This window comes from Crinia signifera, chromosome 6 (genome assembly GCF_055691185.1).
Source record: "Crinia signifera chromosome 6, ASM5569118v1, whole genome shotgun sequence".
Classification (NCBI taxonomy): domain Eukaryota; kingdom Metazoa; phylum Chordata; class Amphibia; order Anura; family Myobatrachidae; genus Crinia; species Crinia signifera.
The window spans coordinates 120,875,419-120,947,507 of NC_139222.1; the positions used below are offsets into that span (position 1 = coordinate 120,875,419).

Sequence of the window (72,089 nt, forward strand, 5' to 3'; positions counted from 1 at the left end):
TGCTGGGCAAGCCCCAGGGTATGCAGGCATTCTCCTGCCTGCTTAAGGTAGGGCAGCTGAAGTCACATGACATCAGCGCCCACCCCCAATTCGTGTCACAACGTGCAGGGGGAAAGTAGCTCCTAGTCTGGTGAGCAACCATTGAATTATTTTCCCTCTGTGTGGGGGCATGCGAATGGATATGTAAGTGTACACCTCCGCTCGTGGTGTAGCAAGGGGATTCGGGTGGCGGGGGCCTAAGGTCGGCGGCGCGGTGTTAACCTGCTCTCAAGGCTGCGAATATACGCAGCCTAACAAGCAGGTCTGAATCAGGCCCTTAGTGTACAGATATAAGCCAGCAATCAACAATTAGGAGCTAATTGTCTGGTACATTCTCTCTCTCCATTTTATCACTCTCCAAGGTTAGTACATCTCCCCATTAATGTGTATACATGTTTTCAGTATGAAAGCTAAGATATCTGGCCACTGTAATAAAGCGTATATTTTTTCCAAACGAGCAGACCCCTCCTCTGGGTAAGGGTATTAATCTGGAAGTTGTGCTGTTATCAGACATGTCTAGTGGGACGGTACAGACACAAAGCCTTCTTTGGCATGAAATGTTTTCCTTATCTAAACGAGAGGGGGATCCCTTCCAAAGTTCTCCAACTTGAGCAGCTATTTTTACAGATGGGGGCACGGGAATGTGATGTTGCACTCAGCACAACAGAGGGTGCAGCCCCGGTTTTATTTACAAGTGCTGATGATCTTTTCTATAAAAGTCAGCAATAGAGTGCATAAATATAGTAGCTACATTATTTTACAAGCAAATCATCATTTAGGGGGTGATTTTAGTTGAATGCTTTGTATTCCTGATATAGGTGGTAAATCAGGATGAGGCTGTCAGCGGCAATGTAAAGATAGCAGCAGGTATCAAGAGATACCTGCCTTGAACCCCTTCTTCTTACCTTCAGGGAATTTATTTATTAACAGTTTCTTATATAGCGCATACATATCCCGCAGCGCTTTACAGAGACTATTTGAACATTCACCTCAGTCCCTGCCCCAGTAGAGCTTACAATCTACATTCCTTACCACATATACACACACACACACAGACATTCTAGGGTTAATTTTTGTTAGGAGCAAAATAACCTACCAGTATATTTTTGGAATGTGGGAGGAAAACGGAGTACCCGGAGGAAACCCACGCAAGTACGGGGAGAATATACAAACTCCGCACAGTTAGAGCCATGGTGGGAATCATACCCATAACCTCAGTGCTGTGAGGCAGTAATGCTAACCATTACACTGTCCGTGCTGCTCATATTCCTAATACCTAATATTTGTGGCTAGCACAACAAAATAGGCGTTTTCAGGGGCATAGCCACATATACTACCTGAAATATGGGCACATTTCTTTCTTTCTCTCTTTGGCCCTTATTCTGATTGACGCGGACTTTACCGCGTACTTACGGATCGCGTCTTTATGGCGTCTGCGCATGCGTGGAGAACGCTACGCGCATGTGCCACGCCTTGACTCGGTACCAGTTCGGGCAAATCCCGTCCAAAACTGTTCACCGCTATCAGTCGGGAAATAGGGGCGTATTATGGGCGTCATGCGGAATGACACATGGGCGTAGTTTCAAAGTGGGCAAAACGGGGCGGAAACATGGGCGGACACGGGGGAGTACACTTATGTTGGGGGGCGTACATTCGGAAACCACTCCGAATGCACGCGATCAAAAAGGGCAGAAATGTGCGGTGTCCACAAGTGTACTATTGCTTTGCGGACACCACTCGTTCATGCGGTAGGCGAACGTACGCCTAATGACTACAAGCATTAACACCTGAACCCAATAGAATCGACTCCTTTACTCATTACTCACTAATAGGACGCTTGTCAGTGCTTTAATTGAAACCATTGCACTTCAATTGCTGTAAGGGTTAATGTGTGCAATGCATGTGTTAGGCATGCTTGTAAGGATATATTGGAATCTAATTGATTCCAATTCCAAATAAGCATTTTTTTATCAGGATAGGTAATTGAATAAGTGGGTCATGTGATGTATAGCAGAAGATACTTCATAGTGGGTTGTTTGGCGTAAATACTCCGCTTACGTGCGGTAGCACCGCTTGGCTCCCGTTCGGATGCGGTATTCCCGAGCATACTCTGTAATACTCTGTAATACCGTGCCGAATCGGAGTGTTTCTCCCGCACACGCATGCTTTGTATGTCGTCCGTAAACACGCCCTGTTCTTAAAGAGTGAGTCCGTCCGAATGCGGAGGACCCGTGGGCGTTTCTACGGACGATGGCCGCACGCGGCAAAACACCGTGGCGTGCGGACCGCACCGTAAGAATGCGGGAATATCCGCACCGATCAGAATAAGGGCCTTTGTTTTGCTTTCATTCATTTTCTTTCTTTTGAATTATTTTCCTTTGTTACTGTTTTATTTAAGCTTTTTCTTTATTTCCTTCTGTCTTTGTTTATTTCCTTGTTTTTTATTTATTTTCTTTTTTCTTTTCTCTTCCTTTTGCTTTCTTGTTCAATATTTTATATACTTTTACTTTCTTCTTTTTGTGTTTTCTTTCACTATTTCTTTTTCTTTCTTTATTACATTTTTGTTTGTTCTTTTGCTTTATTTTTCTTTTATTTCTTTATTTCTTCCTTGCTTGTCTTTTTTCAATCTCTATTTCATTGTTTATTTATGTATATTACTTTTTTTGTTTCTTTTGCTTCTTTATTTCTTTTGCTTTCTTTTTCTTTTAGCTTTCTTTTCACTTACTTCTTTTTTCTTTCTTGTTCTTTCATGTTTTTTCTTTTTCTTTCCCTTTTTTACTTTTTTCTTTTCTCTTACATTAGTTTTCTCTCTCACTCTCTATCTCACTCTATTTTTCTTGGGCCCTTTCTTGCTTTCATTTGCTTTCTTTTTGTTTCTTTCTTTCCGACTTAACAGTGATCGCATTTACAAAGCAATCCTGGGTTCTAATATTGTGCACAGAGCACATTGCACAATGGGCCTTATTCTGGTCTGTGTGGCCGGAGCCGAATATGCGGCCAGGACCGTGCGTCCTAAACCCCGCCTTCCGTACGGATCGCTCACTCCGTCCGAATGCGGTAAGCCGCTGACCGCACGGAGCACGAGTGGATTTCTCATGTATACACCTCCTCCATCTCTGGGAACCTCCCCCATCATTCAATGGTCGCAGATCATCGAATGCAGGACCGAGCGGTCAGGCAGCTCCCGCGAGCTCAGACCACTCTGGCATTTCTCCGTGCAAAAGCAGGGATCTGGGCGGGCAGCTGACATCCGGCAATGTCATATGTCCGCCCCCTACACGTGCGTCACGGCCACATTACCATACTTACGCCCAGCATTTTCATGGGACGCCCATGAAACGCGGGGCGTATGCATATGTTAATGAGGCCAAACAGCCCTTCACGCCCCTCTCCTCCCCCTGTTCGTAGTGTAAACAATTCATGCGGAATTTGGACGTATGTCCCTTTCGCACATGCGCAGATATGCCTCTGCACATGCGCAGACACAAAACATCAGCGGAACAAACGCACGCGGACATATCCGCACCAACCAGAATAAGGGCCAATGTGATAATATTGGGTGAATGTACAGTATCACTTGGCACCCACAGGGACAAAGACTTTGAAAGGAGCTTGTCCATGCAATGTTCTAAGGGCCGCGGGGGCTTCTGCACATGTATGTACCACACACAGGGGCAATTTCCAGTAGAGGGTTCCTGGGAAACCCTGCTGGAACTGCATCCCATTAAGCTATAACAGGGACTGATATCGAGAATGCTTTGCATCAAACCAGGCAGCATCACAACCCCCATAAAAAACAATGGGGGATGTGGCAGCCAGAAGCAATGGAGGGATAGCAGCAGGTATCAAGAGATACCTGCTGCAAACCCATTCTGCTTTCGTTTGTGGGATACCTAATATTTGCAGCTAGCCCACAAAAATAGGTGTTTTCGGGGACCTATCGCAATCCAGGTTGCATTGCATAATGCAATCATATTGAATTTATCTCCTGGCACCCAAAGGGACAAAAGCTCTAAATGTAGCCCATCCCTGTAATATGTTGTGAATGTTACCAGGGCTTCTGCATATAGGCAGCTCTGCACAGAGACATTTTACAGTGGAGGGTTCCTGGGGAAACCTGCCTGAACTACACCCTACGATATATAGCCCAGAGGTCGATATCAGGAATGATTTGCATTAATGATATTAGTAAATCAGGCATCATCACAACCCCCAAATAAATCAATGGGGGATGCAGCTGTCAGCAGCAATGGAGAGATAAGCAGCAGGTATCAAGAGATAACTGCTGCATACCGGTTCTTACCTTCAGGGAATAGCTAACATTTGTGGCTAGCCCCTCAAAACGTGTCTTTTTGGGACATAGCCACAAACATTGTTTAATACGTGGGCAGCTTTCTCTCTTTTTTTTTTGTTTCTTTGTTTTGTTTTTTCTTTTATTGTTTTCATTCTTTTAATTCATTCTTTTTCTTATACATATCTGTCATTTATCTAAGCATAGAAACATTGAATTTGTTGACATAAAAAAAACTACTTGGCCCATTTAGTCTGCCTTTTATCTCTTCATCCTTAATTCTTTAACTCTTTTTAAGCATATATGTATGTCTGGTTGTCTATCTATCTATCTATCTATCTATCTATCTATCATTCTAACTGTAGTTTTTTTTTTTTTCGGATTAAGGATTGCAGTATGGTCAAATCAATTGTACAGTGGAAAACAAGTGCTGCTTCTGACCATCTCTGCACATTTTCAATTGAATGCCTGGTGCTACACGGTAGACCTCACTGCCTGGTGCCGTGGGGTGGACTGCTGAGCACAGTGCCATGGAGTGGGCCATCCATCCTGTATCATTCTGTGGGGTGGCCTGCCCAGCCTTTGCCATGGGGTGGACCGCCCTGCCCGGTGCAGTGGAGTCAGTGGACTGCCCTTTATGATGCTGTAGGGTGCCCTGTATGGTGCAGTGGGGTAGACTGCCCTGCTTGATGCCTCTGCGTATGCAAGTAAGGTAACTTTTATATTGTGCAGCCTAAACATGGAGAATGTCAGATGTGTATTTAGAGCAAGGCCAGTGTAAAGCTTCTCAGCACCCTAGGCAACGCTACCAACTACTGACTACCTCTCCCCCAACCCCACACTGCCACCAATACCCACCTTTTTCAGCCCCTCAGGAGTAGTAGTGGCATCTTGGAAGTTCCACAGCCTCCACCTGCATTTAGTAAAATAAGAATACCATCCTCATAGACATCCTTCATTTTGTGACCCCACAGATCCCAGCACCCTAGGCAGCTGACTGAAGCTGCCTAATGGTTGAGCCGACCCTGCCTACCACGTAACTGTCCCAGAATTCTGTACACCAGCAGCCCTGCTCACCTCTGTCTGTCGGAGTTTCCCAGTGTCAGTGTTGGTCTGCCCCGATCCTGCAGACATAATGTTGCCTTCCCTTTCACTACTAAATGTGATGCTTCCTGTTGTTCCTATGTATTTTATTAGTCCACATCAATGGCGGATCCAGAAACAAATGACATGGGATTGGCCAGGTGTGGGAGTTGGAGTGTGGACCCAACAGTCAGAAAAAGATCGACTCCCCCCATAGTGTCCACCTAAAATTTTAGTGCCAAATGTTATTTGAACTACGTATCCTACTTGTTTATTTACTATTGTGAGTAGCTCAGTGATTGAAGTTGTAAGTAGAAATGTTTATATTTAAAGTAGATGGCCTGGTGCATGAGAGCACTTGATGTTTCCTTCCTTGTCTGCAGGCTGGGCTACCACCAGAAATAGTGGGGCCTGACAAAATAGACAGGGCCTCTCTTCGCTTTCTCAAACACCTGGAATGCCTGGGGAGACCTGTGTTAGCAACACTGGTCACACTACTCAACCTCTATATTGCTTCATAGAAATTGTGAACTGTGTTTATGACAAATTATACTTTATAAACTCCAGTCCTGGGTCCTCTTTCTGTCTGGGACTGGTGTCCCCGCAGTCCACCCATTGATGGCTGCCCTGTCTGCAGGAGCCCAGGACAGGGTGCAAGACCTGGTGGTGTAAGTGCAGAGTTAGAATGGGCTGATGACACATCCCGGGTGGCACAGCAGACACCTCTGCTCTTTCTGTGAACTCTTTCCACAGGCGGTGCAATCCATCCACTTCCTCGTTCTCTGCTTTCTCATCGGAGCCAGATGCACCACTTGCATAACATGCATTGCAGTGGACTCCGACCCTCAGTCCAACCTTTCCTTGCACTATTTGCACTAGCACACCAGAACTTTGTCTGATGTGCTGCCTGCCGTCCTGAAGAAAAGCCTGTGGGCTTTGAAATGTCACATTTATTGTATGACGATTTGCATAATTTTGCACACGTAAATAAATGTATTCAGACCTTGTACTACTGCCTGTGATCCTCATTTCAGGATTACCAAAATGAGTGAAAGGGGTAAGAGTCCAGAGTGCCAAACAACTACCATATATGTGTGTGCGTGTGTGTGTGTGTGTGTGTATGTATATATAGTGCAACAAAGTCCGCCACTCCCCACTGGCTCCTGCTCCACTTTGCTCCTTGGCTTGGGTGCCCGCTGTCCACTGGAAGCTCCAGTGCATGTATATCATTAGAAATAAATAGCGTCACTCCAGGTACTTATAAGACGGGTTTACTGTAAGGTGTCTACAGTGTTTCGGGCCGGAGCCCGTCTTCAGGACGTGTGTGTGTATGTATATATATATATATGGGAATAAACTTGTTCACATTTCTTCAAAGACTCATGAGTACCCCGCTACTTTACTTTCAAGCTATATATATATATATATATATATATATATATATATATATATATATATCCTCTGTTCGGTCCCCGGAACTCCACTGCCCTGACTTGCGGTGAGGGCGAGCCCACCTTTAATAACCCAAAAAACTGCAGGCGGCACTCTGAGTCTTGTGAATCAATCAAGTAAATGGTGAAACTTTAATCAACGTTTCGATGTGCGTGGCCCCTTCATCAGGATGATCCTGACGAAGGGGCCACACGCATCGAAACGTTGATTAAAGTTTCACCATTTACTTGATTGATTCACAAGACTCAGAGTGCCGCCTGCATTTTTTTGTTATATATATATATATATATATATATATATATATATATATATATATCACAATCTAATTAGTAAAATCTCTGATCACTGGCAGTCATAGGGGCATACCCTTTTAGGGTCTCCAGAACAACAATAACTGGTGTGCAAATAGCAAGCATGGTACCGGCTGTGTCAATCTTAACACCACCTCAGCGGTAGTAAAATCTCCTCTTTTAACTGTCACATCTTGTGTGCATGTGGGGAATGGGTACTGTACTCTTCCGGGGCAGAGCCCACAGCTGGCAGGCGTGCAAAAATGAATTAGTTTGACACATTTCCGCTGGCTGCCGGCCCCTTAACAGTAAAAGGTTTCCTTTTGAAATGCCCAAAATGCAGTTTTTTATTATTATTTATGTAATAAACATTTTATACCATGAATAGACAAGACGGTGACATCATATTTCAACCATCAATGGTTTCCTTGTATTACACATGCTGTTAGCCTGGCAGCCCATGCAGTATTTTCTGCATACTGAGCTTTCACCACCTTAATTTTGTTCATATGGATTTGATATGGGCCTCACCCTTATATTTGCCAGGTGGATTATGTAAAATACTTATACCCCTTTCACACAGAAAATTAAATTCCCAGATGAAGCAGTTCCACGAACCAGTGTCGTAGATCCGGAGCTTCAGATACGGATCGACCCTTTCTCACAGGAGAAACTCGGAGATTTGCTCTCCTGTGTGAACGGGGGTCTGACAGTGTTGGCCAAAACAACCCGGCTTTTGAAAAGCCAGGAAATTGCTGCTAATTACCGGGTTATTTGGCCGCCACTGTCTGAAAGCGGTATAAATCTTATGGAGCTATTGCATCCCTGACAGAGGACTCAGAGACCTGAACCATTGCTGAATGTCAATCAGACATAGCTATGAAACTTTTGCAACATAAAACATGGAATTATACATAAAGGAATCAAATTTATTAATTTTTTTGGGGTTTTTTTTGTGACATTTTTATTTGGTGAATGGTCACCAGGGAATAAAATAATTTACAACTGCTCAGGAAATTTCAATGGAGGATATGAGTGTCTATAAGAACTCTGGGATAATCACTGCTGAAAGGTGCCTCTTGGACAGCCCTGATTGTCAGGATCTTCACTGGAGAGTCAGACGGGGTAGCTGATGGTGGAGACAGTCTGGGGAAACCTAGGAAAGATATGGAATATTAGCAATGCACACAATAGTAAGCCCCAAATGTTAATCTTGTAAATTAAGACCTATACACAATATATTTCTCCCACGTGTGATTCTTTATATTCGGCATACAGCAAACAGACTTTGTAGAACATTCTGGGGCTGATTAATTAAATGTTATTTGTCTAAAAATAAATGCATCCATTATCTTATAAGCAGTGTTGTGTGCTTGGAATTAATACACTCCTGCTTGGAATTAATACACTATTAATACAATACTCACTCATGAATGATCATCATCAACTTGCAGTACTCTAAACTTGCTGCAAAAGATCTTTCTGAAGGAAGTATGCTGTATAAGAGTCCACAATTCCTACAATATCCCGAATATACCCTTTCTGAACTTTCATATATAAACCACATTTCACACCATGATGTGTGCTCTAGTCTGTATTAGCCCGTCTGCATGTAGGATCCAGTTTTTGTACTTACAGCTGCTTATGGCAGTTTGCAGTTGAATAAGATTCATGAAATTGCAGCCTATGGACCTACTGTAATTCAGTAGTGATTGCAGATTAACAAAAATCTCTATGTGAAAATTGACATTGACCTGAGCTTGTGTGCATGCAGTCATGAGCATTCTTGAGCCCCAGAACTGCGGTTGCAAAAAATGCAACCGCAGTCTAAGAACCAGCTGGGGTGGAGACTCAGAGTTTTTGGGAAATAAGGCAGGTGTGTCCAGGCCATTTGCAGGGCAGGCTGTGTGACGTCACATGTAGCCAATACGACCCTAAAAACGGTAGCCTGGTGACTGGCTTAGCAGCTAGGCTGCAGAGTCAGGGGGCTATCGCTAATATGTGAGCGCTTCGCTATATAGCAAAAGGGTCACGCAATAGCGATGCAACTGCAAAAGGGAGGAGCCAGCATGTGGGGCGGCCTTGTCCTGTGCTGAGTGGCCACCTGCATGCTAGTGTCAGGGTTGTAGTTTTGCAAACCTTACTGAAATAGGCCACATGATAGCAAGCAGCCTATTAAATTGCTTGGATCTAGTGACATCACTGAGGCAGGAAGCACAACATAATATCTTACGTTTCCAGTCAATTGATAGGCTAAAGACTGGTACAGCCCACATATTAGTTTCCTACAGTTTGTTTATGATTCAGGACAATATTATAAGACCGTGAGTGAGACTGTAATACAGCAACTATACTGTGTAAGTATATTTACATTTTTAAAAACTCATGTGTAAACTAGAGATGTTAGGAATGGATACACTTACCCTATTATCTTCAGCCAACCATGATATGTTTGATGAAAGCTAGGTAAGAGAAAAATATCATTTTGATAAATTACACAAATTGTGTTCGTTTTTTTTTCTCAAATTCTAACAAAATATGTACAATATCTGTCCTAATTACATTTAGGAAATAATTTCACGGCGATATTCATATTTATTATCAGGGACCACATTAACTTCCCAATTCAACTTGCCACTAGTTCCAGCGGTGGACACATAATTCCCAGAGGAATTAGATACTGATCCAAAGCGAGGACAGCTGCTCCAAACAGTAGCTATCCCTGTGATCAGCATCAGAGGTACAGAGGTGATTTACTGATACTTACCAGTGGCATGTGCACAGCCAAAAGTCATACTGGTCAATGGCAAAAGGGGGATCCAAAAACACACTCACAATCACAGCAGTTAACCCAAAAGTATCTTATGCTTTGTATTTGTAGGGCTTACTAAATATGAAAATATGTAAGAGAAAGCTGACACATTTTATTTTATTTATTTTATTTAGGAATAATGGGCCAGATGTATCAAGCTTCAAAAAGTGATAAAATGGAGAATGATAAACAGCCAGGCAATCAGCTCCTACCTGTCATGTTACAGGCGGGGTTTGAAAAATGACAGGTAGGAGCTGATTGGCTGGTTGTTTATCACTCTCTTGATACATCTGGCCCAATGTTGCTGATAAGAGACTGCATTGAGTGAGGCCAATTATTTTACAAAAATGCATCCAGTGTTGAAAAATGATATGGTCCTTTGTTAGCTTTTGTGATTTTGAACTCATGTAGTTGTATTTAACCCCTTCCCGACATATGACGTACATTTACGTCATATGTCGGTTGCGGGGGAATCAAGCCAGCTCACGGAGGGCGGGATGTTGTAACATCCGCGGCCCCCTTCGCCGGACATCGCATTTTTAATAACGGCATATGCTATAACATATGCCGTTATTCATGCAAGGGACAGCTCTTGCGGTAAGAGCTGTCCCTTGCGATGCGGTGCCGGCGCTGGACTTCCGGGTCTGTGACCCGGGAGTCCATCTGCGCATGCGCAGACCCCGGCGCCGGCCGCAGGGCACGCTGGGAGGGATCCGTGACGGATCCCTCAAACAGCGCTGCGGTAAGAAGCCCATAGGCTTCTGCAGGGATTCGCCAGCTTTAGCTGGCGATTCCCTCCGCAGCGCTGACACTGCGGAGGCGCCATATAGCATATAGAAATGCGGTAGAAACCCCGAAAACGGGGTTTTTACCGCATTTCTGCTATATAGCATCCCGCCCGGAGTGAGCTGGCTTGAAAGAGAGCAGGTAATGGCTGTATATTACAGCCAGGTACCTGCTCTCACGGCCACGAGCGGCGAGTTCGCCGATCGTGGCCGTTTAACCCTTTAAGCACCGCGGGCAAAGCGCCCGCAGTGCTTAAATAGCTGATCGGAGGGGGGGCGCCCCCCTCCGGCGCCGATCGGGGCCCCCCGCGGCGAGATCGGAGGGTGCCGATCGGTTGCCATGGCAGCCAGGGGTCTAATGTAGACCCCTGTGCTGGCCATGTCAGCATTCCTATTACATCCTGCCTGAGGCAGGATGTAATAGGAAGTGCTGAAAATCACTATGTTCAGCCATAGAGCTCTATGGCTGAACCTAGTACAGGCGATCGCGCCCCCTAGTGGTCAAGTACACTAGGGGGCCTTGTAGTAAAAGTAAAAAAAAAATAAAAATAAAGTTAAAAAAAAAAAAAAAAAATATTAAAAGTTCAAATCACCCCCCTTTCCCCATTTCACAAATAAAAATAAATAAAAAATAAAAAAATAAACATATTTGGTATCGCCGCGTTCCTAAAAGTCCGATCTATTAAAATATAACATTAGTTATCCCGCACGGTTAAAGGCGTAAACGGTAAAAAATTCCCAACGCCAAAATTCCCAACGCCAAAATTCCCTACCCCCAAAAAAGTAACTAAAAGAGATCAGAAAGTCGCGCATATCCCATAATGGTATTAATTAAAAAGTACACTTCAGCCCGCAAAAAATGAGCCCTCACCCAGGTCCGTAGGTGGAAAAATAAAAAAGCTATAAGCCGCAGAACATGGCGACGCGACGCAAATTAGAAAAACCGTAAAATTTTCTATTTTTTTTTTAGTGGTAAAACGTAACGAAAACTATATAAGTTTGGTGTCACCGGAATCGTAACGACCCATAGAATAAAGATAACCCATCATTTTAAACGAACTATGAACTCCCAAAAAACCGTAACCAGCGCAAAATTGTGGAATTGCGTTTTTTTTTCTTTTTACCCCACATTGAATTATTTCCTGATTCCCCAGAATATTATACGGTATAGTAAATGGTACCATTAAAAAGTACAACTTGTCCCGCAAAAAAAAAGCCCTCATGTGTCTATATAGCCGGAAAATTAAAAAAGTTACGCTTATTTGAACGCGAGGAGGAAAAAAAAAAAAAGTTAACAAAAAACGCCCCGTCGGGAAGGGGTTAATGGAGCAAGATGAACTGTTTATAACTGCCTTTTGAAATTTTACCTTCATAGTTAATACATCCATTAGCATCTTCCTGTCCTGCCAGGAGCTGTTCCACCTCATTCTCTTGCAGTTTCTCACCTGTGCACAATGGAGACAAATACACAATAGATGAGGATTTACAGATGGAGAATAACATGTTCAGTCTTGTATGAAAGACACAGCAGTGGGCATACAACTAAAATGGTTCATTATTTGTGGAAACAATGCTGTAACTCACCCAAGGTGGCCAAGACGTGGCGCAATTCTGCTCCCATCACTGTGCCATTGCTTTCCTTGTCAAAAACACGAAGTCCCTCTACGAAGTCCTCAAAGGAACCTTGGTCCTTATTCTTGGAGATGTGCTGGAGTATTGGAAGGAAGGTTTCAAAGTCCAAAAATTTGCTGTTTAATTCTGAAATAAAATGAAATAGTCCTGCATTATAGTGGTTTCCCCAAGAATATTCCAGCTTGGGCTGTAAAAGGAAATTCAGGGTTTATAAATATAAAGAAGAAAGATTTTTTTTTTTCCGATAAATTCTTTATTTTCAATTTTTTTTTCCAAAAGAGAATAAGGTGTCCAAGCATATATAGGACCATATAGTAAACATAGCAAATCAAAGAACATACAACAAATATTTCCCATGTTGTCTACTCACAAATATCACCTTAAAATATGGTAATCTAGACTCAATAGTAACTTTGTTTTTTAACAAATATATATGTGGGTGCTCCAATGTACAGATCCATAAACTGCCAAGATCAAGAAAACCACCTCTTCAGAAACTGCTGAGCCAGAAAACGTATACAGTATTTCCTTTTGTTTCCATCTTTAAAATGTGTAAATGCCACCATCTCTCCTTATTCATATGAAATGAGTCGGTTGCTATATCTATTGTGTCGAGTGTGTGTGTGTGTGTGTGTGTGTGTGTGTGTGGTGTGTGTCTTGTGTCGTGGGTGTGTGTGTGTGTGTGTGTGTGTAGCTGTATTGTATTCTGGATATTCTTTAGAATACTGTGTACTTAACTTGGATCTAGATCCAGACAGATGGCAGGCTTTTGGCATTAAGTCACTGAGTCTTAGATTTGACCTGTTTCATCTTTCTGGCTTCTAGGATTGCCTGTACCCTGGCATAGTCTGCATTCCTGGACAACAACACCCAGAGCACAGCTTAGTGAAATGTCAATGGCCCTCCCCTGGGACATCTTTGGGTATGTGATGCTCAATGTTGGCATCTGGACTACTAACAGCATGGCAATGCCTGCCCTTGTTTGTCCTTTCAGTGCTAGGAATGTAATGTCCCTGTATATGTCAGTGATCAGATGCCCCACAAATAGAAAGGGTAAAATACCCACAATTTTTATGAGTTGGCTGTAGGCTTAATACTCTGTTTGGGTTTGAATGGGTTTAATCCCTCCCACAGAAATAGATGGAGACCCAATGCCAGGTGGGAGAGGCCAAATGTTTGTACCACATGGAAGGTATGTCACATAAAGTCAAAAAGCTTGGGACTTGCAGATCACTTTACTACAGCACTGCTATTTATATAGTAGATTGTCTTTGCTGTGTGTCTGACCAGTGAGCATATAGGGCCTGATTCAGATATTAATGCAGACCACACAGCCCCTATGTCTTTGTATGCAGCAGCTGTGTCACAATGTGCAAATACCACAGGAGGAGCCACCGGCTGGCTTCTCTGATATGCTGCTGCATCTGAAGATGAGGTATTTCTGAACGTCTGAGTAATCCTTAGCTCAGTGGCGTAACTATAGTCCCGCAGCCCACGCAGTGGCGTGGAGGCGCTGAGAGGGTGTGGGCGCCGGGGGGGGGGGGAGGCTGCGGGACTATAGTGACGCCACTAGCTTAGCTTACTCAGTAATACTAGGAAACTCACACTGCTGAAGTCAGTAAAGTCTGGCTTCAGCAGTCAGCATGCCAACACTAGGCTGTTTTGTGTAATGTGGCCGATCTCTGCCCCCAAATGGCAGCAGCACTTGAGGCAATGTAAACAACATGGCTGACCCAGATCTGCACATGTGCTTGCTCAAAAAACATTGGAGACATCGGGTTTACGTACATCACCGAATTGACTTTTATCCCGTCGCTGTGCACCAGAGGTGAGGCGGGCGCTGACGTCATGTGACATCAGCCTCCCGCCCTAAGCAGGCATCACCATCCCATTTACAGGGTTCTATGGGGACACACATAAAATGCTAGGCGTTCCCCTGCTACCACCTACGCCATACACGCCCCCGGCCCTCCCTCTCCACAGTGAATGGCCCGACGAGTTACAGTGACTCAAGTGTGTAACTCGCCGAAGCAGTTTGCTGATGGGGTTTGCACATGTGCAGAAAAGAACAATCGCAAACCGTGGCCATCGGGGCTTGGGGACGAATTTGGATTGCAACGAGCGATGTTGAATCGATCCCATGTGTATACTGCTGATGAAAGAGATACAATCCTGTTTCTGGTTCTGTTTCTATTATTCTTCCACTACATATGTAGCTTTTGTTACAAAGATTTAGATACATTTCAAGCAACACAGCTAAAAAAATGGAGCAGTAAATTTTCCAATGCATTGCTGAATATAGATTGTGAAGTATCGAGTGATTGGCTCAGGTGCAATAAATACTTTCGGGGAAATTTACTAAGATGTGTATTCTACTTCACATGTGATGTTGCTATGGGCAACCAATCAGAATCTACTTCTTAGTTATTTAGCACCCTCTAGAACAGGCATTCCTAACCGCGGTCCTCAAGGCACACCAACAGTGCAGGTTTTAGTGATTTCCAGGCTTCAGCACAGGTGACTTAATTAGTATCTGAGTGATTCTGATTAAACCATCTGTGCTGAAGCCTGGATATTACTAAAACCTGTACTGTTGGTCTGCCTTGAGGACCGTGGTTGGGAATGCCTGCTCTAGAACAGGGCTGGGCAACACCGGCCCTCCAGATGTTAATGAACTACACATCCCAGGATGCTTTGCATTAGTTTTTCTATGTGGCCATGCTGAAACTGATGCAAGGCATGCTGGGATGTGTAGTTCATCAACATCTGGAGGGCTGGTGTTGCCCAGCCTTGCTCTAGAAGATAGGAGACAGGATCTGATTGGTTGCCCATAGCAACATCACATGTGAAGTAGATTACACATCTTAGTGAATTTCCCCCTTTGTCCTATCAACGCCCCCAAAGCCCCCCTCCACCAACAAAAGAAAAACGGGGTAGTAAGTTGTGCACATATTCAGACTGTACATTGCTTTAAAGAGAATATTTAATTAATTCATGTAGTTGGCATCCCAGCATTTAGGATGCCGGCGGGTGGAAGACCCGGAAGGCGGAAACACAACATCTTTCAGAATAATTGCACCAGAATCTCAACATCCGACATCTTGAACATATGTATTAGGTGGAGGTTAGGCTGCAGGGTAGTAGGGTTAGACAGCAGGGTGGGAAGGTTCGGCAACAGGGTGGGAGGGTTCGGCAACAGGGTGGGAGGGTTAGGGAGCAGGGTTGGAGGGTTAGGGAGCAGGGTGGGAGGGTTAGGGAGCAGGGTGGGAGGGATAGGGTTAGGTTGCAGGGTGGGAGTTTTAGGGATCAGGGTGGGAGGGTTAGGGCAGGGCCGGTGTAAGGTTTCTTGGCACCCTAGGCAAAATATCCTCAGTGGCTTCCTTCTGAGGAAGCCGCTGATCATTCTGATAGGCAGGGAAACGCGTCATCAAAGGATTCCTTCTCTGTCGTGCACAGTCACTGCCGACTGGGGGACCCAGAGACCGGATCCGAGAGTACCGGAGAAGGCTGCACGAATAGGGCAGCACCAGCAACCAGGGACTGGCTCCAGGTGCACAGGGACTAACCCAAAAGCGGATTACAAATTGTATCGTTCCAAAAGACACGGAGCATGAGTATAAAACTTTTTATTTGCATCAACTATCACTAATTTACTGCTTTATCCTGCATGGATGGATGTCTACTGTTGCCAGCTTTTTAACAGTATAGTACTTGGATTGAATCCAGTGTATGTGTCGAATTTGTGACCCTGCAGCCATAAAATTCTAACATTGAGATTGCTCTTGCATGAATTAATGAGCTTTCACTCACTGCTACACTGAAACTTAAATTAACCCATTGTTGCCACACTGGACCTCATAGGTTTGCACACATTGAGTCTTACGGGTGCACAGGCACCCCCTAATGCTTTGCCCACCCTTATGAACACCTCCCTACCAGCAATACCTTTTACCAAAGACTTTTGCTTTATAGAAATATATTCCATTGAAAGAAGCGCCCATCAATCAATTATGTGTGTTTTGCATTGATAATTGTACCAGACCATTGTCATATCACTACATATCATCCATATATGTTTTTTACTTTATTTGCATGTATTATTATACTGAGAGCCATTTTATACAGTAGATGATTGTAGACGCGCCTGATTGGCGCTGTTAGACATGCCCAATATGTGGTGCTAGGCACACCCCTTTGACGGTGCACCCCCTAATAAAATGTGCTGCGCACGCCTATGCTGGACCTGCTTGTTAATCCACTGTTGTTACTACGCTGGACCTCCTTATTAATCCATCTTGCCTGAGTGGAAATCTAACCCAATATAATATATAATTTCCTGGAGAAAGTTAATTCTTTGCTAGAGGATAGATATATTTGTAGTGTAATTGCTGCTGAAATCTGATAGCTGATATTTCTGTGAGTTGATGTGTCACTAATATGTGATTTTATTGTATTCTTTGTCTCACCGGCCGGTGCTCATTTTTATACTGTATATTTTATAAATAAATGTGTTGTTTTTTAAATTGGCTCTATTTGTGAGAATTACAGTCCTACAGCGCTGTCTACTTTGTGTCTCTAATCACATCATAACCGCCGTGTTACAGGCTGTGTTTGAAAAAAGTCAGTAAGGAGCTGATTGGCAGTTTATCTCTCTTTATCGCCCTTGCATTTATCTCTTCTTGTTAAGGCTTAATACATCTGCCCCAGTGTTAGATAATCATGTATAAACCATTCAATTCCTCTGACTATGGAAAGTCCTGTAATGTCCAGTATCTCTCTCACCTTCTGGTTTGGGTCTTCCTAGAACTTTCAGAACCTCTGCATTAGTAGGGTTTTGTCCCAGTGCCCTTAAAACATCTCCGCATTGTCCATATGTGATCTTCATCAACCCGCCTGGAGTACGGTCAAACAACTGGAAGGCTTCTTTGAATTCTGAGAATAAAGATAAATAAATTACGATGACTTCTGCTGACAGCACAAACTAAAGCAATAACTTATTACAAAACAGATAGCAAAATGGTTCATATATATATATATATATATATATATATATATATATATATATATATATATATATATATACACCCACAAGAGTGTTACCAAGCGCCCTATGGTATTAGAATAGTGATTCCTGTCTCTCTATATTTTATAACTCATACACAATAAAATGTAAACATGATATATTTATTAAAACAAAATATTTAAAACAATAATTCCATGTCCAGTTCTTGTCAGAGATGTAATATTCACAAGATTACAGATGAAACACAAACCCAATGCGTTTCGTCTCGTTGTGGGGTATAAATGTTTTAAATCAATCTTTAATAGGTCTAGTGACCCTTATTTCCAGTTGTACAGAATGAGTTATATCTGCTGACCTTCTGATGGAATTAGTAGATCCTTCTGTATTGAGTGGATCACCTATTTAGGTATATACCTGTACAAAGTCTAGAGTCGGGAGAGTATTTTCATTTACAAATCCTTCTCAATGTTGACTTTTAATAGGACACCCTTTTAATGGGATTGAAGTCATCCCTATCCGACTAAATAGTGTCCCTCTTATGGTTCAATATTGGGGTCCAATTAAAGTTTATATCCAATGGTAACCTTGGTAGATCCTCCAATTGTCAGTAGGAAATAAGATCTCTGAAGCGTTGTTTTTCAGAAAGTATTAGGGTTGACCCTGTAGAATAGGTGCATGTGTTCACATCAAGGCTAAGGTGTGGTGATGCCTGCTTGGGGTGGGTTGCTGACATCACATGATGTCATTGCCCACACCATCTTCGACGAACATTGACAGAAACAAAAGGGGACAGAATTCTTTTGGTGGTCAGTGACCATCAAAGGATTTCTCTCAGTTTTGGGCGCATGTGTGGGGATGTGTTCGCGTACACCTTCCCTCGCATGGTACCGAGGGGATTCGGCGGCAGGGGATGTGTTTATGGGCTCGCTAGGCAGCGAATGTATGCTGCCTAGCGAGCCAACCTGAATCAGGCACTCTGTGTGGATGTGAATAGTCTGATGATGTGATTGGCTATGGGGATGTCTATCTCCACCTGCTTACATAATAAAGAAACAATAAAAAAAATGTAATTGGAGATTATTATTATTATTATTATTATTATTATTTATTAATGACACATCAGCCAATACAAAGGACAGTATATTAAGTATTTGCTCCTGAAAACAATGCCATTATACAGTATCTCAACACCCTAGCCTTATTATGGCATACCAAAAACAGCTGGGAAATATAATTTAACACAGCAATGTGGAAGTATGGGACTCAGGTTACTGTAATTTATATGTTGGCTCCATTCTAAAATGTTTCCTTTGTTCCACCCCCATTCTATAGGACATTCTTTTCATTCTTGGTTCTTTCATTGGCAGCCTAATGCCCTGATAATGCTTAAAGACCTGTACTGTGCAATATATATATATATATATATATATATAAACATAGGCGGGATGCCGGCACTCTGGTCCGTTCACAGATTCTGAGCCTCGTGCCTTCAGAAGTGACCCGCAATGCTGGGTCAATTGATATCTGTGCAATGACTGCGGCACTGGGGACTTAGGAAATAAATACAACACACAGCTTGTGTCTAGTTGACGTTTCAGCCCCTCCGGGCTTTTATCAAAACAGCTTACATTTCCTAAGTCCCCAGTGCCACAGTCATTGCTCGGATATATATAGGTGGTTCTGAGGACGAGAGTTCGCTCTCGAAAGTACTTAACCCTCATTACAGACTTTGTTTGATTATACAGTCTCCGAGTGCCTCCTTATTTTGGAAAACTATATTGTTTTGGAAAACTATATTGTTTCCTAGCACGGCGCCCCCAATTTTGATACAATTGCATCACATCGCATGCAATATAGCGGTATGCGATGCATGCGAATCAATGCGATTTTTAATTGTACAAGCACCCTGATGGGTACTTACAATGTGAACTGCACCCCCATTGTGAACGCCACCCCCACTATCAACGGCAATCCAAAGCGTGGCGAGCACAGGGGCGAGGGGCGGCGGTACGTGTCCTCCGACCTTTTCATACTCCCACTATCCACGTCGGCCGAGCCCAAAGCGTGGCAAGCGCAGCGAGCCCCACGAGGGGACACAGATTACTTTACATGTATTACGCTTCCCCTCGCGGGGCACGCTGCGCTCGCCACGCTTCCGCTTGTATTCCATGTCCGCTCGCCACACTTTGGGCTCGGTGGCTCTCTACACTTACCACACTATCTAAAATCAACTCCACGCCGACGTGGATAGTGGGGGTATGAAAAGGTCGGAGAACACGTACCACCGCCCCTCGCGGGCTCGCAGTGCTCGTCACGTTTTGGGTTGGTGTTGATAGTGGGGGTGGCGTTGACACGGGAATCTACTGCGTCCCAAGCACTGGAGCTCCACCTAGGCTGATAAATGACAGCACCTATATATAGCAATAGGTACCCTTAATACTCAGAGAAGCCTTGACGGATAGCTTGGGGGCTTACCCATGTATTTGCAAATATATGTAACAATGCTGTATACATGCAGATACAATTATATATTTGGTCCTTGAACCCATGGTTTCCTTGTAATATCTGTTACAAGCATGTACAGTTATTATAATTTTTCGGTACAAGTGGGTAAATGATGGTACAGATCAGCATCTCAGAATGTTGGGTTTGTTATGTCGCTTTCGCACGTTTGCTTAATTACTTATGCGCATGAGCAGGCTCTGTTGGCGATTGGACGGGGTGACTTGCATAGTCGCCGGTCCGCTCGCATGGAGCAGTGCAAGTGGGGGGTGTGGGACGGCGGGCATGGGTCACACACATGGGAACACCCAGCATTTCATGGGCATCCACATGAAAATGCTGGGCATTCCCATGGGAATTAAGTTGAGGGGAGACTGACTTATATTTGTGTGGCCTGAAGAAATCATTCAATGGTCAGCAAAACATCCATTTGCCTGCCTGCGGGGAAATCTCTGTGCGAGTGGCTGGCAGCCGTTCGGGCGGACGGCTGGTGGAGTTTAGTTAGCTCATAAAGCAGTGAAATTTGCTGCTTTCCGAGTCCACCAGAATGATCTCCTTAGTGTGTTAGACTAGAATGATTTCAATTAATACACAGAACTCCATCATCAAAAGTTCCACTATATATCTCTTCTCCAGTGAAACCCTACATAATAGAATTTTCCTAATTCATTCATGGCCTGATTCAGTTGCACACAGCAGTGTTTATTTGTGCTTGGCCAACTGTAACTTTATGCAAAGGCAAACTCCTTCCCCAGACCTCCCAACTGTCCCGCTTATCGTGGGAACGTCCCGTTTTTTTTTTGGGATGTTCCGACATCTGCCGACAGTGTCCCACGGCGAAGGGGGGTGGGGGGCAGTTGGGAGTCTCCCCTGTCATCTGTGAATAGATGGTGTGCGCATGCGCAAAGCATCTATTCCTGCAGCTAGAGGGGCTAGGGGCATAGCCAGCAGCTCATGGAGCTGCTGGGCATGCCCCCACAGTGGCGAAAACAGGGCATGGCATTGCGGCATCACTGAGAGTACAGGCCATGCCCCCTTCCAACTAGACCACGCCCCGAAAAATTTGATGCGTGCCTTGCTTCTAAACATGAAATGTTGGGAGGTATGTCTTCCCTTGCATATGTCTGTGCTGCCAAATGTGGAAGCACTGAGTTGCCCACTTTCAACATCTGTGCACGCAGTTTCACCAATTGTTGTCTTCATTGGCAGTGGCAGGCGCAATTCTCTATTTTACTGTGGCAACCAAGGTGTGCACAACTAGCCACCTCCCAGTTTCTGCCCAGGAACGCCGGTCACTATTTTATTTCTGATACCTGTGTATTAGTGCTCTTTGTAACACGTGTATTTTATGAGTTTTCAGGGATTTGTGCACATGCCCAATTGTAAAAATCCCTCAACTACATGAACATCAGCACTGCATGAAGCTTGCATGAACCTCTGATCAGGCCTTCAGTTTTTAGACACAGTAAAAGGGTTATTGGCCCTTATTCAGATCTGATCGCAGTACAAATTTGTTCTCAAAATGGGCAAAACCATGTGCACTGCAGGTGGGGCAGATGTAATGTATAGGGAGAGTTAGATTTGGGTGATTTATTTTTTGTTTCTGTGCAGGGTAACTACTGGCTGCATTACTTTTACACTGCAATTTAGATTTCAGTTTTAACACACCCCACCCAAATTGAACTCTCTCTTCACATGTTACATCTGCCCCACCTGCAGTGCACATGGTTTTGGCCATTTTGTGAACAAACTTGTACTGCGATCAGATCTGAATAAGCGCCATTGGCATGCGCTGGTACATTGCATCAGGGAGCCCTACAGCAAATATTTTGTAAGGGCCTAGCAATCCCCTCTAGCCCCATCGAGTGTTGCGAATGTGCAGTAAAGTGATTAATCTCATGCTCATTCTTGTTCAGACAGGCAGTGTTGTAGTTCTGCTTGTGGCAGTGGGGGTTTTAGATTAGTAAATATAACACTAAGGTGCAACGCTGTTATTAAAATTGTTTTAAAATAATTACCTTCAATCTGGTCAGCGGTGTACTCCAGCTGCAGGCAGAAGAGAATATATTTATTAAGGACACATCGGGGAAAAATACATGACAATCTCATCAGACATCTGTTGTCTCTTAAGGTGCCCATACACTAGGGTAATTCCACAGTGATTTGGTCATTTTCATTAGATTTTGGTGATAAATTGGATGAAAAGTGACCAAATCGCATGTGTTTGACATCAGGTATGATGGAATGCACGGTCCGGCGCACATCGCATTGGAGCCTGAAGATCGGAAGTGCTGCACTGTATAATTATTGCATCACCAAGCCTCTGGCAGACTTGGCTGTGATCACATATGATGCCCCATGTTACCCTAATGCAGTGATTTTCAACCTTTTCACCTTGCGGCACACTAAATAAGATTTTAAAATTGCCAAGGCACACCATGAGATCACCACAGGGCAAAACACACTGGCCCCCACAGGTAACAAACAAACCTATTGGCCTCCATATAAAAAACAATCACACTGGTCCCCACAGGTAACAAAAATAAAATAAATTGGCCCTTTACATGAAAATAAGATACCAGTATATAACAGTTAAACTGGTGGTGGCTGTAAACTGGTTTGGGCATCTCTAGATCTGGAGGCACACTTGAGAACAGCTCAAGGCACACTAGTGTGCCACGGCACAGTGGTTGAAAAACACTGCCCTAATGTATGGCCAATGGATAGATCCTCTAGTTCTGAATACTGTGCATAGCAAAACTAATATTTCCCCATTTTCATAGATTTATATCAAACATGTTTTGTTTTAAATTACAATTTTTATTGATGAGTTAGATTCAGTCATATATATATTTATATATATATGCAATACAAATAAATAAATGTCCATCCATTATTACAGTACTGTAACATTTAGCTATAATTTACGTTGGTCTACAGCAATTTGGTCGAGCAAGCAGGTCGACACCAGGCGAAACGAGGAAAGGTCGACATGGGTTTAGGTCAACAGGTCAATAGGTTGACACAAGCATTAGGTCGACAGTATCTAGGTCGATAGTCAAAAGGTCGATTTTTTCACTGATTTTTTAGCCGAATGTCGACACAGTCGACATGGACACAGTTTCCAGTGCTGCGCTCGCGATGCTTCAGGCACGGTGCCTCGGTGAGCTCGGCACATTATTTTATTCTCCCACCACGCCCTAGTGGATGGTAGGGCATGAAATACCACCTGTCGGCACATGTCAGCTCAAAAAACTGTGAAAAATCCCATGTCGACCTTTTGACTGTCGACCTAGACACTGTCGACCTAATGCTTGTGTCGACCTAATGACCTGTTGACCTAAACCCATGTCGACCTAGACCCATGTCGACCTTGACCCATGTTGACCTAGACATGTTGATATATACCCTTATCGACCTAACGGTGTCGACCCAATGCTTGTCAACCAACTTGCTGTAGACCCAATATATTATACCCCTGAAAAGACCATTCTCTGGGTATTAACAAAACCTATATAATGAATACAAGAAGAGTGTCAATTGTACCCTTTAATTGTATATTATTAATGGTGTTTCTTTTTGAATTTTACCATGATGTTAAGTGGAAACAGTTTTGCAGAGTTGTTATAGGGTATGGATGTAGGGTAGCGAGACTTTAAAAACAATTTTAGTTGATTTTACTTTGTGTTGTGTCGTTGCTGCCCTGTCCATCATAAACAGGTGCGATACTCTCAGATGCATCAAAGTTAATGTAGTTGGGTCTTCGTTAATCCATTGAAATATAAAAAAAAAACAATTCTAATAAAGGGCATGGATTTTCTACATATGGTATATTTGTGAATGTTTTTGTGGCTCTTTTATATAAACTAATTCGAATTTTAAGCTTTGCGGCCCTCTATTTGTAATAATCAGCAAATGTGCACATGAAAAGAAAGAGGCTAGGAGAGACTACACATTGGCCCTTATTCTGGTTGACTCGCAAGGCTGTGAATTTCGCAGCCTTGTGAGACCACCAAACGCTGCCCATATGGCCATCTGCCCACATCGCACGCCGCGGTCCCCTGCAGGCATGTGGATGGATGTTTTGCATAAATATCCATTCGTGGCCTTGCATGTGGGGACAAATGCATTCGATGGTCACTGACCGTCGAATGATTTTGCAAGCGGTCGCAGATCTGAGACACCTCTGGGGTGTCTCAGATCTGCGGGCGCCCTGTGCGTGACGTCAGCTCTCCGTCCCCCCGCGTCATTGGGGAATTACCATGAGAACGCCCAGCATTTTCATGGGAACGCCCTCCACCTTTGCACCGCTGGGTGTATCCGTTGCACCGTTGGGTGCCGCCCCATGCTCCCCGGCTGCACTGTTGTGTGCGAGCGCCTGACAAATAATCTATTCACCATGGCTGCTCGCCCACAGCGGCTACACGTGAGCATAAATGGTCTCCGCTTATGCTTGCGTGTGCTGTGTTTATCACTCTTATCATTGTTTATGTGTTCCTGGTGTCGGAGCACTTAGAAGCAGCATGTCACTGATTATGTGATGGTATGCTAGCCAGACACGGGAAACGGTTTCTGGACAGACACATTAGCTATCTCCTGTCATCACGTGCAGCCGGCAGCAGGCTTCATATTCTTCAACTAAGTGGATAAAATACTTTTCATGTAATGTTACCAACATGGTTTGGTGTCCAGTTAATCACTTCTCTTTAATGACATGCCGCCTTTTTTTTTTTTTTGTACCGTAAATGTTCATGGCTTATACATGTAAATGAGTCATAGGGAAGTTTGGCAATTTATGTAGTAGTCTGTTGTCATTTATTTCAGCAGGTCCCGTGATGATACAGCAAAGCTCTGCCTGATCAAGAACTAATCTGTCTCTGAAATAGTATCTACATATATTATTTATTTATCACCAGTTACACATATTCCGCAGTGCTTCACAGAGAATATTTTAACAACAATCACATCAGTCCCTGTCCCAGTGGAGCTGTGGTAGGGTATATCCCCTACCACATGTACACACACACACACACACACACATATACAATAAAATGGCAGCAAAATAAAAGCCATCAAATGTTTAGAAAATCATCAGTAATAAATAGACTCAGAATTTGGTAACACTGATAGATAGTACAGTTTCTCCCCAGACCCCACTTCTGCGTAGAACAGGTGAGAACCTATGTCCTAGACTCAAGTCCTACCCAGATAGTTATGCCCTTTTTTACTTTTCATTTTGGTTATCGCTTTACCAAACTAATTTTCTTTATTTCATATTGAAACTAGTGGGTATGCAGTAGCACACGCAGGGGGGGGGGGGGGGGGGTATTTGTTTTTAAGCATTATATTTGTTTTTCTGCTGGTCCTCGTGATCTCAGCCTCTGATTGGCTCTCTGCACTGCAGAAGTGTATGAATCAGAAAGCAGGGGAGACATCAAGCCTGTTGAGATTCTTGAGCTGGTGCTGGGGCTGGCTTATTCATGCCCCACCACACACCACCATGGAAAGGCATGACTGCAGTCACCCCAGAACCCATATCCCTGCAGCTGCATCTGGAGCTGAGGGCCAGTGAAGGGCAGCTGAGTGTGCATGCAGAACTGACCTGGGCCAGGCAAGCCACCCACAGGTCAGTGCCCCCCTTTTCCAGCCCAGTTGGCCTGTGCTGTCCCAATGTCTCTCAACCTCCTACCTTGACCCTCTGCCCCCCCCCCCACCTAACCCCCAGCCAGCACCAGTTCAGTCCTCACTGCCCCTCACACTGTCACAGTCACACTGCCCCTCACACTGTAACAGTCACACTGCCCCACACACTGTCACAGTCACACTGCCCCACACACTGTAACAGTCACACTGCCCCTCACACTGTAACAGTCACACTGCCCCTCACACTGTAACAGTCACACTGCCCCTCACACTGTAACAGTCACACTGCCCCACACACTGTAACAGTCACACTGCCCCACACACTGTCACAGTCACACTGCCCCTCACACTGTCACAGTCACACTGCCCCACACACTGTCACACTGGGGCCAATAAAGGTCTAGTTATGCCCCTGCTTCTCACCCTGCATTCTCTCCAACCCTGCGTCCCCCTCTCACCCTGCGTCCCCCCTCTCACCCTGCATCCCCCTCTCACCCTGTATCCCCCTCTCACCCTGCATCCCCCTCTCACCCTGCGTCTCCCCTCTCACCCTGTGTCCCCTCTCACCTTACCTCCTCTTCCACTCTTTGTCCCCCCTCTCCATGCATCCCCCTCTCACCCTGCATCCTTTTCAAGCCTGGATGTACCAAGCACGACACACCTCGTCACCCATCGCACCGATACTAATCGCATATGTACCAACATATGTGCTTAGTAATGCAAACTAACCATGAGTGTCGCCATTCCCTTGCCTGTAGTTATTAAGTCGTGGAGGGCACCCAGGACACTGCACGAGCAGGAGCAAGTGCTGAACATTCTCACTATATATATATATATATATATATGTATATATATATATATATATATCTTACACACCTATACATACAGAACCCCCCCCCCCCCCATGAAATTCCTGCGTTTGCCCCTGGTATGGGGCCCCTGATATGCATTGTAGATTCCAAAATGAGGGTGTATTGTAAAGCTACACAGACAGTACAAATAATTTGCTTAGTTTATAAGAGTTACTCGCCGTCTTATGTTAAAGTATGACATATATTTTAACATTTTCCCAAAGTACTATAACTATACTTTAACAGAAAAATCTAAGATTAAGGGCGGTATTTATCAAAGCTCGGAAAGAGTTACAATTGTGAGAGATAAAGAACCAGCCTGTAAAATGTAAGGTAGAAGCTGATTAGCTAGTACTTTATGGGGCCCATTTATCATATAATATGTGTGACTATTTCCCTGAAAAACACCATTTTCTGGGGTTAGCCGCAAATATTAAGTATCCCCCGAATGTATCAGGATGGAACCACAGCAGGAATCTCTGATCCCTGCTGCGATCCCTTCTGGACTACCACCAGCATTCACCAATGGGTTTCTATTGGGGATACAATGCTGAACGATGTATCAACATCAGGCAGCATCGTCGTGGGTACCTGGGCTACCACCATTCTGAGATGGCGGTAGCCCATTGTAGCCTATGGGCTACAAGCGCACTGCTGGCGGGGTAGTGTGGTCAGCAGGGTCAGCGCTAACCACTCCTTTGACACCTGGTGAAGCAGAGCGCAGGGATCGGCTCCTTTGGAACATACTGCCGAAACCATTGCATATTGCAATGCGATGTTGGGCAACAAATCCCACCCTGTATTTCTCAGAGCTTTGATAAATTCCTCCCTAAAAATGTTGTTAAAGGATTACACCAAGACATGCCAGGTTTTCCATACAGCATATAACGGATGTGCAGATGATATAATAACATTGTGAAAATACACAGCAACCCAAAAGTATTCACCTGTAATGAACAAGATCAACTAATGAAAGCAAGTACCCAGTTGTTATGTAGTGCTGCACAATTACCCTTTAATGGCTCCATACGTTTCCACTAACGACAAGGGAAGAACATGATGTGCTATCTGTGGACTTTATCAGGGAGTCTACATGATGCATTATACATTATACATATACCGTAGGACTTGTAGTATATTTTTGCTGAATGCAAAGTTAACATTTCTCGCATCCTATTTCTATGACTTTACCGGAAAATGTTTTAAATTGGATCCAGAAAATGGATAATATTGCCATCTTGCAGAAATGAAATATTATACTTTGATTTTTAGAATAATTGCTGTAAATATTATAGGATATAGCAACTGTATAATCTCCTGTCGAATATAGTTTCTACTAAAGTGTAATCTATTCCTGAATTCAGAAATTGTGTTTTATGTCAGGAACTGTTTGTCTTACCTCGGAATTCAGCGAGGTACATCAGCACTGTATACATTGCTACATTTACAGGATGGTCTCTCCCCCCTGCTAAAATATCAGCTACTAAACTAAAGTATAGTAGTAAAACTTACTAGAGATTATCCCTTGCATGTGGACGTGTATGATATGTCACTGTACAATATGCAAAATTAATATTAACAAACAATAGGCTGTACTATAAAAACATGCACAGTGTATATATCTCTAATTAAAACTAGTGAAATGATTAGTTTCAGTGTTTTAGTATTAATGATATGGAATGTATGTATAAGAAGGGGATCAGTATGAAATCCTGGCGGTCGGAATCCTGACTGCCGCAATGCCAACGCTACGCTCGCCGCACATCGGGCACTATTTTATTCTCCCTCTATGGGTGTCGTGGACACCCATAGAGAAATAAAGTGCCGGCATTGCGGCAGTCGGGATTCTGGCACAGGGATTCCGACCGCCGGGATTTTGACCGCATCCCTATAGGAAGCATAGTGGTCCTCTTGATTTAAAGGAGAACATGCTATATACTATTTGGCTAACAATAAGGAGCATAGAGCATCCTCTAAAGCATGGCATGATCTATGCATTCTGTACACGCATGCAGTTCCTTGGTTCCTTAATACTTACGGTGATACTTTTTGGATCAAATGGAACCTCTTTTGGGGCCTCAGGTGCAGGAGGTGCTGGTGCAGCAGCAGCAGCAGCAGCTGCTGGTTTGGGGGCCTCCTTTTTGGGTTCTGGCTTCTTGGGGGGCATGATGTCTGAGTGAGAGCTGCTAGGGATGAGATGAGGAGGAATGACAGAGCCGGGATGGTCATTCAGCACACTCTTATATGCTGGGAGTGGGAGCTATGCTACTATAAAAGGAAGAGTGACACGCAGAGATGTCCCACATGACAAGTGTCCATTGTTATCAGTCCCTGTCTCTCCTGAGATATTAACACTTGCTGTGCTTGTCCAGCCTGGTACTGCAACTCTCTATGAGAGGTGCACTGAACTGGAACTGAAAACCCAGATTTGGGTTTCACTTATAATACATACTGGCCCTTATTCAGATCTGATCGCAGTACAAATCCCCATTTTGAGAACAAATTTGTACTGCGATCAGATCTGAATAAGGTCCACTGTATTAACACAACATGTGCTATATTAAATGATTATATTAAATGGTGTGGGTCTGCTACCACCACACTGATACTGTAACACGCTATGTTATCATCACTTTTTTATATGCTCAAAAATAATACATATTATTACATTTTGGCCACAGACAGGCTAGTAGCGCTCGCTAGGACTTGTGGTTCCACAGTAACATGAGAACCAGAGAATTTCTAGAGTATGTCAGAAAATACAGTAGAGAACTGGGTGTCAGAGAGAAAAGGGGCATAGCTGTCTGCTGGCATTGTTGGTATCAAGGTCAGGCCGTAAGTAAGAACAGCTGCGGCCATGAGCTCGATTATATAAATATAATACCAGTGCGGCATTACACATTTGTGCAGATGGGAGGGGGATGAATGGCTGAGAGGGGGTTTGGAGGGGATTAGTGTGTACAGGTTTGGGGTCTATTATTAGAGGTGGGATGTAAGGTATTATTATCATTAGATACATTGGCATGTTATCTTGGGCACTCTACCCACTGCCATAAAGCTAGCATATCATAAGTTGAAGGAAAGTAACAAATTATGTTTCTAGTCCATAATTAACCATAGTTATAATAATTTTATTTTATATCAAATTGTGGAGTTTCAGGGTCCATGAAGTGAGTCAATTGTAATGAGCAATAAAACACACAAAAAAAGGTTATCATTTTGTGCTGTCATGTACACTAGTCAAATACTGGCACTGACCAGAGCTAGGATTACAGGTCAATACAGGTAAAATCTGCCATCGATTACACCATACTTCTTTTCCCTCCCAGAATGGCCAGGAGACTCACAAACCTGATTGAAAACCCCTGGGCTATCCACAAGAGTGCATAAGTGGGATGTGCCGGGGTGACCCAATGACATCATCGATGGCATCATTTCCCAAGGCATTTTTTTCTTGGAAATGTTTAGTATGGGGTGGGGAATGGGCAATCATCGGTCCTGTGCCGCCTATTTAAAAAAAACGTTGGATAAGCCTGTTGCTAAACATTTCCTGCAATTAGATTACACTATGTCCAGCATGAAATGTATTGTTGATTGACCACATACCTAAAGCAAGTACAGGTGGTGACAGTAAAGCAAGTGAACAATGAAGAGAAGCCAAGTGGATTTTTGAACTAGACACACTTGTTCCCAGGGGACTCAGTAATTCAAATCCCTATAATGTTTTTTTTTTTCACTAATTATTTTCAGCGTAATGCAGAAACGTTATTATTATATAGAATTATTTTTTTAATACATCTTTTAAAATATTTATTATAATTTCTTTATAAATATTCTTATGAAACATGTCAATCCTTTTTTCTATTTTCAGTTTCTATTTTTTTGTTTTGTTTAGGGATTGTCAGCAGGTCTACAATAAATAGGTCAACAGTCAATAAATCAACCAACCACTATTGGTGGACAGGCCAATGGAGACAGCATGGAGTATGAATCTGGCACGCTGACACGTTAATGTGATTTACAGCATTTTAACAGTGCCAGCTGTACAACTTAATTTACAATCATGTTTCAAGTTGTAACGCAACACTGCTGAAATTATGTAAATCACATTATTAACATGTCAGCATGCGAAATTCATCAACCTACCTCGTCATACCATCCCAGTTGCGAGTGTCGACACTTTAACTGTCAAACTCCCATACACAGCACAGACTATGCGGGGGGGGGGGGTTGCACCTTTGCAATTCCAAACATAATAGGAGGTCCTATCATGCTGAGACTTGTAGTCACACACAGAAAAAGAAAATGCAGATGGACACTCTATATTACTATGCACTGCTTATCAGTAATATACACTCTGCAATCTAAAGATGGCCATACACTTCTTGCAGCAGTGTAGAGCTGGCCGATCTTCCTGCGCAGCAGGATCGAATGCAATCTATTGCATGCTCTCCTTCTGCATGTGATATATGCATGTGATCCCAGCAAGTACTGCTGGAGGCTTTTTGATCTGACAGATAATACGTGCAGTACTTGCAATCTAGTGGCTCTGATCCAATTCGCACTGGATCACGCATTGGATCGGTGCAGATCTAAAACACATGTGATTTGTCCGTTTTAAACCGATTTCTTGGTTTGATCCACCAAATCGCACTAGTGAATGTCCAGCTTCACCTAAAGCAGGTTGAGCCCTGGCATAATATGTAATGGGCATTACGGTGTGTGGCATAACGTGTAATGGCCATTATGGCATGTGGTATACTATAATGGGTTTGTGATGTGTAAAAGGCATTACGGTGTAAGTTTTTGGTGCGAAACAGATCCCTCCCAGAACGCCCCATGGCTGCCTGGGTCTCTGCGCAGGGGGACTTCCAGGTAAGAAACCCAGAAGTCCAGGCAGCATCGGGGAGCAACAGCTCTTATCGGGAGAGCTGCCCTTTGTGTTGCTCATTGCATATGTTAGTACATATGCAATGAGCATTGTGATGATGGGCGGCACTGCTTGGTACATCCCACCCTCTATAACTCCAGGGCCACTTGCTTGTGTTTGCCCCCCAAGCTAAAAGTTGCCAGCCAGCCCCTGCTTACCATAGTACTTCCATATATCATATACAAATAAATGTCTTATGTTTGTTAGAACAAACAAGTGCATCACACAATCATATTTCCTACACAACAGGTCATATTTATTTTCTGCAAATATCTAGAACACATTATTGTTCTTTACAAATCTTGGGTCCGAATTCAGCCCCGTCACCGATTGTGGGGGTCTGCGCATGATCATATTGGCTCATGCACATGAGGACACTTCGGAGTGAATGCCTTTGGTGAGTTTTTCACTTGCTGGGGGTGTGCAAAATGATTGCCAGCCAGGTGGTGGTCGCTGGAGTCCATCCAGTATTTCATAGGCGTGCCCACGAAAACAGTGGGTGCACCCATAGAAACTATGGGTATACCCCTGTGAATGCATGCCAATGACTGCTCGGGGCAGGCAGATAACGTCATCACATCAGTGCCCACCCCCAATTAAGCCATCATTGTGCGGTCAAAAAGTAAAGGCCCCCATACACTAGTCTGATTTGTCCTAAGGACAAGTCGGACCAGTTTTCCCTTGAGAGCCCCCCGGCAGCATCCTGGAGGCTCACTTGTGATTTGGCACTTGATGTGCCATTTTTACAGGCATTAAATTGCAGGTGATTTATTGCATGTTATCCCAGAGAGCTGCTGCGGTGGGGGGCGGGCAGCAGGTCCGTGTAGCGATATCCAGGCAGCCAATCAGTCAGCCAATGATTGTCCGGCAAAATCCACAGGACCACGCATTGGGTAGGATAAGGTATCAAACACTTGCGATTTCTCTACCGGATCCTTCTGGATCTGGCTAAATCGTTCCAAATCGGACAAGCTAAGTAATCATAAAATGATTTTTCCTCTGTGCGGGTGCATGCGAGCGGATGTGTAAGTGTACAGATTCACTCGCATTGTAGGGCGGGAATTCGGGCAATGAGGTCGGGGTGCATTCGGTGGAGAGGTGTTTATCTGCACACTATGCAGTGAATATACCGAGTGAACAGGTCTGAATTGGGCCCTTAATTCCTTACTTGCAGTGTTAATTTAGGGCAAGGATTTTAAAATTAATTTTAGTCCTTGTCACTTTTGTGCTTTGTGTCAGTTGATCTCAGTTTTCATTTAATATGATTTTAGTCCTGAAATAAACTTTAGTAGGTATATACTTTTTAGTCAAAGTTTTTGCCCAAAAAAATTATCAATGGTCTGCAGTGTTGGAGGTCTGATTTGATATCTGTTATGGACCACTTTAACAGGCATGAGACAAAAGGGGACCCTGGCTGGAGACACAGATGGGTGCCCTGGCTGGTAGACACAGAATAGGGCCCTAGCTGGAGACACAGAAAGAGGGGGTGGGCTGGTACCACAGAAGGAGGGATCCCTGGAGACACAGAAGAGGGGCTGGCTGGTGACAAAAAAGGGGTGCTGGCTATAGACACATAAGGGGGGTGTGGGCAGGAGACACTCAATGGAGCTCTGGCATGAGACACAGAATGGGACCCTGGCTGGAGACACAGAAAGAGGGGGTGGGCTGGTACCACAGAAGGAGGGATCCCTGGAGACACAGAAGAGGGGCTGGCTGGTGACAAAAAAGGGGTGCTAGCTATAGACACATAAGGGGTGTGTGGGCAGGAGACACTCAATGGAGCTCTGGCATGAGACACAGAAGGGGACCCTGGCTGGAGACACAGAAGGGTGCCCTGGCTGGAGATACAGAAGAGGGCCCAACAACCACTGCATACTAGTGAGGACCTGCTTTTGGACCAGTTGGGACTCCATCTCAAACTTTCTTCCTCCAGTGGCCCAAAACCTCCTTGCTGTGAGTAATAGAGAGGTTACATGATACCAATACCCTCTGGGACATAACCTATATCTTCCTCCAGCAGTCATTTGCTGTTGTACCACTATTAATACCAAGGATGCTTACCATATAAATCATTTGGGACTTTGTTCCTCCATTCTTCCTCAAGCAGTGGAAATATATGGTAATGTACACTTATCTTTCAATATAACAGACTCCAAGATCAATCTGCCAACCTCTCCCTAGTCACCACAGTGCCCACCCCTTTGCAATCACCACAAAACCAACCCATATCTAGTCACCACAGCACCCACCCCTCTGTAGTCACCATAGTGTCCAAAACATCTCCAGTTACCACATTGCCCACCCCACTGCAGTCATCATAAAACCAACCCATCTCTAGTCACCACAGAGCCCAGAACCCTAGTCACCACAGCAATCAACCTCTCTCTAGTCATCACAGTGTCCCCCCTACCCCCCCCCCCCGCCCCCTTTCTGGTCAACACAGAATAGGGTTACCACCTCATCCCTTTAATTCCAGACACATATTAATTACACAGTTTCTATGGATGGCTGACTTCAATACTCCATTTCACCTGGTTTTAAACAGCCACAGAACCTGTGTAATTAATATGTGTCTGGAATTAAAGGCTAACCATTGCCAGTCTGATAATCACATTAACTAAAAAACATATACAGTAATATGCACATTGAGTTTAAAACCTAAAAGACTGATATTGAGCTTTTGGTAAAATAGGCATACAGTAAACCACTTGTCATATAAATGAATAAATGGTAGGATACTTATGTGAGTTGGATCACAGTGTATCCAGACACTACGCCCATCACCATAACGGTGACCCAAAATGTTTGAAGGTCACAGGACTGGAACACATTAAAAACACAGAGAGAGGAGGAGATCGTTTTAACATCCTTAGTCGTCAGGAGATCTACTGGATGCACATTATGAACTCAATACATCCAGAAGGTCTCAATGATCAAGTAGAACTGAATGTATGCTTGTAACTACTATTTCGATACTCCACCCCTAATCTGTGCATCCAAATCAGCTTCTCTGTTTATAGTTCATATGTTATACGCTCTATGTAATTATATCTTTATACACATGTGGTTTTTTCGGCCGACAAAAACCTGATATAATATTGATGTGCACATATTGTTCACTCTATGTACTCATTCTATAATGGTTACTTTGATTCTTCTTATTATGCAGCTGCATACCCTTTGTGATTATCACACATCATGGTATTTTGGGTGATATTGTACCAACCATTATATATTTTTTTATTACATATGATTACACTCTACTTCTCAATGAATTGAATTACTTCTATTCCATCTATTTATATTAATTATATCTTACTACGATGTTTTATTCCCCCTATATTATTATTATCGTTATTATTTTATTAACAATATTACTGTTATAGCTATTATTATTATTTAATATTTATTATTATTTTTTCTTTACGTCCCCTCTTGATACTTACAATACCATTCCATGTATTCTATGAGATACCAATAGGCTCTAGCTCCCCCTTGTGGGAATTTTCTGAATAACACTACTTATAGGAAATTATCTACAAGGTGCATTTTATGAATAAAAACGGAATATCCATTAGCTAGATTGTATATAATTATATCCCCTCAAGTGAGACACACTGTTCTCTGGATTTTTAGTTTGTTTTCAGAACTTCCCCATGATAACTCCCCTCCAGCGCTTAATAGCGCTGGAGTGGAACGCAATGAGGAAGTATCTCACTCCCTCTGTGCGTGTCACCTACCGGAAGTGCGCGTCACGCGCCGGAAGTGACACTCCGGCATCTAAATAGTCATTTTCAAGCGCAGTTTTTAAACAGCGCGAATGTACTGAAACTTTCCCCACAAACCCCACCTAAGTCTTCAATAACTAAGCGCACAAATGCGCAACCTATTAACATATTACACAAGCGCATTACTACTCTATGGCTCCCCCATAGATTAATATGATGCGTTCCAAAAACCGGAAGTTGGACGCGGCGTGCGTTCCAACGACCGGAAATGGCATTGTTTAAACTCATTTTGTGTTCTTTATGCCTATTAAGACTCTAATAATTATCAGACTGCCTCCTATATGACTTTAATACATCTCTATTGTTTACAAAATGTATATAAATTTATTATTACTGTGTATTTTATATTTTACGATCAATTGGGTAACTGCTTCCTGTATGTTGATGATGCACTTCCTGTTATCAGGTATATAAACTCACAGCGTGATAACAGTGGCATACCTTTGAGAAAGTTGCCAGAGCGCAACGAAACGCGTTAGGTTAACCCTTGTCTGCAAATTCTGACTACCATCTGGATACTTTTGACTACCCCTTGAACCAGCTACTAACCCAACCACGGACCCAGCAATCCATGCTGATCCTTCCAAATCTGGATTACAATTTGAGGATTCCCACCTGCTAATGTCTGGAGCCCTATCATCCCTGCAGTGAGGTATTTACATCTAGCCCACCAGTGGAACCACAGATCAAGGTCTCCAGCAGGACCAACTGGATCCCACAAGTACAAGTTAATCCGGACTTTCACCATCCCCCCTTCCCACCTTGCCCCCCCTTATTGGGACTTCAACCAACCCATACCATCAAGTAGCATGACCTTGGAACAAGCGGGACTCACATAAGTATCCTACCATTTATTCATTTATATGACAAGTGGTTTACTGTATGCCTATTTTACCAAAAGCTCAATATCAGTCTTTTAGGTTTTAAACTCAATGTGCATATTACTGTATATGTTTTTTAGTTAATGTGATTATTAAATGTTTTTTATTTTGTGATACCCAATTGATCAAATTTACTTATTTTTCAAAATCTTGTGATACAATTGTATTTGGCGCTCTACACAAACCTTTGTTTTTTTCCCTATACCTTTTACAGGGGCCTGAACCCCCCTACGTGTGAGCTGCCTAATAACAAGACACCCCATCTCTCTAGCGCCTTCATCACCTGGTGGTGATTAAATCTTCTTCTTAACCATTGCCAGTCTGACCCTGGTGGTTAGCATCACTTCCTCACAGCTGTGACAGCAGGGTAGAGGTCAGGAATGCTCAGACTGTACTGGCTGTTTATGGTGAGGGTGAGTGAAAAGGTGTGTGTGTGCGTGTGTCCTATGGGGGGGCGTACACCATTAATCGCCACTAGCTGAGGTACATATGGTTACAAAGATAGTATTACAGTGTCCATTACTGAATACAATAACAAAATATAGAAGTGCAGTCAAAAGTGATAAAACTAGGAAGACAGAATTCTGAAAACAGAATATAGATGTTATGTTATCTGTTGCTGCAGAATGTAACCATAGTTTATTTACGCTTTTTATCTATGACTAAGACATACTTGCCTATTTTTGAAAACTAGTTTCAGGGAGATTATAGTCGGTAGTAGAATTTTGCAAATGGGGCATTGAGGGGAGTGTCATGCTCCTTCCAAAGGACGTGTCTAGTTCCATATATGGAGAGATTGTGAAAAGAGATTGTGGCACCTAGAAGCGTGGGTGTGTACTGCTACATCTGAGAGGAATGTTTTAAAATGAGTTATATCCAAATGTAGAAAAGCCCCAGAGTATTTAGTAACAGCTACTATACTTGCTAAAGTGCTGAGAAATGGCGCTGATGATTCAGTGTAAATTAATCTTTCTCTCATCCCCCCCACAAAATGTAACAGTGTAATGTGGGCTAGGTGAAATGAGGGAGATTGCTAGACCAATAAGGGACAGAGGGAGATTGCTGTTATTTCAGGGAGTCTCCTGCAGAATGCAGGAGGGTAGGCAGCTATGGACTAAGAACATGTTCCTGGGTGTGGTGCAGATTAGAACAAAAAGAGGGGGGTGAACAATCGCACTGGCAGTGTTTATAAGGTAACCCCTTGTTTCAATCAATATTCATAGACTTTATTATGTGGGGTGTGCTGTCACTTCAACAGTAATTTGAGCAATTACAAGGGAAGAGAAGAAAGACTGTTATGTACGTGACGCACTGTTAGGACAAGAAAAATTTATCAAATGTAACCTTTAATTGTTTATTTTAAGATTTGCGACATATAAAAACAATTGCCAAGGAGGCAAAGAGGAAGAAACAAAGTGTTTTTAAAAAAGGGGATATAGATCCTCTCAAATTGAACCCCAATGTCCTGTTCCCAGTGTAATTGCAAGATTAGGTGCGTGTTGCTGTATATCTTACAGTGTGTACCCACTCATGAAATGAACAAATCTGTTACAATTTTCACTTAATTAAGTTACTTTTGTTTAATATTAGTTTATAACACAGATTGCTCCCAAGGACTGTGCAGATAAATTAGGACAGCAAAGTAAATATGTCTGTTTGGTCCTTTTAAACATCAAAAAAAGGGGTTGCCGCCTAGTATCTGCACAGATATTGCGCAGTGTGTAGCACAGTCTTAAATAATAACAGACTACGGGGCCGGCTGGTAGTATACGTGCCGTATTTCACATCTAAAGTGTACCCGTTAGATCTGATATTGGGAACACAAATCGGCTGTTAGTGTTCTCCGCCGTTTGTTTGGTTCCTCTCCGCAGGGAAAGTGGCTTGTATGTATGCCGCTGTTCCCGGCTGTGCTGGTAGTGCGTCGGTGTCTGTGGGGAGATCACAGTCAGTGGTGAGGCTGTGATTCTCCAACTCGCAGACCCGCGTCACGCTCCGTCACTTGACACTGCGCCTAACAGAGGGACGCACTGGCCGGGTGCTGTATCTGCACTGGCGTGCTGTAGTCACATCTGAGTCTTGGGAGACCGTGGTCAAGTTCTGACCCCACAGCTCCTATCAGATGCGCCCTCTGTGAGTGGATACTGTAACGCCCTATACATCAATCAAAATACATTTCATGGGGGAAGGGGACATGGGGATATTTCACACACTAAGTGTGTCTGGTCAATGCGCGTGTCACCACCAGCTTCATCAGGACCTCAGCATAAAAAATGCCAGCAGAGATCAGGCGAATTTTAAAACCCTAACCCCTGTAGCCAAGCATTTCATGAGATACCACCAAGGAAATGCCAAAGGCTTGAAAGCATTTGGGATGCTAAAGGTGGAGATGGGGATAAGGAATTACTCAAACAGGAGACACGTTTGATTTTCCTAATGAACACTATGTCCCCAAACGGCATGAATGAGGAAAACAACTATACGGTTTTTCTCTGAGTGATCTCCCTAAACAATACAACTGGTCTACCAGACTGGCCCCCACACTTTGAAGAGAGACACATCTCACGACAATGAACATCATGGGAAGTAGAACCTAGTCCCACACAAGAGGTCAACAACTGGTCACTAATATCACTGTGATAATCACCCTCCCTCATCACTATTGAAAGGAAATCAGAAAGACACCTTCAATCCCTTCCTCAATGCACATCCCCAATTATTTACGTTTTTCACACCATGAGTGGTTTTTCACGTTTTTTTTTTTTTTTAAACACTAATCCCCCCACTTAGCCTGAGTACAATGAGACCACGACTACACACAACAAAATAAGGATCCCTGTCACCCTTACATTTCTAAGCACTATAATTTAGCCAGGATATGATGCCACCACCCGACTATTCTATAATATAAAAATTCTTCTTCTTTTTGAATGACTCATCTCACCACACTTCGGATCACTCGAATACACAGGAACATACTTACCTTCCTGTATTTTTCCCCCGGAGGCACCAGACTTCTCTACCCATGATGTCTTTAAGACGAACCTATAAACCGAAAAAAAAAAAAAAAAAAAGAAAAAAGATATACGTCTCTCTGCCGACATTCGAATGTCGACACAACAGCGAACTATTCACATGGAGAGCCAGTATTAATAAAGATTGCAGTTCCCAATTCCTGCCATCCCTCCAGCACGAGATTAACCTATGAAAAGAGAAAAAGAAAAAAGATATACGTCTCTCTGCCGACATGCAAAGGTCGACACAATAGCAAAATACTGACGTGGTGAGCCAGTATTAAAAAAAAAAAAAAGATTGCAGTCCCCAATTCCTGCCATATCTTCAGCACTTCCCTTACCATTCGTTCCAAACAGTAATCTAGCATGCAGTTTGTATGCAAACAACAACAGGATAATGGAATCTACCCAAGCATACAATCAATGTATATAAAATATCCTAGCTAGATATCATTAAATGGTCTGTTTTTCGAGCAAACATCAAAGACCATTACCCCACGGCCTGACCCGTCAACATAAGACGGTCTAATGAAAAACATAGAAAGAATGTACCATAAATAAAGGGAAAACCCCTTTTTCTTTCTTCTCTCTCCCCAATTCTTTATTTTTTAATATGTTCTCAATATCTTTCTATGTAGCTCTTTTTAGAAACACAAATTTCTTGTGATACACATTCATATTCAATGATTGCTTTTTTTCTGTTTAGGGTCAAATTATTTATGCAGTTAAGATATACCAGTTAATGATATTGACACAGGCAGTAATGCAGGAGACCAATTAAAGACCAATTAAGGGCTGCAGCAATGCTGGCAGCAAGGCAAGAGACCAATTAAGGGCTGCAAAACTGAGGACACACCCGCCCCTGACTCATTAGTATACAGGAAGGGGTAGGTATATAAGGGACTTCCGGGCACTCACCTGGTTGGTCCTGATGAAGCTGGTGGCGACACGCGCGTTAAAAAAAAAAAACTGGTCCTGATGAAGCTGGTGGTGACACGCGCGTTGACCAGACACACTTAGTGTGTGAAATATCCCCATGTCCCCTTCCCACATGAAATGTATTTTGATTGATGTATAGGGCGTTACAGTATCCACTCACAGAGGGCGCATCTGATAGGAGCTGTGGGGTCAGAACTTGACCACGGTCTCCCAAGACTCAGATGTGACTACAGCACGCCAGTGCAGATACAGCACCCGGCCAGTGCGTCCCTCTGTTAGGCGCAGTGTCAAGTGACGGAGCGTGACGCGGGTCTGCGAGTTGGAGAATCACAGCCTCACCACTGACTGTGATCTCCCCACAGACACCGACGCACTACCAGCACAGCCGGAAACAGCGGCATACATACAAGCCACTTTCCCTGCGGAGAGGAACCAAACAAACGGCGGAGAACACTAACAGCCGATTTGTGTTCCCAATATCAGATCTAACGGGTACACTTTAGATGTGAAATACGGCACGTATACTACCAGCCGGCCCCGTAGTCTGTTATTATTTAAGACTGTGCTACACACTGCGCAATATCTGTGCAGACACTAGGCGGCAACCCCTTTTTTTGATGTTTAAAAGGACCAAACAGACATATTTACTTTGCTGTCCTAATTTATCTGCACAGTCCTTGGGAGCAATCTGTGTTATAAACTAATATTAAACAAAAGTAACTTAATTAAGTGAAAATTGTAACAGATTTGTTCATTTCATGAGTGGGTACACACTGTAAGATATACAGCAACACGCACCTAATCTAGCAATTACACTGGGAACAGGACATTGGGGTTCAATTTGAGAGGATCTATATCCCCTTTTTTAAAAACACTTTGTTTCTTCCTCTTTGCCTCCTTGGCAATTGTTTTTATATGTCGCAAATCTTAAAATAAACAATTAAAGGTTACATTTTATAAATTTTTCTTGTCCTAACAGTGCGTCACGTACATAACAGTCTTTCTTCTCTTCCCTTGTGGTGCAGATTAGTAGAATACAGTAGAATTCTGACAAGTTAGATGCATCTTTTTTTCAAGCTGAAGACATGGAACTGACTGAGCATAATAACAATCCCTAGGTGGTTTCAATCAAGGCATTCATTTTAGGGCTTATTCAGTTGCTGTTTTAAGTTATCTGTTTATTAGTTATTCACACTAATAGATATATCTGTAGATCAATTGATCTGCAGATACATCTACTGTTTTCCATTCATGCTGCCCCATCCATTGGAAATGATGTCATCTGGGCAGGCACCCTTTGAGCTGGCTCTGATGTGAGTGTACAGGTGGTACCTTTAGATATATTGCCCATTGGCTGTGTTGCACAGCAGATGCTATATTATCTGTTAACGGCACCGTTCACAGACATATCGCTGGTACAGACCGACTGATTGTCCAATGATATATAAGCTGTTCAGTTGAACGGCCAATATATTGGCCAATGTTAATGCTTCCGGGCCAGGCCAGATTATAGCAATGCAACTAATGGGCTGCTGGACTTGAGAGAGGTTCTCTAAGCGATCTGACACATTTCGGTCACATTTTCTAGAGATCGCTGTCACTGACAGCTTCAGACTTCCTATTTCCATGCCTGTGCCATCCAGCACTCCCTGTTATTTGCAGTCTGCTTTCCAGTTACCACACATGACAGCGTTATGAAGGAGGCAAAGGGTGTACTGCTGGACCTTTTTAGTTCTCCTTTGGTGTTTTCTCCTGTTGTGGTGCTGTCAGCATCTCTCTTACCAGTGGTGAATTTATAATGGGTGCAGTGTGTATGGTGCACAAGGGACCCTAAGTCCACGGGAGCCCACTCCACACACGATACTCAGTTTTTAAGCTTTGTGGAAATCGCCTGAAAAATGGCACTGCAACAGTTTTCCGTAGATCTGCGCATGTGATTAGAATCTGAACCTCCATAGTGCTGCTCTTTGCGACTGCTGGCAGAGAGGAGGGGGCCTGGGTGGAGGAGACTACACCCCTGTATTAAAACACCCCTGTCTCTAATGATTTGTTATGAAATGCAATTCATTTTGATCTGTGTTGTGTTATTTATTAATCATTTGATAATGCTCTGGAATCCAGGGGTCCTTTTTGGTAAGATAGATGTACAGTACAGAAGCAGTTGTCACGTGTTAAGGTCAGCCTCGCAGTTGGAAATTTGACTGTAACAGGACAAGGGCAGATTTATTAAGCCTCGTAAAGTGACAAATAGCCACTGATAACGCACCAATCAATCAGCTCCTCACTGTGAAGTTACAGGCTGCGTTTGAAAATGACAGTGAGAAGCTGATAGGCTGGTGCTCTGCTACTTACTAAGTGTCTTTTTATGATATTCTTTTTTTGCCTTGTCTAGTAAGTGTAATGCTTGATGAAAAGAGATCAAATATGTTGTTGAAGTACTTTTGTAGCTAGTGCCACCTGCTGGTGAGAAAGAAATTCAAATGAAAAGAAAAAAACACTGGGTCATTGTCATCTTGTTTGTTCCATTAGGTAGACAGCAACTAGGTCGACAAGCATTAGGTCGGCATGCAGGAAGGTCAACATGATTGAATGTTGACATGGGGTTAGGTCGACAGGGTCATTAAGTCGACACAATCATTATGTTGACATGGGGAAATTCAACAGTCAAAAGGTCAACATGGCGGTTTTCATTTTTCTTTTTACCTGAATGTCAACACAGTCGACATGGACACTAAAAAAGTGTGCAGTGTCCCCTCCCATGGCTGGCCATGCTTCAGGCACGGGTCCTCGCTATGCTCGGCCCACTATTTTATTCTCCTACCATGCCCTAGTGCAGTGGTTCCCAACCTTTTTTCTCTCCCGTACCCTTGATTAGGCTTTTCATTGATAAGTACCCCCTCCTCTCATTTTGAAATATGGACAGTACTTAGCAGTATGCGGATCCTTATGCATGTCCTTATATTAAGGAGAAGCGGAGGAGTAGCATACAGCAAGGAATCATGCCCTTCTATGTCTAGACACTGGTTGTGTATTATCTCCAGAATTCCCGCTAACACCGGTAGGATTAATAGTGCTGCTTCCTCCACCTTTGTCAGTGCTGGGCAGATGACTGCTGAAGTCTGAGGGCAGCATGGGAAGCTTCCAGTGGATTGCTGGTCAGGCATATGACACAACATGGTTTGTCTCCATGGCAATGGGACTTCTTCAACCATCAAAAGACCTTTTCATTGTCCGCCATTACCAATATTATTTTCAAGTACCCCCAACTGGTCTGCAGAGTACCCCCAGGGGTACTAGTACCCCAGGTTGGGAACCACTGGTATAGATGATAGACAATGTCTAGGTTGGCAGTCACTAGGTCGACACAAGCTTATGGTAGACATAGGCAAGGTCAATAGTTAAAAGGCTGGTACTGTATAAGGGTAACATGATTTTTTTGGTGTCTATGTAATAATACATCGACATGGAGACCGTATATGTACCTCTTTGCTCGCCATACTATTATATTCCCACTTTATGCCCACTTGGATAGTAAAGTATGAAAATCCACCTTTTTTCTGAAAAAAATCATGAAAACCTCATGTCGACCATAAGTCACTAGTCACTGTCCAAGGTGTCCATCTAGTCACTGTCGAACCATTAGTGGTCAACCTAGTGACCGTTGACCTAGACATTGTCTATCCACTGACCGGATACCTTGAAAAACACGGTGCTGCGGATCACTGGGTATGGTTGTCAGCACATATATATATATATAAATATATATATATATATAAAACATACAACATTACATGTACATATGCTAACTGGCTCCCCCATGCAATGTGTGGTCGGTACTCCAAATCAGGGACAGCAGCCGCCGCTGCTCCTAGAACACCTTCCCCTGTAAGCTCATGACCCACCTGCTGCCTCTGCACCGAATGCATCTCCCTCCATTAGCCATTCTTGCATACACTCCAGGAACAACCGGGAGGCTCCCGAAGGTTGGGTAGCCCTCCCAGCCCCTTAGGGCAATAGACAAGTTTCCTGGGTCATGCCGCACAGGCCCCACCCCCAGGTAGCCCATGCACCTGGCCATCAAATATTAAAATGGATAGATGCAAAAAAACAACAACATGTAGTAGTCAGGGGCGCCTGTTGGCGCCCCTGACTACTACATACATAATAACACCTTTCCTACATCCACTCCTACAAAATCTTATTTTCTATATGACATTAGTTTTATTATTTTATTGAAAATTTTTACTTTTTATTCATAAGGATAAAATTATGAGATATACTGTTGCAGTAATGGAGATCCAAATAACAAGATATGAAAAGATCAAATATAAATCAAATTAAACCTTTATTCTATAACTTTTAGTGTAAAACAACGTAAACTTCATTAACTATATAAAGAGGGACAAACTGTCAGCAAGGCACTGGTAGAGTGATCTCACAATAGCTTGTGATGTCACAATAGCTAGTGATGTCACAATAGCTAGTGATGTCACGATGGAGCTTGAAGGGTAAAAAAAAAGCAGCGCACTGCACAGAGAGCATTATTGTTGCAGAGTCACTGGACATAGAAGCAGCTCTGACAGATTTTGTCTTATTATCTTCTCAAACCATGGCGGAAATACCCTGCAACGTAGCGGTATACAGTACCTTATGTTTGGATGACCAAAAGATCGACTTGGTGTATTCAGTTTCAAAGCGAGTATGTGATGATGGTGAAATAATTCACCCAGGAGATCTACAAGAGGACCAACTGATGGTGACTATCAAGGATGGCTCTACAGAGATCGAGATGGTTGGTGCTCCAAAAGCATGGAGCTATGATCGTTATTTAGGCTGGATAGAAGAGGCACATAACTATAGTGCCATGTGGACGCTCACAGAAAGTCTACTGCCTCATACTGTTAGCACGGACGTGACTGGCGATGATAGGAGTGACAGAGAAAGGAGCGGACAACTGGAGGAAAACATACAAGAGACTCCAAATGACGACATGATGGACGCATTACATCTCAAAAGAGAAGTGGAGGAGGAAATAAAAAAGAAAGAAGCTGAACTTAGAGAACTCCATCAAGTGAAGGAAAGTTTAAATGACATTCTAAAAGAAAAGACCCCACGCTCAGGCTGGCGAGGCTTCGTCAGCAGCATTAGAGGGTCAGTGCGCAATATATTCAGAAGACGCAGCAGCACTTCTTTCCTCACTACAGAGGGTGTAGCAGGCCCACAGGCTGAGACAGACATTAATCAATGGGGCTCCTGGGGAATGACATATTCCCAGCTCCTATACTAGATCAGATTTGTCCGTGGGATAGGCTGAGCTCATCTAGGTGCAGACATTCCACACCTGAGAGATGAGCATTGAAGTCGCAAGGCTGAGCTTATCTTGGTGCGGACATTCTACACCTGAGAGATGAGCATTGAAGTCGCAAGGCTGAGCTCATCTAGGTGCACACATTCCACACCTGAGAGATGAGCATTGAAGTCGCAAGGCTGAGCTCATCTAGGTGCAGACATTCCACACCTGAGAGATGAGCATTGAAGCCCCTGTCCCTTACACACCCTCTGCTGCACCACATTATCCTGGAACAGAGATTCAACACCTGAGATCATCACATACAGCACCTGGGGATTAGGGCTACTGGCGAAACCCCATTAAAAAAAAACGACACAGTGCAGCCACCTCATGGGTGTGTTGGAAGAGCTGCTAATTATTTATAAAATGTTGACAGTTACATCTAACTTGTTGATGACTTATAATACCAAAAAATCAGGCGCAGTTCCGATATGTCATTAGTACCAAAATTAAAACAATAACACCAAATAAATGAATTATTACATGTATTATAATGATCACACCGAAGATTTGGTAGTGCAGCTCCAAGAAGTAATTGGAATAGATTACTTGCAGAAATATTTTTAAAAGGACAGAGAGTGCAAAACCAAAATCTGAATATTTGTTATAGGTTTATTAACCAGTAAAAAACAATTCAAATATGCATTTGTAAATATATACAATAAAATACATTTATTACTCCCAGAAGAATTTGGAATAGATTACTTGCAGAAATATTTTTAAAAGGACAGAGAGTGCAAAACCAAAATCTGTATTTTATTGTATATATTTACAAATGCATATTTAATTTTTTTTTTACTGGTTAATAAACCTATAACAAATATTCAGATTTCGGTTTTGCGCTCTCTTTCTTTTTAAAAATATTGTTGGTAACTTAATAACCTGAATATTTAAACCCAGGCAACGCTGGCTACTTCAGCTAGTGCAGTGATTCCCAACAGTGGTTCCCTTGGGTGACACCAGACTCCTGCAGGGGTGTCGTCTTACAGTAGGTTGGTGGTCAAGTTCCAAATCTAATTATTTATGGTTAAAACTATTGACAAAACCAGCGCTAGTGGCTGCCAATGATAAAACATGTGGACAAACAGATGCACAACTGTCAACCACTCAGAACTAAATAATGACAGGTAGGCAACATTTACTTCATTTAATATTTTTCCCAAATTTGTCAATAAAAACAGCTTTTATCCTAGGGGTGCCATAAAAAAAGTGCTGATACTCTAGGGTACAGTGATTCAAGTAAGTTTGGCAACCATTGAGCTAGTTTAATATATGTGCTGGCTGTCATACCCAGTGAACAGCAGCACCGCTGTGCTTCGCTGACCTTGCCGCAGCATAGGACACCGCGCTCAGCTTGCCTGTCTTCTATAAGCCCACCCCCAGATTCCGGTAGACTACTTTCCCTGGAATTTGGGGGGGGTTTATAAAAGATAGACAAGCTGAGCGCTGTGTTCCGTGCTACAGCAGGTTAGTGAAACACGGTTACGGTATAGATCAGTGGTTCCCAACCTTTTTTCTCTCCCGTACCCTTGATTAGGCTTTTCATTGATAAGTACCCCCTCCTCTCATTTTGAAATATGGACAGTACTTAGTGGTATGCGGATCCTTATGCATGTCCTTATATTAAGGAGGAGCGGAGGAGTAGCATACAGCAAGGAATCATGCCCTTCTGTGTCTAGACACTGGTTGTGTATTATCTCCAGAATTCCCGCTAACACCGGTAGGATTAATATCGCTGCTTCCTCCACCTTTGTCAGTGCTGGGCAGATGATTGCTGATGTCTGAGGGCAGCATGGGAAGCTCCCAGTGGATTGCTGGTCAGGCGTATGACACAACATGGTTTGTCTCCCTGGCAATGGGACTTCTTCAGCCATCAAAAGACCTTTTCATTGTCCGCCATTACCAATATTATTTTCAAGTACCCCCAACTGGTCTGCAGAGTACCCCCAGGGGTACTAGTACCCCAGGTTGGGAACCACTGGTATAGATGATAGACAATGTCTAGGTTGGCAGTCACTAGGTCGACACAAGCTTATGGTAGACATAGGCAAGGTCAATAGTTAAAAGGCTGGTACTGTATAAGGGTTACATGATTTTTTTGGGTGTCTATGTAATAATACATCGACATGGAGACCGTATATGTACCTCTTTGCTCGCCATACTATTATATTCCCACTTTATGCCCACTTGGATAGTAAAGTATGAAAATCCACCTTTTTTCTGAAAAAAATCATGAAAACCTCATGTCGACCATAAGTCACTAGTCACTGTCCAAGGTGTCCATCTAGTCACTGTCGAACCATTAGAGGTCAACCTAGTGACCGTTGACCTAGACATTGTCTATCCACTGACCGGATACCTTGAAAAACACGGTGCTGCGGATCACTGGGTATGGTTGTCAGCACATATATATATATATATATATATATATATAAAACATACAACATTACATGTACATATGCTAACTGGCTCCCCCATGCAATGTGTGGTCGGTACTCCAAATCAGGGACAGCAGCCGCCGCTGCTCCTAGAACACCTTCCCCTGTAAGCTCATGACCCACCTGCTGCCTCTGCACCGAATGCATCTCCCTCCATTAGCCATTCTTGCATACACTCCAGGAACAACCGGGAGGCTCCCGAAGGTTGGGTAGCCCTCTCAGCCCCTTAGGGCAATAGACAAGTTTCCTGGGTCATGCCGCACAGGCCCCACCCCCAGGTAGCCCCTGCACCTGGCCATCAAATAGTAAAATGGATAGATGCAAAAAAAACAACAACATGTAGTAGTCAGGGGCGCCTGCTGGCGCCCCTGACTACTACATACATAATAACACCTTTCCTACATCCACTCCTCCAAAATCTTATTTTCTATATGACATTAGTTTTATTATTTTATTGAAAAATTTTACTTTTTATTCATAAGGATAAAATTATGAGATATACTGTTGCAGTAATGGAGATCCAAATAACAAGATATGAAAAGATCAAATATAAATCAAATTAAACCTTTATTCTATAATTTTAGTGTAAAACAACGTAAACTTTATTAACTATATAAAGAGGGACAAACTGTCAGCAAGGCACTGGTAGAGTGATCTCACAATAGCTTGTGATGTCACAATAGCTAGTGATGTCACGATGGAGCTTGGAGGGTAAAAAAAAAGCAGCGCACTGCACAGAGAGCATTATTGTTGCAGAGTCACTGGACATAGAAGCAGCTCTGACAGATTTTGTCTTATTATCTTCTCAAACCATGGCGGAAATACCCTGCAACGTAGCGGTATACAGTACCTTATGTTTGGATGACCAAAAGATCGACTTGGTGTATTCAGTTTCAAAGCGAGTATGTGATGATGGTGAAATAATTCACCCAGGAGATCTACAAGAGGACCAACTGATGGTGACTATCAGGGATGGCTCTACAGAGATCGAGATGGTTGGTGCTCCAAAAGCATGGAGCTATGATCGTTATTTAGGCTGGATAGAAGAGGCACATAACTATAGTGCCATGTGGACGCTCACAGAAAGTCTACTGCCTCATACTGTCAGCACGGACGTGACTGGCGATGATAGGAGTGACAGAGAAAGGAGCGGACAGCTGGAGGAAAACATACAAGAAACTCCAAATGACGACATGATGGACGCATTACAGCTCAAAAGAGAAGTGGAGGAGGAAATAAAAAAGAAAGAAGCTGAACTTAGAGAACTCCATCAAGTGAAGGAAAGTTTAAATGACATTCTAAAAGAAAAGACCCCACGCTCAGGCTGGCGAGGCTTCGTCAGCAGCATTAGAGGGTCAGTGCGCAATATATTCAGAAGACGCAGCAGCACTTCTTTCCTCACTACAGAGGGTGTAGCAGGCCCACAGGCTGAGACAGACATTAATCAATGGGGCTCCTGGGGAATGACATATTCCCAGCTCCTATACTAGATCAGATTTGTCCGTGGGATAGGCTGAGCTCATCTAGGTGCAGACATTCCACACCTGAGAGATGAGCATTGAAGTCGCAAGGCTGAGCTTATCTTGGTGCGGACATTCTACACCTGAGAGATAAGCATTGAAGTCGCAAGGCTGAGCTCATCTAGGTGCACACATTCCACACCTGAGAGATGAGCATTGAAGTCGCAAGGCTGAGCTCATCTAGGTGCAGACATTCCACACCTGAGAGATGAGCATTGAAGCCCCTGTCCCTTACACACCCTCTGCTGCACCACATTATCCTGGAACAGAGATTCAACACCTGAGATCATCACATACATCACCTGGGGATTAGGGCTACTGGCGAAACCCCATTTAAAAAAAACGACACAGTGCAGCCACCTCATGGGTGTGTTGGAAGAGCTGCTAATTATATATAAAATGTTGACAGTTTCATCTAACTTGTTGATGACTTATAATACCAAAAAATCAGGCGCAGTTCCGATATGTCAATTAGTACCAAAATGAAAACAATAACACCAAATAAATGAATTATTACATGTATTATAATGATCACACCGAAGATTTGGTAGTGCAGCTCCCAGAAGTAATTGGAATAGATTACTTGCAGAAATATTTTTAAAAGGACAGAGAGTGCAAAACCAAAATCTGAATATTTGTTATAGGTTTATTAACCAGTAAAAAACAATTCAAATATGCATTTGTAAATATATACAATAAAATACATTTATTACTCACTGGTGCCCATCTATTTAAGAGTGTGACTCTGTTAAATAAAATAAATAATGTATTTTATTGTATATATTTACAAATGCATAATTAATTTTTTTTTTTACTGGTTAATAAACCTATAACAAATATTCAGATTTCGGTTTTGCGCTCTCTTTCTTTTTAAAAATATTGTTGGTAACTTAACCCCTTCCCGACATTTGACGTATATATACGTCATGGCCGGGAAGTACTTCCCGACACATGACATATATATACGTCATGACTTCTAACTGTCACTGCGTCTAGAGACGCAGTGACAGAGGGACGATGTCTGCTGTCCCTGACAGCAGACATGTCCCTGCATGCCCAGGGGGGGCTGCGATGCCGCCCCCCCGTCGGCGATCGCTGTGATTGGCTGTTCAGTGTGAACAGCCATTCACAGCGTTTTCTGTGTCACCGGCGAATAACGTTCGCCGGTGACACAGGGATCGGAGGTGATTGGTGCTGTAAAGTACAGCACCAATCACCGCGGGGTGTAAGGGTGACACTGGTGTCACCCCACCTCACCCCGCCCGCCCCCAAAGGCCGTGATTGGTTCGTCGGACCGACGGACCAATCACAGCCATGGAGGGGGGTTTAAACTAACGGTGACTGCACTGCAGACGCCATTCCGGTCTGGAATTGCGTGCAGTGCGGTCACCGTACCCAGCTGCCGCGATATACTGACCAGAACCCCTCTAAATACTTACCTGATCTTGCTTATTCTTGTGACATCCTGTGACATCCTGTGACATCCTGTGCTGTGTTGTGCTGCTGCGAGTTATTAGATAGAGAGATAGAGAGAGAGAGATAGAGAGGCCTAGTGACAGAGAGTGCTATATTTTGTGCTGCTGCAGTGTGATAGAGCTATAGATAGAGAGATAGAGAGAGATAGAGAGAGATAGAGAGAGAGAGAGAGAGATAGAGAGATAGTGACAGATTGTGCTATATATTTTTTATATAACTGACTGCTGCCCCCCCTTTTGTGCTGATCAGTATAAATTAACTGATCAGCAACTTTTTTGGGGCGCAGGTTTTTTTTTTAAATATATATACCTGTCAGTGCTGCTGCTGCAGTGTCATAGAGTGAGAGATAGAGAGATAGAGAGATAGAGAGAGATAGTGACAGAGAGTGATAGAGACTGCTATATTTTGTGTCTGCTGCCCCCCTTTTGTGCACCCCCAGCAACTTTTTGGGGGTGCAGGGGTTATTTTTCATATATATAACTGTCAGTGCTGCTGCTGCAGTGTCATAGAGTGATAGATAGTGAGAGATAGAGAGATAGAGAGAGATAGTGACAGAGAGTGATAGAGAGTGCTAAATTTTGTGTCTGCTGCCCCCGCCTTTTGTGCTGATCACTATATCTGAGGTGATCAGCAACTTTTTGGGGGTGCAGAGGTTTTTTTTTTTTATATATACCTGTCAGTTGCTGCCAGTTGCACTGTCAGTTGCACCAAAGGTTGTGCACCTGCTGCCCCTCACTGGTAATCAGTGTCGCATCACTGATCACCTTTTTTTTTTTGTGGGTGCTGTGGGGTCTTTTTTTAATTTTTTTTTTACACACACTGTGATTTTGTGGGTGTCCTGTGGCCACTGTGCGCTGATCAGTGACGTACATCACTGATCAGCTTTTTCGGCACAGGGTTGATCTATTTTTTTTTTTTTTTTTATCAAATTCCTGTTGCCTTTGAGCGCTGTTCAGTGACGGACGTTACTGACCAACATCTGTGCTCAATTTTTGGCGCAGGACCTTTTTTTTTTTTTTTAACCCCTTCAAATTTTTTTTTTTTAACCCCTTCAATTTTTTTTTTTTTTTAACCCCTTCAAATTTTTTTTTTTGTATAAAGTATTTTTTTTTTCTGCACTACATACACACTACACACTACATACCCCCCGGGTTGAAATAAAGTTTGTACCCCCCCCTACACTATACACGTGTTGAAAAATTTCACTACCAGTAACACAAAAATAAAAATGGCATCCCAAATGTCATCCCAAATGTCATCCCAAATGTCATCCCAGTCATCCAGAAGAATGTATTCAGTGGAGGAGGCATATGCCATGCTTGCCTCTGACTCTGACACAGCCAGTGAGGCAAGCGGGGAATTTGAAGGATTCGTCTTAAGCTCCTCTTCCTCCTCTGGTGATGAGGGACCCCCTCAAAGACGCCCCCGTAGAGCAGCTGAGACCCACCCCCCAATAATTGATCTCGTATCGACCCCACCACCAGACAATTTTGAGCCCCAGGTTCCTGAGTTTTTGGCCATGCCAGGAATCCAATTTGATTCCACAGGTCTCAGAGAAATTGACTTTTTCAAATTATTTTTCTCTGATGATTTTATAAATGTAATGGTGGACCAAACTAATTTATATGCCCAGCAGTTTATTGCTCAAAACCCCACGTCATCATTTGCTAGGTGGACCCCTGTAGATGCAGTAGAGATGATGACGTTTTGGGGTCTGGTGTTTCATATGGGCATAGTAAAAAAGCCAGAAATTAGGCAATATTGGAGTACAGATGTTCTGTACAGCACCCCATTTTACCGTATGGCCATGCCCCGGGCTCGATTTGAGACGATCCTTAAATTTTTGCATTACAACGATAATGCACAGTGCCCACCCAGAGATGATCCCACCTTTGACCGGCTATTCAAAGTCAGGCCGGTCATTGATCATTTCAGTGCCAAATTTGCAGAGATGTACATCCCAGATAAATTCATTTGCATAGACGAGTCCCTTATACATTTTAAAGGAAGGGTTAAATTCCGCCAGTACCTTCCCAGTAAGAGGGCAAGGTATGGCATAAAAATGTATAAGCTGTGTGAAAGCACCTCAGGGTACACCCACATGTTTAGGGTATATGAAGGGAAGGATTCAAGAATTGAACCGCCAGAATGCCCCCCCTCCCTCGTAGGTGTTAGTGGAAAAATTGTCTGGGATTTAGTGCACCCCTTCCTGGATAAAGGTTATCACCTCTATGTAGATAACTTTTACACTAGCATCCCCCTGTTTAAGGCCCTTGGTTCAAGAGGTACAGCAGCTTGCGGTACTGTGCGCAAGAACCAAAGAGGCCTCCCAAAAACGCACATTGCCCAAGTAATGAGAAGGGGTGAAAGCAGGGGAATATGCACCGAAAATATGTTGTTGGTCAAATATAAGGACAAGAGGGATGTCCTTATACTGACAACAATTCACGGAGACAGAACCACCTCCGTCCCTGTACGAGGTACCAGTACCCACACCTCAAAACCTAATTGTATCCTGGATTACAATAGGTACATGGGCGGAGTGGATCTTTCAGATCAGGTACTGAAGCCGTACAGTGCCCTACGGAAAACAAAAATCTGGTACAAGAAGCTGGCCGTGTATATCATCCAGATGGCACTGTATAACGCTTACGTGCTATTCCGTTCTACCGGCCAGAGGGGGACATTTATGCACTTTCAAGAGGAAGTCATAAAGGGCCTAGTATTTGGGAACCAGCAGGCAGAGGGCCCCAGTACTTCTAGTACTGGCCCCCGTATTGTACCAGGGCAGCATTTTCCGAACGAAATCCCCTCCACTGCAAGAAAGGGCAGGACACAAAAAAGGTGCAAAGTTTGCTATAAAAAGGGAATAAGAAAGGAAACTATTTTCCACTGTGAAACTTGCCCCGACAAACCCGGCCTATGTATAAAGGAGTGTTTTAAAATATACCACACATCTATGGATTATTAGGTTCATCATTTCACCGTGCTTCGGGGGTCTTGCTAATGCCACATAGCACCCACCAACATTCCACCAGAATCTGAGCTGCAAAATCCAAAAATCACTCCTTCCCTTCTGAGTCCTGCCATGCACCCAACTGGTATTTTTTGGTCACATATGAGGCATTGCCATACTCGGGAGAAATTGGGGCACAGATTTTGGGGTGCTTTTTCTCCTTCATACCTTCTGAAAATGAAAAATTTTGAGCCAGAACTGCATTTTTGTGTAAAAAATGTAATTTTTCATTTTCACTGCCCAGTTGTATCAAAATTGGTGAAACCCCTGGGGGTTTGAAATGTACACTATACCCCTAGATGAATTCCCTGAGGGGTGTAGTTTGCAAAATGGGGTCACTTGTGGGGTGGTTCCACTGTATTGGTGCTTTGGGGGTCTTGCTAATGCGACATAGCACCCACCAACATTCCACCAGAATTTGTGCTGCAAAATCCAAATATCACTCCTTCCCTTCTGAGTCCTGCCACTTTTTGGTCACACGAGGCATTGCCGTACTCGGGAGAAATTGGGGCACAGATTTTGGGGTGCTTTTTCTCCTTCATACCTTCTGAAAATGAAAAATTTTGAGCCAGAACTGCATTTTTGTGTAAAAAAATGTATTTTTCATTTTCACTGCCCAGTTGTATCAAAATTGGTGAAACCCCTGGGGGTTTGAAATGTACACTATACCCCTAGATGAATTCCCTGAGGGGTGTAGTTTGCAAAATGGGGTCACTTGTGGGGTGGTTCCACTGTATTGGTGCTTTGGGGGTCTTGCTAATGCGACATAGCACCCACCAACATTCCACCAGAATTTGTGCTGCAAAATCCAAATATCACTCCTTCCCTTCTGAGTCCTGCCACTTTTTGGTCACACGAGGCATTGCCGTACTCGGGAGAAATTGGGGCACAGATTTTGGGGTGCTTTTTCTCCTTCATACCTTCTGAAAATGAAAAATTTTGAGCCAGAACTGCATTTTTGTGTAAAAAAATGTATTTTTCATTTTCACTGCCCAGTTGTATCAAAATTGGTGAAACCCCTGGGGGTTTGAAATGTACACTATACCCCTAGATGAATTCCCTGAGGGGTGTAGTTTGCAAAATGGGGTCACTTGTGGGGGGGTTCCACTGTATTGGTGCTTTGGGGGTCTTGCTAATGCGACATAGCACCCACCAACATTCCACCACCAAAAATCACTCCTTCCCTTCTGAGTCCTGCCATGCACCCAACTGGTATTTTTGGTCACATATGAGGCATTGCCATACTCGGGAGAAATTGGGGCACAGATTTTGGGGTGCTTTTTCTCCTTCATACCTTCTGAAAATGAAAAATTTTGAGCCAGAACTGCATTTTTGTGTAAAAAATGTAATTTTTCATTTTCACTGCCCAGTTGTATCAAAATTGGTGAAACCCCTGGGGGTTTGAAATGTACACTATACCCCTAGATAAATTCCCTGAGGGGTGTAGTATGCAAAATGGGGTCACTTGTGGGGTGGTTCCACTGTATTGGTGCTTGGGGGGTCTTGCTAATGCAACATAGCACCCACCAACATTCCACCAGAATCTGAGCTGCAAAATCCAAAAATCACTCCTTCCTTTCTGAGTCCTGCCATGCACCCAAATGGTATTTTTTGGTCACATGTGAGGCATTGCCGTACTCGGGAGAAATTGGGGCACAGATTTTGGGGTGCTTTGTCTCCTTCATTCCTTGTGAAAATGAAAAATTTTGAGCCAGAACTGCATTTTTGTGTAAAAAATGTAATTTTTCATTTGCACAGCCCAGTTGTATCAAAATTGGTGAAACCCCTGGGGGTTTGAAATGTACACTATACCCCTAGATGAATTCCCTGAGGGGTGTAGTTTGCAAAATGGGGTCACTTGTGGGGGGGTTCCACTGTATTGGTGCTTGGGGGGTCTTGCTAATGCGACATAGCACCCACCAAAATTCCACCAGAATCTGAGCTGCAAAATCCAAAAATCACTCCTTCCCTTCTGAGTCCTGCCATGCACCCAAATGGTATTTTTTGGTCACATGTGAGGCATTGCCGTACTCTGGAGAAATTGGGGCACAGATTTTGGGGTGCTTTTTCTCCTTCTTACCTTCTGAAAATGAAAAATTTTGAGCCAGAACTGCATTTTTGTGTAAAAAAATGTAATTTTTCATTTTCACTGCCCAGTTGTATCAAAATTGGTGAAACCCCTGGGGGTCTGAAATGTACACTATACCCCTAGATGAATTCCCTGAGGGGTGTAGTTTGAAAAATGGGGTCACTTGTGGGGGGGTTCCACTGTATTGGTGCTTTGGGGGTCTTGCTAATGCGACATAGCACCCACCAACATTCCACCACCAAAAATCACTCCTTCCCTTCTGAGTCCTGCCATGCACCCAACTGGTATTTTTTGGTCACATATGAGGCATTGCCATACTCGGGAGAAATTGGGGCACAGATTTTGGGGTGCTTTTTCTCCTTCATACCTTATGAAAATGAAAAATTTTGAGCCAGAACTGCATTTTTGTGTAAAAAAATGTAATTTTTCATTTTCACTGCCCAGTTGTATCAAAATTGGTGAAACCCCTGGGGGTTTGAAATGTACACTATACCCCTAGATGAATTCCCTGAGGGGTGTAGTTTGCAAAATGGGGTCACTTGTGGGGGGGTTCCACTGTATTGGTGCTTGGGGGGTCTTGCTAATGCAACATAGCACCCACCAACATTCCACCAGAATCTGAGCTGCAAAATCCAAAAATCACTCCTTCCTTTCTGAGTCCTGCCATGCACCCAAATGGTATTTTTTGGTCACATGTGAGGCATTGCCGTACTCGGGAGAAATTGGGGCACAGATTTTGGGGTGCTTTGTCTCCTTCATTCCTTGTGAAAATGAAAAATTTTGAGCCAGAACTGCATTTTTGTGTAAAAAATGTAATTTTGCATTTGCACAGCCCAGTTGTATCAAAATTGGTGAAACCCCTGGGGGTTTGAAATGTACACTATACCCCTAGATGAATTCCCTGAGGGGTGTAGTTTGCAAAATGGGGTCACTTGTGGGGGGGTTCCACTGTATTGGTGCTTGGGGGGTCTTGCTAATGCGACATAGCACCCACCAAAATTCCACCAGAATCTGAGCTGCAAAATCCAAAAATCACTCCTTCCCTTCTGAGTCCTGCCATGCACCCAAATGGTATTTTTTGGTCACATGTGAGGCATTGCCGTACTCGGGAGAAATTGGGGCACAGATTTTGGGGTGCTTTTTCTCCTTCTTACCTTCTGAAAATGAAAAATTTTGAGCCAGAACTGCATTTTTGTGTAAAAAAATGTAATTTTTCATTTTCACTGCCCAGTTGTATCAAAATTGGTGAAACCCCTGGGGGTTTGAAATATACACTATACCCCTAGATGAATTCCCTGAGGGGTGTAGTTTGCAAAATGGGGTCACTTGTGGGGGGGTTCCACTGTATTGGTGCTTTGGGGGTCTTGCTAATGCGACATAGCACCCACCAACATTCCACCACCAAAAATCACTCCTTCCCTTCTGAGTCCTGCCATGCACCCAACTGGTATTTTTTGGTCACATATGAGGCATTGCCATACTCGGGAGAAATTGGGGCACAGATTTTGGGGTGCTTTTTCTCCTTCATACCTTATGAAAATGAAAAATTTTGAGCCAGAACTGCATTTTTGTGTAAAAAAATGTAATTTTTCATTTTCAATACCCAGTTGTATCAAAATTGGTGAAACCCCTGGGGGTTTGAAATGTACACTATACCCCTAGATGAATTCCCTGAGGGGTGTAGTTTGCAAAATGGGGTCACTTGTGGGGGGGTTCCTAAATTTTAGCATCTTATGGTGCCTAGAAGCCTACATGGTGCCTAAAAAATAATCTCATAAAAAGGAGGCTCCAAAATCAAGTAGGTGCTCCTTCTATTATGAAGCCTGTGGTTTGGTCAACGTGCACACTAGGGCCACATATAGGATATTTATGAAAACAAAAGAATTGGGGGAATCAATTTTTAGTCACATTTCTCTAGTAAAATGTACTGTGTTCCTTAGAAAAATGTATTAAAATTGCAAATCTGCAAAAAAAATGAAATTTTGAAATTTCACCTACACTTTGTTTTAATTCCTGTGAAACACCTAAAGGGTTAACAAACTTCCAAAATGCTGTTTTGAATACTGTGAGGGGTGCAGTTTTTGAAATGGTATCATTTATGGGGGTGTCTCACATACAAGTCCCTCAAAGTCACATCAGAACTGAACTGGTCTCTAAAAAAATCAGTGTTTGAAATTTTCTTGAAAATTTGAGAATTTGCTATTCATATTGTAAGCCTCCTAGTGTCCAAAAAAATTAAAAGGAAGTTGAAATAATGATGGAAACATAAAGTAGACATATGGTCTATGTTAGTTATTAACTATTTTGAGTGGTATGATTATTTGTCTCACAAGCAGAAAATTTAACATTTTGCAAATTGCTAAATTTTCCATTTTTTTACAACATTTTGGTATTTTTCACAAAAAAACACAGACTGTATCGACCCAAATTTACCACTAATTTGAAGTACAATGTGTCACGAAAAAACAATCTCAAAATCACTGGGATAAGTAAAAGCAAAAAAAAGTTATCCCCACTTAAGTGATACATGTCAGATTTGAAAAAAAGGGCTCTGTCAGGAACGCAAAAACTGGCTCTGTCAGGAAGGGGTTAATAACCTGAATATTTAAACCCAGGCAACGCTGGCTACTTCAGCTAGTGCAGTGATTCCCAACAGTGGTTCCCTTGGGTGCCACCTGACTCCTGCAGGGGTGTCGTCTTACAGTAGGTTGGTGGTCAAGTTCCAAATCTAATTATTTATGGTTAAAACTATTGGAAAAACCAGCGCTAGTGGCTGCCAATGATAAAACATGTGGACAAACAGATGCACAACTGTCAACCACTCAGAACTAAATAATGACAGGTAGGCAACATTTACTTCATTTAATATTTTTCCCAAATTTGTCAATAAAAACAGCTTTTATCCTAGGGGTGCCATAAAAAAAGTGCTGATACTCTAGGGTACAGTGATTCAAGTAAGTTTGGCAACCATTGAGCTAGTTTAATATATGTGCTGGCTGTCATACCCAGTGAACAGCAGCACTGCTGTGCTTCGCTGACCTTGCCGCAGCATAGGACACCGCGCTCAGCTTGCCTGTCTTCTATAAGCCCACCCCCAGATTCCGGTAGGCTACTTTCCCTGGAATTTGGGGGGGGGGGGGGTTTATAAAAGATAGACAAGCTGAGCGCTGTGTTCCGTGCTACAGCAGGTCAGTGAAACACGGTTACGGTATAGATCAGTGGTTCCCAACCTTTTTTCTCTCCCGTACCCTTGATTAGGCTTTTCATTGATAAGTACCCCCTCCTCTCATTTTGAAATATGGACAGTACTTAGTGGTATGCGGATCCTTATGCATGTCCTTATATTAAGGAGGAGCGGAGGAGTAGCATACAGCAAGGAATCATGCCCTTCTATGTCTAGACACTGGTTGTGTATTATCTCCAGAATTCCCGCTAACACCGGTAGGATTAATATCGCTGCTTCCTCCACCTTTGTCAGTGCTGGGCAGATGATTGCTGATGTCTGAGGGCAGCATGGGAAGCTCCCAGTGGATTGCTGGTCAGGCATATGACACAACATGGTTTGTCTCCCTGGCAATGGGACTTCTTCAGCCATCAAAAGACCTTTTCATTGTCCGCCATTACCAATATTATTTTCAAGTACCCCCAACTGGTCTGCAGAGTACCCCCAGGGGTACTAGTACCCCAGGTTGGGAACCACTGGTATAGATGATAGACAATGTCTAGGTTGGCAGTCACTAGGTCGACACAAGCTTATGGTAGACATAGGCAAGGTCAATAGTTAAAAGGCTGGTACTGTATAAGGGTTACATGATTTTTTTGGTGTCTATGTAATAATACATCGACATGGAGACCGTATATGTACCTCTCTGCTCGCCATACTATTATATTCCCACTTTATGCCCACTTGGATAGTAAAGTATGAAAATCCACCTTTTTTCTGAAAAAAATCATGAAAACCTCATGTCGACCATAAGTCACTAGTCACTGTCCAAGGTGTCCATCTAGTCACTGTCGAACCATACTGTAAGTGGTCAACCTAGTGACCGTTGACCTAGACATTGTCTATCCACTGACCGGATACCTTGAAAAACACGGTGCTGCGGATCACTGGGTATGGTTGTCAGCACATATATATATATAAAACATACAACATTACATGTACATATGCTAACTGGCTCCCCCATGCAATGTGTGGTCGGTACTCCAAATCAGGGACAGCAGCCGCCGCTGCTCCTAGAACACCTTCCCCTGTAAGCTCATGACCCACCTGCTGCCTCTGCACCGAATGCATCTCCCTCCATTAGCCATTGTTGCATACACTCCAGGAACAACCGGGAGGCTCCCGAAGGTTGGGTAGCCCTCCCAGCCCCTTAGGGCAATAGACAAGTTTCCTGGGTCATGCCGCACAGGCCCCACCCCCAGGTAGCCCCTGCACCTGGCCATCAAATATTAAAATGGATAGATGCAAAAAAAAAAAAACATGTAGTAGTCAGGGGCGCCTGTTGGCGCCCCTGACTACTACATACATAATAACACCTTTCCTACATCCACTCCTCCAAAATCTTATTTTCTATATGACATTAGTTTTATTATTTTATTGAAAAATTTTACTTTTTATTCATAAGGATAAAATTATGAGATATACTGTTGCAGTAATGGAGATCCAAATAACAAGATATGAAAAGATCAAATATAAATCAAATTAGAAACCTTTATTCTATAATTTTTAGTGTAAAACAACGTAAACTTCATTAACTATATAAAGAGGGACAAACTGTCAGCAAGGCACTGGTAGAGTGATCTCACAATAGCTTGTGATGTCACAATAGCTAGTGATGTCACGATGGAGCTTGGAGGGTAAAAAAAAGCAGCGCACTGCACAGAGAGCATTATTGTTGCAGAGTCACTGGACATAGAAGCAGCTCTGACAGATTTTGTCTTATTATCTTCTCAAACCATGGCGGAAATACCCTGCAACGTAGCGGTATACAGTACCTTATGTTTGGATGACCAAAAGATCGACTTGGTGTATTCAGTTTCAAAGCGAGTATGTGATGATGGTGAAATAATTCACCCAGGAGATCTACAAGAGGACCAACTGATGGTGACTATCAGGGATGGCTCTACAGAGATCGAGATGGTTGGTGCTCCAAAAGCATGGAGCTATGATCGTTATTTAGGCTGGATAGAAGAGGCACATAACTATAGTGCCATGTGGACGTTCACAGAAAGTCTACTGCCTCATACTGTCAGCACGGACGTGACTGGCGATGATAGGAGTGACAGAGAAAGGAGCGGACAGCTGGAGGAAAACATACAAGAGACTCCAAATGACGACATGATGGACGCATTACAGCTCAAAAGAGAAGTGGAGGAGGAAATAAAAAAGAAAGAAGCTGAACTTAGAGAACTCCATCAAGTGAAGGAAAGTTTAAATGACATTCTAAAAGAAAAGACCCCACGCTCAGGCTGGCGAGGCTTCGTCAGCAGCATTAGAGGGTCAGTGCGCAATATATTCAGAAGACGCAGCAGCACTTCTTTCCTCACTACAGAGGGTGTAGCAGGCCCACAGGCTGAGACAGACATTAATCAATGGGGCTCCTGGGGAATGACATATTCCCAGCTCCTATACTAGATCAGATTTGTCCGTGGGATAGGCTGAGCTCATCTAGGTGCAGACATTCCACACCTGAGAGATGAGCATTGAAGTCGCAAGGCTGAGCTTATCTTGGTGCGGACATTCTACACCTGAGAGATGAGCATTGAAGTCGCAAGGCTGAGCTCATCTAGGTGCACACATTCCACACCTGAGAGATGAGCATTGAAGTCGCAAGGCTGAGCTCATCTAGGTGCAGACATTCCACACCTGAGAGATGAGCATTGCCCCTTACACACCCTCTGCTGCACCACATTATCCTGGAACAGAGATTCAACACCTGAGATCATCACATACAGCACCTGGGGATTAGGGCTACTGGCGAAACCCCATTTAAAAAAAACGACACAGTGCAGCCACCTCATGGGTGTGTTGGAAGAGCTGCTAATTATATATAAAATGTTGACAGTTTCATCTAACTTGTTGATGACTTATAATACCAAAAAATCAGGCGCAGTTCCGATATGTCAATTAGTACCAAAATTAAAACAATAACACCAAATAAATGAATTATTACATGTATTATAATGATCACACCGAAGATTTGGTAGTGCAGCTCCCAGAAGTAATTGGAATAGATTACTTGCAGAAATATTTTTAAAAGGACAGAGAGTGCAAAACCAAAATCTGAATATTTGTTATAGGTTTATTAACCCCTTCCTGACATTTGACGTACATTTACGTCATGGCCGGGATGTACTTCCCGACACATGGCATAAATGTACGTCATGGCTTTAAACTGTCACCGCGTCTATAGACGCGGTGACAGTTTAAACATGTCTGCTGTCCCTGACAGCAGACATGTCCCTGCATGCCCAGGGGGGGCTGCGATGCCGCCCCCCCGTCGGCGATCGCTGTGATTGGCTGTTCAGTGTGAACAGCCAATTACAGCGTTTTCTGTGTCACCGGCGAATAACGTTCGCCGGTGACACAAGGATCGGTGGTGATTGGTGCTGTAAAGTACAGCACCAATCACCACGGGGTGTAAGGGTGACACTGGTGTCACCCCACCTCACCCCACCCGCCCCCAAAGGCCGTGATTGGTTCGTCGGACCGACGAACCAATCACAGCCATGGAGGGTGATTTAAACTAACGGTGACTGCACTGCAGACGCCATTCCGGTCTGGAATTGCGTGCAGTGCGGTCACCGTGCCTATCTGCCGCGATATACTGACCTGATCCTTGCAAACACTTACCTGATCACTGCTTGTAGCGTTCCTGGATCTTGTCACTTCTTGTGACTTCCTGTGTTGTGCTGTGCTGTGTTGTGCTGCTGCAGTGTGTTCGAGTTATAGATAGAGAGATAGAGAGAGAGAGATAGAGAGAGATAGAGAGGGCTAGTGACAGAGAGTGCTATATTTTGTGCTGCTGCAGTGTGATAGAGTTATAGATAGAGAGAGATAGAGAGAGATAGAGAGAGATAGAGAGATAGTGACAGATTGTGCTATATATTTTTTATATATATACAGCTGTACTGCGTGTGCAACTGACTGCTGCCCCCCCCCCTTTTGTGCTGATCAGTATAAATTAACTGATCAGCAACTTTTTGGGGGCGCAGGTTTTTTTTTTATATATATACCTGTCAGTGCTGCTGCTGCAGTGTCATAGAGTGATAGATAGTGAGAGATAGAGAGATAGAGAGAGATAGTGATAGAAAGTGCTATATTTTGTGTCTGCTGCCCCCCTTTTGTGCACCCCCAGCAACTTTTTGGGGGTGCAGGGGTTATTTTTTATATATATAACTGTCAGTGCTGCTGCTGCAGTGTCATAGAGTGATAGATAGAGAGAGATAGAGAGAGATAAAGAGAGATAGTGACAGAGAGTGCTATATTTTGTGTCTGCTGCCCCCCTTTTGTGCACCCCCAGCAACTTTTTGGGGGTGCAGGGGTTATTTTTTATATATATAACTGTCAGTGCTGCTGCTGCAGTGTCATAGAGTGATAGATAGTGAGAGATAGAGAGAGATAGAGAGAGATAGTGACCGAGAGTGATAGAGAGTGCTATATTTTGTGTCTGCTGCCCCCCCCCCTTTTGTGCTGATCACTATATCTGAGGTGATCAGCAACTTTTTGGGGGTGCAGAGGTTTTTTTTTATATATATACCTGCCAGTTGCACTGTCAGTTGCACCAAAGGTTGTACACCTGCTGCCCCTCACTGGTAATCAGTGTTGCATCACTGATCACCTTTTTTTTTTTTTTTGAGGGTGCTGTGGGGTCTTTTTTTAATTTTTTTTTTTTTTTTATCAAATTTTTTTGATCAAATTCCTGTTGCCTTTGAGCGCTGTTCAGTGACGGACGTTACTGACCAACATCTGTGCTCAATTTTTGGCGCAGGACCTTTTTTTTTTTTTTTTTTTTTCTGCACTACATACACACTACACACTACATACTACATTGAAATAAAGTTTGTACCCCCCCCTACACTATACACGTGTTGAAACATTTCACTACCAGAAACACAAAAATAAAAATGGCATCCCAAATGTCATCCCAAATGTCATCCCAAATGTCATCCCAGTCATCCAGAAGAATGTATTCAGCGGAGGAGGCATATGCCATGCTTGCCTCTGACTCTGACACAGCCAGTGAGGCAAGCGGGGAATTTGAAGGATTCATCTTAAGCTCCTCTTCCTCCTCTAGTGATGAGGGACCCCCTCAAAGACGCCCCCGTAGAGCAGCTGAGACCCCCTCCCCCAATAATTGATCTCGTATGGACCCCACCACCAGACAATTTTGAGCCCCAGGTTCCTGAGTTTTTGGCCATCCCAGGAATCCAATTTGATTCCACAGGTCTCAGAGAAATTGACTTTTTCAAATTATTTTTCTCTGATGATTTTATAAATTTAATGGTGGACCAAACTAATTTATATGCCCAGCAGTTTATTGCTCAAAACCCCACGTCATCATTTGCTAGGTGGACCCCTGTAGATGCAGTAGAGATGATGACGTTTTGGGGTCTGGTGTTTCATATGGGCATAGTAAAAAAGCCAGAAATTAGGCAATATTGGAGTACAGATGTTCTGTACAGCACCCCACTTTACCGTATGGCCATGACCCGGACTCGTTTTGAGTTAATCCTTAAATTTTTGCATTACAACGATAATGCACAGTGCCCACCCAGAGATGATCCCACCTTTGACCGGCTATTCAAAGTCAGGCCGGTCATTGATCACTTCAGTGCCAAATTTGAAGAGATGTACATCCCAGATAAATTCATTTGCATAGACGAGTCCCTTATACACTTTAAAGGAAGGGTTAAATTCCGCCAGTACCTTCCCAGTAAGAGGGCAAGGTATGGCATAAAAATGTATAAGCTGTGTGAAAGCACCTCAGGGTACACTCACAGGTTTAGGGTATATGAAGGGAAGGATTCAAGAATTGAACCGCCAGAATGCCCCCCCTCCCTCGTAGGTGTTAGTGGAAAAATTGTCTGGGATTTAGTGCACCCCTTCCTGGATAAAGGTTATCACCTCTATGTGGATAACTTTTACACCAGCATCCCCCTGTTTAAGGCCCTTGGTTCAAGAGGTACAGCAGCTTGCGGTACTGTGCGCAAGAACCAAAGAGGCCTCCCAAAAACGCACATTGCCCAAGTAATGAGAAGGGGTGAAAGCAGGGGAATATGCACCGAAAATATGTTGTTGGTCAAATATAAGGACAAGAGGGATGTCCTTATACTGACAACAATTCACGGAGACAGTACCACCTCCGTCCCTGTACGAGGTACCAGTACCCACACCTCAAAACCTAATTGTATCCTGGATTACAATAGGTACATGGGCGGAGTGGATCTTTCAGATCAGGTACTGAAGCCGTACAGTGCCCTGCGGAAAACAAAAATCTGGTACAAGAAGCTGGCCGTGTATATCATCCAGATGGCACTGTATAACGCTTACGTGCTATTCCGTTTTACCAGCCAGAGGGGGACATTTATGCACTTTCAAGAGGAAGTCATAAAGGGCCTAATATTTGGGAACCAGCAGGCAGAGGGCCCCAGTACTTCTTGTACTGGCCCGCGTATTGTACCAGGGCAGCATTTTCCTGATGAAATCCCCTCCACTGGAAAAAAGGGCAGGACACAAAAAAGGTGCAAAGTTTGCTATAAAAAGGGAATAAGAAAGCAAACTATTTTCCAGTGTGACACTTGCCCCGACAAACCCGGCCTATGTATAAAGGAGTGTTTTAAAATATACCACACATCTATGGATTATTAGGTTCATAATTTCACCGTGCTTCGGGGGTCTTGCTAATGCCACATAGCACCCACCATTCATTCCACCAGAATCTGAGCCGCAAAATCCAAAAATCACTCCTTCCCTTCTGAGTCCTGCCATGCACCCAACTGGTATTTTTTGGTCACATGTGAGGCATTGCCGTACTCGGGAGAAATTGGGGCACAGATTTTGGGGTGCTTTTTCTCCTTCATACCTTCTGAAAATGAAAAATTTTGAGCCAGAACTGCATTTTTGTGTAAAAAAATTTAATTTTTCATTTTCACTGCCCAGTTGTATCAAAATTGGTGAAACCCCTGGGGGTTTGAAATGTACACTATACCCCTAGATGAATTCCCTGAGGGGTGTAGTTTGCAAAATGGGGTCACTTGTGGGGGGGTTCCACTGTATTGGTGCTTTGGGGGTCTTGCTAATGGGACATAGCACCCACCAACATTCCACCAGAATCTGTGCTGCAAAATCCAAATATCACTCCTTCCCTTCTGAGTCCTGCCATTTTTTGGTCACACATGAGGCATTGCCGTACTCGGGAGAAATTGGGGCACAGATTTTGGGGTGCTTTTTCTCCTTCATACCTTCTGAAAATGAAAAATTTTGAGCCAGAACTGCATTTTTGTGTAAAAAAATGTAATTTTTCATTTTCACTGCCCAGTTGTACCACAATTGGTGAAACCCCTGGGGGTTTGAAATGTACACTATACCCCTAGTTGAATTCCCTGAGGGGTGTAGTTTGCAAAATGGGGTCACTTGTGGGGGGGTTCCACTGTATTGGTGCTTTGGGGGTCTTGCTAATGCGACATAGCACCCACCAACATTCCACCAGAATCTGTGCTGCAAAATCCAAATATCACTCCTTCCCTTCTGAGTCCTGCCATTTTTTGGTCACACATGAAGCATTGCCGTACTCGGGAGAAATTGTAGCACAGATTTTGGGGTGCTTTGTCTCCTTCATTCCTTGTGAAAATGAAAAATTTTGAGCCAGAACTGCATTTTTGTGTAAAAAATTTAATTTTTCATTTTCACTGCCCAGTTGTACCACAATTGGTGAAACCCCTGGGGGTTTGAAATGTACATTATACCCCTAGATGAATTCCCAGAGGGGTGTAGTTTGCAAAATGGGGTCACTTGTGGGGGGCTTCCACTGTATTGGTGCTTCGGGGGTCTTGCTAATGCGACATAGCACCCACCAAAATTCCACCAGAATCTGAGCTGCAAAATCCAAAAATCACTCCTTCCCTTCTGAGTCCTGCCATGCACCCAACTGGTATTTTTTGGTCACATGTGAGGCATTGCCATACTCGGGAGAAATTGGGGCACAGATTTTGGGGTGCTTTTTCTCCTTCATACCTTATGTAAATGAAAAATTTTGAGCCAGAACTGCATTTTTGTGTAAAAAAATGTAATTTTTCATTTTCACTGCCCAGTTGTATCAAAATTGGTGAAACCCCTGGGGGTTTGAAATGTACACTATACCCCTAGATGAATTCCCTGAGGGGTGTAGTTTTCAAAATGGGGTCACTTGTGGGGGGGTTCCACTGTATTGGTGCTTTGGGGGTCTTGCTAATGCGACATAGCACCCACCAAAATTCCACCAGAATCTGTGCTGCAAAATCCAAATATCACTCCTTCCCTTCTGAGTCCTGCCATGCACCCAACTGGTATTTTTTGGTCACATGTGAGGCATTTCCATACTCGGGAGAAATTGGGGCACAGATTTTGGGGTGCTTTGTCTCCTTCATTCCTTGTGAAAATGAAAAATTTTGAGCCAGAACTGCATTTTTGTGTAAAAAAAATGTAATTTTTCATTTTCACTGCCCAGTTGTACCACAATTGGTGAAACCCCTGGGGGTTTGAAATGTACACTATACCCCTAGTTGAATTCCCTGAGGGGTGTAGTTTGCAAAATGGGGTCACTTGTGGGGGGGTTCCACTGTATTGGTGCTTCGGGGGTCTTGCTAATGCGACATAGCACCCACCATTCATTCCACCAGAATCTGAGCCGCAAAATCCAAAAATCACTCCTTCCCTTCTGAGTCCTGCCATGCACCCAACTGGTATTTTTTGGTCACATGTGAGGCATTGCCGTACTCGGGAGAAATTGGGGCACAGATTTTGGGGTGCTTTTTCTCCTTCATACCTTCTGAAAATGAAAAATTTTGAGCCAGAACTGCATTTTTGTGTAAAAAAATGTAATTTTTCATTTTCACTGCCCAGTTGTATCAAAATTGGTGAAACCCCTGGGGGTTTGAAATGTACACTATACCCCTAGATGAATTCCCTGAGGGGTGTAGTTTGCAAAATGGGGTCACTTGTGGGGGGGTTCCACTGTATTGGTGCTTTGGGGGTCTTGCTAATGCGACATAGCACCCACCAACATTCCACCAGAATCTGTGCTGCAAAATCCAAATATCACTCCTTCCCTTCTGAGTCCTGCCATTTTTTGGTCACACATGAAGCATTGCCGTACTCGGGAGAAATTGGGGCACAGATTTTGGGGTGCTTTGTCTCCTTCATTCCTTGTGAAAATGAAAAATTTTGAGCCAGAACTGCATTTTTGTGTAAAAAATTTAATTTTTCATTTTCACTGCCCAGTTGTACCACAATTGGTGAAACCCCTGGGGGTTTGAAATGTACATTATACCCCTAGATGAATTCCCAGAGGGGTGTAGTTTGCAAAATGGAGTCACTTGTGGGGGGCTTCCACTGTATTGGTGCTTCGGGGGTCTTGCTAATGCGACATAGCACCCACCAAAATTCCACCAGAATCTGAGCTGCAAAATCCAAAAATCACTCCTTCCCTTCTGAGTCCTGCCATGCACCCAACTGGTATTTTTTGGTCACATGTGAGGCATTGCCATACTCGGGAGAAATTGGGGCACAGATTTTGGGGATGCTTTTTCTCCTTCATACCTTGTGTAAATGAAAAATTTTGAGCCAGAACTGCATTTTTGTGTAAAAAAATGTAATTTTTCATTTTCACTGCCCAGTTGTATCAAAATTGGTGAAACCCCTGGGGGTTTGAAATGTACACTATACCCCTAGATGAATTCCCTGAGGGGTGTAGTTTGCAAAATGGGGTCACTTGTGGGGGGGTTCCACTGTATTGGTGCTTTGGGGGTCTTGCTAATGCGACATAGCACCCACCAAAATTCCACCAGAATCTGTGCTGCAAAATCCAAATATCACTCCTTCCCTTCTGAGTCCTGCCATGCACCCAACTGGTATTTTTTGGTCACATGTGAGGCATTGCCATACTCGGGAGAAATTGGGGCACAGATTTTGGGGTGCTTTGTCTCCTTCATTCCTTGTGAAAATGAAAAATTTTGAGCCAGAACTGCATTTTTGTGTAAAAAATTTAATTTTTCATTTTCACTGCCCAGTTGTACCACAATTGGTGAAACCCCTGGGGGTTTGAAATGTACATTATACCCCTAGATGAATTCCCAGAGGGGTGTAGTTTGCAAAATGGGGTCACTTGTGGGGGGCTTCCACTGTATTGGTGCTTCGGGGGTCTTGCTAATGCGACATAGCACCCACCAAAATTCCACCAGAATTTGAGCTGCAAAATCCAAAAATCACTCCTTCCCTTCTGAGTCCTGCCATGCACCCAACTGGTATTTTTTGGTCACATGTGAGGCATTGCCGTACTCGGGAGAAATTGGGGCACAGATTTTGGGGTGCTTTTTCTCCTTCATACCTTATGAAAATGAAAAATTTTGAGCCAGAACTGCATTTTTGTGTAAAAAAATGTAATTTTTCATTTGCACAGCCCAGTTGTATCAAAATTGGTGAAACCCCTGGGGGTTTGAAATGTACACTATACCCCTAGATGAATTCCCTGAGGGGTGTAGTTTGCAAAATGGGGTCACTTGTGGGGGGCTTCCACTGTATTGGTGCTTTGGGGGTCTTGCTAATGCGACATAGCACCCACCAAAATTCCACCAGAATCTGTGCTGCAAAATCCAAATATCACTCCTTCCCTTCTGAGTCCTGCCATGCACCCAAATGGTATTTTTTGGTCACATGTGAGGCATTGCCATACTCGGGAGAAATTGGGGCACAGATTTTGGGGTGCTTTTTCTCCTTCATACCTTATGAAAATGAAAAATTTTGAGCCAGAACTGCATTTTTGTGTAAAAAATTTAATTTTTCATTTTCACTGCCCAGTTGTACCACAATTGGTGAAACCCCTGGGGGTTTGAAATGTACATTATACCCCTAGATGAATTCCCAGAGGGGTGTAGTTTGCAAAATGGGGTCACTTGTGGGGGGCTTCCACTGTATTGGTGCTTCGGGGGTCTTGCTAATGCGACATAGCACCCACCAAAATTCCACCAGAATCTGAGCTGCAAAATCCAAAAATCACTCCTTCCCTTCTGAGTCCTGCCATGCACCCAAATGGTATTTTTTGGTCACATGTGAGGCATTGCCATACTCGGGAGAAATTGGGGCACAGATTTTGGGGTGCTTTGTCTCCTTCATTCCTTGTGAAAATGAAAAATTTTGAGCCAGAACTGCATTTTTGTGTAAAAAATGTAATTTTGCATTTGCACAGCCCAGTTGTATCAAAATTGGTGAAACCCCTGGGGGTTTGAAATGTACACTATACCCCTAGATGAATTCCCTGAGGGGTGTAGTTTGCAAAATGGGGTCACTTGTGGGGGGGTTCCACTGTATTGGTGCTTCGGGGGTCTTGCTAATGCAACATAGCACCCACCAACATTCCACCAGAATCTGAGCTGCAAAATCCAAAAATCACTCCTTCCCTTCTGAGTCCTGCCATGCACCCAAATGGTATTTTTTGGTCACATGTGAGGCATTGCCGTACTCGGGAGAAATTGGGGCACAGATTTTGGGGTGCTTTTTCTCCTTCTTACCTTCTGAAAATGAAAAATTTTGAGCCAGAACTGCATTTTTGTGTAAAAAAATGTAATTTTTCATTTTCACTGCCCAGTTGTATCAAAATTGGTGAAACCCCTGGGGGTTTGAAATATACACTATACCCCTAGATGAATTCCCTGAGGGGTGTAGTTTGCAAAATGGGGTCACTTGTGGGGGGGTTCCACTGTATTGGTGCTTTGGGGGTCTTGCTAATGCGACATAGCACCCACCAACATTCCACCACCAAAAATCACTCCTTCCCTTCTGAGTCCTGCCATGCACCCAACTGGTATTTTTTGGTCACATATGAGGCATTGCCATACTCAGGAGAAATTGGGGCACAGATTTTGGGGTGCTTTTTCTCCTTCATACCTTATGAAAATGAAAAATTTTGAGCCAGAACTGCATTTTTGTGTAAAAAAATGTAATTTTTCATTTTCAATACCCAGTTGTATCAAAATTGGTGAAACCCCTGGGGGTTTGAAATGTACACTATACCCCTAGATGAATTCCCTGAGGGGTGTAGTTTGCAAAATGGGGTCACTTGTGGGGGGGTTCCTAAATTTTAGCATCTTATGGTGCCTAGAAGCCTACATGGTGCCTAAAAAATAATCTCATAAAAAGGAGGCTCCAAAATCAAGTAGGTGCTCCTTCTATTATGAAGCCTGTGGTTTGGTCAACGTGCACACTAGGGCCACATATAGGATATTTATGAAAACAAAAGAATTGGGGGAATCAATTTTTAGTCACATTTCTCTAGTAAAATGTACTGTGTTCCTTAGAAAAATGTATTAAAATTGCAAATCTGCAAAAAAAATGAAATTTTGAAATTTCACCTACACTTTGTTTTAATTCCTGTGAAACACCTAAAGGGTTAACAAACTTCCAAAATGCTGTTTTGAATACTGTGAGGGGTGCAGTTTTTGAAATGGTATCATTTATGGGGGTGTCTCACATACAAGTCCCTCAAAGTCACATCAGAACTGAACTGGTCTCTAAAAAAATCAGTGTTTGAAATTTTCTTGAAAATTTGAGAATTTGCTATTCATATTGTAAGCCTCCTAGTGTCCAAAAAAATTAAAAGGAAGTTGAAATAATGATGGAAACATAAAGTAGACATATGGTCTATGTTAGTTATTAACTATTTTGAGTGGTATGATTATTTGTCTCACAAGCAGAAAATTTAACATTTTGCAAATTGCTAAATTTTCCATTTTTTTACAACATTTTGGTATTTTTCACAAAAAAACACAGACTGTATCGACCCAAATTTACCACTAATTTGAAGTACAATGTGTCACGAAAAAACAATCTCAAAATCACTGGGATAAGTAAAAGCAAAAAAAAGTTATCCCCACTTAAGTGATACATGTCAGATTTGAAAAAAAGGGCTCTGTCAGGAACGCAAAAACTGGCTCTGTCAGGAAGGGGTTAATAACCTGAATATTTAAACCCAGGCAACGCTGGCTACTTCA

At 43.3% G+C, this 72,089-nt stretch overlaps 1 protein-coding gene across 1 annotated transcript; it reads right to left on the bottom strand.

The window, feature by feature from the left end:
* Positions 1 to 8,063: 8,063 nt before the first annotated feature.
* On the bottom strand, positions 8,064 to 28,647 carry MYL4 (myosin light chain 4). Its single transcript, XM_083146982.1, has 7 exons — positions 28,442 to 28,647; positions 21,928 to 21,955; positions 17,167 to 17,316; positions 12,337 to 12,510; positions 12,120 to 12,197; positions 9,579 to 9,617; positions 8,064 to 8,311 (listed from the first exon to the last, which is right to left on the bottom strand). Exons 1-6 carry the CDS (start codon positions 28,568 to 28,570, stop codon positions 9,589 to 9,591), a joined length of 588 nt encoding a protein of 195 aa, XP_083003108.1. The 5' UTR covers positions 28,571 to 28,647; the 3' UTR covers positions 8,064 to 8,311; positions 9,579 to 9,588.
* Between the last annotated feature and the right edge of the window lie 43,442 nt (positions 28,648 to 72,089).

Coding starts and splice junctions, on each gene's coding strand:
- MYL4 (XM_083146982.1), bottom strand. CDS start 28,570: ATGCCCCCCAAGAAGCCAGAACCCAAAAAGGAGGCCCCCAAACCAGCA. Junction 17,317..21,927: donor CACCGCTGACCAGATTGAAG/GTAATTATTTTA, acceptor CTTTATTCTCAG/AATTCAAAGAAGCCTTCCAG. Junction 9,618..12,119: donor TGGATGTATTAACTATGAAG/GTAAAATTTCAA, acceptor TCTCTTACCTAG/CTTTCATCAAACATATCATG.